This window comes from Homo sapiens, chromosome 15 (genome assembly GCF_000001405.40).
Source record: "Homo sapiens chromosome 15, GRCh38.p14 Primary Assembly".
NCBI classification, from domain to species: Eukaryota; Metazoa; Chordata; class Mammalia; order Primates; family Hominidae; genus Homo; species Homo sapiens.
In genome coordinates this window covers 72,889,842-72,961,930 of record NC_000015.10, presented here as the reverse complement: position 1 = coordinate 72,961,930, position 72,089 = coordinate 72,889,842, and the positions used below count along the sequence as shown (strand labels likewise).

General features: G+C 41.0%; 1 pseudogene, besides 1 other annotated feature; it reads left to right on the top strand.

Moving 5' to 3' along the window:
• Positions 54,157 to 54,357: a silencer, noted in NCBI's record as "peak2382 fragment used in MPRA reporter construct". NCBI's record gives its function as "represses an SCP1 promoter by STARR-seq MPRAs in K562 erythroleukemia cells {active_cell/tissue: K562}" and the evidence as "EXISTENCE:reporter gene assay evidence [ECO:0000049][PMID:32103011]".
• Positions 61,655 to 62,834, top strand: NPM1P42 (nucleophosmin 1 pseudogene 42; annotated as a pseudogene).
• The last annotated feature ends 9,255 nt before the right edge of the window (positions 62,835 to 72,089 follow it).

Sequence of the window (72,089 nt, the reverse complement as noted above, 5' to 3'; positions counted from 1 at the left end):
GAACCAGCCACCTGATACAGTCGTTCTTTCTCCAGCTTTTGCATTGACATTTCAGCTACCAATAAGGCTAGCAAAAAAAAAAAAAAAGACATTTTTAATTTACATCCTTTTATTCCTCCTTATATGAGATGCCAAGGGGTGCTGAATGATTGGCAGGACAATATTTTAGCCTTCCTGGGTCCCTAGCAGTAATGCCATTATACTATTTATAATTCCACCGAGACCCTAACCCAAGCCTCTAACCGTCTCCTGCAAAGGGAAAGCAGAGCCTTCTGCTTATAGGCATATTGGACTGAAGCCCAAAATCCTTGGGATCCTCCTAGGCATATTGGCTGAGCTTCAGGAAACAGCAGTGAGCAGACAGGCCACTCAGGGCTTGGGTTGAAAGTACCAGCCTTGCCCCAGCTCTCCAGAGGGAGTTGGCTGTGCCAGGTGCTCAGCCTCGCCTTGATAGTGATGCATTGTGGCATGAGTCTGGTGAAGTATTCAGCTGGAAGATCTGGCCAACTGGTTCCCAGGGATGGGTGTGTTGTGGGAGGGGGATGGAGGAGAGGAAATCATGTGGGTCTTCCTTGGAATTATCTCTGCCGGGCTCTTACTCCTGGATGACTCTTGGCCAAAAGGGCCATGGTAAGCTGAATAATGGCCCCAAAGATGTCCTTGCCTCATCCCTGGAACCTGTGAATATATTAAATTTGCATGGCAAGGAGACTTTACAGATACAATTAAGGTTATAGATCTTAAGATGGGCCAGGTGTGGTGGTTCACGCCTATAATCACAGCACTTTGGGATGCCAAGGCTGGTGGATTACCTGAGGCCAGGAGTTCAAGACCAGCCTGGCCAATATGACGAAACCCCACTTCTACTGAAATTACAAAAATCAGTGGGGCGTGGTTGTGGGTGCCTGTAATCCCAGGTACTCGGGAGGCTGAGGCATGAGAATTGCTTGAAGCCGGGAGGTGGAGGTTGCAGTGAGCTGAGATCCTGCCATTGCACTCCCGCCTGGGTGACAGAGAGAGACTCTGTCTCAAAAAAAAGAAAAAAAAAAAAAAGATGGGAAGATTATCCTGGATTAGCCAGGTAGGCTCTGTGTAATCACATGAACCCTTAAAAGTGGAAGAATTGGCCAGGCACGGTGGCTCACACCTGTAATCCCAGCACTTTGGGAGGTCAACTCAGGCAGATTACTTGAGGCCGGGAGTTCAAGAACAGCCTGGCCAATATGGTGAAACCCCATCTCTACTAAAAATACAAAAATTAGTTGGGGGCGGTGGTTGTGGGCACTTGTAATCCCAGCTACTTGGGAGGTGGAGGCAAGGAGAATTGCTTGAACCTGGGAGGTGAAGGTTGCAGTGAGCCAAGATTGAGATCGCGCCACTGTACTCCAGCCTGAGCGACAGAGCGAGACTCTGTCTCAAAAAAAAAAAAAAGGAGAAGAATCTTTCCTAGTTGAAGAGATACAGCAGAAGAGAAGACAGGAAAGGTAAGGCACAAGAAGGACTTGACTCTCTATTGCTGGCTTCAAAGATAAGGAGAACGTGAAGGAATGTGGATGGCTTCTAAAAGCTGAGAATGACCCAGGGCCAATAGCCACCAAGGAAATAAGGACCCCAGTGCTACAACCACATACAACTGGACACTGCCAGCAACCTTCATGAACCTGTAAGTGACCCTCCTCCAGTAAGGAAAACAGCCCGCTGACACCTTGTAGCCTAGTGAGACCCATGTCAAACTCCAGACCTGCAAACTGTGAAATAATAAATGGGTGTTTTTTTTAAGCTCTCACATTTGTGGTAATTTGTCCTGGCAGCAATAACAAATTCATACAGAGGTGGAAGGCCAAGAGGTATTACTGAATCAGTCAATGACCTTGGTCCTGGGGTGCTCTTGGCCATCTGTATTTTCTTAAGTGGCTGGTGAGATTCCTAAAACAAACTGTGATTCTCACAGGAATGTCCTGCCAGTCTCTTGGGGCTCTGATTCTGAACAGGGAACTAACTCTGCTTCTTGCCCACCTACTGTGGTCATAGATGATATCCTCTGATAGTCCTGGTCCCATTACCTACAGATGGCTTTCTCAGGAGACCCCACAGTTGCCCTGAGGCCTCCTGAGAAGAAAGAGTAGCCCATGGGCAGAGAATAACTATGTCTGGTGCAGTCAGGGATGGTATGCTCTGTGTCCCAAAGGAGAGGATTGTGGAAATCAGGGGTACCATCTCATCTTTGAGGGTGTGGTTCTAGATGTTAGGACAGAGCTATTAGCTGAGAAGTCTTTGAGTCTTTCTGGAGACTGGGTCAGATAGAATTATGTCAACGCTAAACTGTGGGATTAGCCAAGGACAGGCCTAATACTTCCTGAGGGGCCAGCTGGGAACACTGCTTGGGAACAAGCTATCTAGAAGATGGCCCTTCCCAGGTAGGATCCAATTAGCCAGGAGGATGTTGCTGCAGCTGGGTTTTTGCCTGTGTTTGTCTCAATTGGCTCACTCTCTTTTTAAAAGAGAAGCAGATTCACTTTACGAACCACCTGGCATTGCTCACGCACCTCTCATTAGCCTACCCAGAAGAGGGGAGACAAGGCAAAACCCAGACTTCTCCAACTTGACCAAGTTGTCCAGGTAGCAGAAATGGCAACAATTTAGGAGATAAATCAAGGTTCTATGCCTTCACCAAGTCTTTCTGGCAAATAAACAGGGGAAAATCATGATTAGATTCTAGCCTTCCAACTTAAATGCTAAGTGAAGATTCGGATAGTAACCAAACCAACAGGAAAAGGAGTCAAGGAGATTTCATGCATACCATTTTCAAGCAGATGGTAAACCCTGAGAGAACTGCTCTCCATTAAAGATAGGCAGAAAAAAACTCAGCATGAAACCTATGCAAAAAAGCATCTACAAAAAAGAACATAGTAGACAAAAGATGGATGAAGAGAATCCTTCTGAAGTTTTACTCTAGGAAACAGAAGAATGACAAAATCTCGGACTGGTGAGGGGCTGGAGCCCGGCCCTTTTATGCTCTGCTGGTGGTGACATAAATTGGCCCAGCCTTTCTGCAGTCCACTGGGCTGGCAGGAATGAACATTTCAAATGAGTGTACCTTTGACCCAGTGATCTCACTTCTTGTAATTTACCCCCGGACAATCATTGCCAAAACAAATGGAGATCTAAAGACAAGTCTTTCCATCTCAGCCTTGTTTATAACAGTGAAAAGTGGATGGTTATCAATAAGGTTAAATCATTGGTTTAAAAAATATAAAGAAATTAAGGCACTTCCATATAGACAATATATAAATGATGATGTAGATTTGATGACATGAAAATTTGCCTATGACATGTATAATTGAGTGCAAAAAAGGGATAACAGAACAGCATGATCCCATTTGTATAATATTTTAATAGGTGCACATGGAGGGATGTCTGGAAGGATGTTCACCCTAACAGCTGAATTTTGCTTTGTTCTTTGTACATTTCTGTATGATCACAATATTTATAATAAGCCTAAATCTTTAAAAGAATAAAGCTATTTTCAAAATAAGAAGGATGTAATAGAAGTCTGCTCAGTCTACCAGTTGTGATAGGATCTATAGTTGACAAGTTGGAAATTGCCAGTTACTGTGGGGTATTATAAAGAATGACATAAGCGTGTGTTAAATATTTTAACTTAAAATATATAAATGAATGTCCATTCACTATCTTTTGATATAGGGATAAGATATTTTCTTTTTATGTTTCATAAGCCAAATCTGAATGCAGAACCCTTCTAGATTTTCCCCATAATACCTGCCTGTATTTAATCTGATACTGATTATTTTTAACTAAAAAAATTTTTTTTAGAGATGAGGCCTTACTCTGTCACCTAGGTTGGCATGCTGTGGTGCAATCATATCTCACTGCAGCCTTAAACTTCTGGGGTCAAGGATCCTTCTACCTTGGCCTCCCAAATTGCTGGGATTAAAGGCATAAGCCACGGTGCCCAGCCCTAATCTGATACTGACTTTTTAATCACCTTTATCAAGTCAATACTCAGTCTGAATACTCCCTCCTCCTTGCTTACTTCTAGATTAAGAATGGAAAAGTTGGCCGGGCCCAGTGGCTCATGCCTGTAATCCCAGCACTTTGGGAGGCTGAGGCAGGCAGATCACAAGGTCAGGAGTTCGAGACCAGCCTGGCCAATATGGTGAAACACCATCTCTACTAAAAATACAAAAATTAACTGGGCGTGGTGGCAGGCACCTGTAATCCCAGCTACTCAGGAGGCTGGGGCAGGAGAATCGTTTGAACCCGGGAGGCGGAGGTTGCAGTGAACAGAGACCGTGCCATTGCACTCCAGCCTGGGCAACAGAGCGAGACTCCGTATAAAAAAAAAAAAAAAAGGGAAAGTTGAAGACTTGCTTTTCCAACCTCTTTAGCAGGAATGGCCAGGTGGTAAAATTCTTAACAAGGCATTAGCCGTCTACTAAGGGTTTCTGGGGTAGCTTTAGCTTGCAGCTTTCCATTCAGCCATCCAGTCAGCTACTAACATTTTGTTCCTTCCCTCCTATTCTGTTTTCTCTACTCCTGTCCTTCTAACACTGAACCTGCCTTCCCACTGAACATTGGCCTTTGCTGGACATCACTGCAGATCTGTGGGACTCTTCCATTCCTCTGCATTAATTAGAAGCTGTCACTGTATCTGCTGTAGCTCACATGCATGACTGCTGCTACTCCTGGATGCTGCCACCTCTGCCATGCCTTGTTGTCACCATCATCCACACCAGTGCCAATACCCCAGGCCCCATAGTGTCAAGGCGGTATAGTGGTCTATAGCAAAATGAGCAAGAGGTACAGTATCTGTACTCCTTGAAATGTTATGCTCTATTGGAAGAACCCCAAGTGAAAGCTGTGCATACCCCTTAGTGTCCCTAAATTTTCAGTGAAAGAGCACTTTCCGTTCTAATTCACACTCTCTTGCTGTGCCCTCAGCCACAGGAGACTGGCTGGAGCAGGTCTGAGGGATGGACACTCAGCTATACATGGAATTACACCTCACTTGAAAACCAAGGTTCCATCAGTGGGCCAACTTGGTATCTGGACTCTTGTGTGAGTGAGTTTTTTACTAGCAGGCTCCTACCCCCTCATGCCAACAGATCCCTCCAAGTTCTCTAGACATGGTTACATTTTGTTGGTGAACACACTTGGACTCAAACTGGGTCTTCCGCTGCAGACTTTTTGGGAAAGGAGAAGGAAGCAGGGAAAGATTCTTAAATATGTTGACTTTTAAACAAATCTGATTTTATGATTATAAAATTAATACATACTTTTTATAAAAAATGTGTAAAGTACATAGAGAAAAAAGACCCAGTGAAGAAAATAAAACTCACCTGCAATCCCACTACTTAGAAAGAATCACAAATAGGCGGGGCATGGTGGCTCATGCCTATAATCTTAGCACTTTGGGAGGTCAAGGCAGGCAGATCACTTGAGGCCAGGTGTTCAACACTAGCCTGGCCAACATGGCAAAGCCCCATCTTTACTAAAAATACAAAAATAAGCCAGGTGTGGTGGCATGCACCTGTAATCCCAGCTACTCTGGAGGCTGAGGAAGGAGAATTGTTTGAGCCTGGGAGGTGGAGGTGTCAGTCAGCCGGGATCACACCACTGCACTCCAGCCTGGGCAAAGAGCGAGACCCTGTCTCAAAAAAGAAATACATAATCACAAATAATGTTTTGATGGTTTTTAACTCCTCCGTTGTTTTATATTGTTAAGATTGCACTTAATATAATTTTATAGCTTGATTTTTAATGACCTATCATGATGTCAGAAGCCATCTCCCTTGATACTAAAAATTATTTATAAGCAAATTTTTGTTTTATTTAGATAGGGTCTCGTTCCATCACCCAGGCTGGAGTGCAGTGGTATCACAGCTCACTGCAGCCTCAACTTCCCTGACTCAAGTGATCCTCCCACCTCAGCTTCCTGAGTAGCTGAGACTACAGGTATATGCCACCACACTTGGCTAATTTTAATATTTTTTTGTAGAGACATGGTCTCACTATGTTGCCTAGGCTGATTTGAACTCCTGGGCTCAGGTGATTCTTTAATCTCAGCCTCCCAAAGTGCTGGAGTATAGGCATGAGCCACCATACCTAGGCCTATATGCAAACTTTTAACAGTTATATAATGCCCAATGTTATGTGTATTTGGAGTGTTTTGGTAGAAAATCACAAAAATCCACTTGAGTGAGTGTCAATTTTTTTTTTTAATGAAGGAAATTTGTTATGGGATCAGGGATGTTTCCTGGAAACTAAAGGAAGAGACACAGCCAGACCTCAGATCTAGATTATGAATAGAGACTAGAATAGGGGGTAGGAAGCCAACAGCACCCCTTCCCTCCAACTTGCATCTGTTTCCCTCTTTCCTTCTCTGTTTTTGTATATGGTCTTTTGCAGAAAACATGGCCGTGGACCACTCCTGAGTTTACTTGTCCAGGAAGTTCAGGGAGAAGCTGATCTCTTTTAGTTCTAGTTTCAAATATTTGGGAAGATGTCTTAATTGATTGACCCAGTTTTGATCAGGTGCTGATCCATTCAACAGTGGGGAAGATGACCAGAGTCGTACAGCAGGAACTTGTCTGCTCCTATTGAAATGTAAACAGTGGCAGTATGAGGGGTTAAAGGAGAGGGAGCTCCCAGAACACTGGGAATCAGTGGAGTATGGTCAGGCAACCTATGTGCTATCCCAGAGTTTACCAAACTATTTCCCGATCATTTTGATCAGTGCTTGCAAGTAGATACTGGGTTGGGGGTAAGAGTTGATGTGTTGCCTCACCCCGCTACCCATGAGCATACAGGTCCCAGCTCCTACTCAGCCAAGGTACCAACTTGTACTTACAGATGGGTATTAATGGAACCGACAGTGAACTCTTCTAGGTTATCAAAGACTGTTGCTGGACATCTCTAGACCCAAACAGGGAACTTTCCATATGCAGCTCTCCCCTCAGGAAAAAAGCTTCAACTTGTCTATAATATGAGAAGCCTCTCATTCAGTAGAATTAATGACTCGTAAATTTTAACAAAGGAAAGGAAATACTTCTTTCTATCCTGAATAACCCAGTCTGTGGCAGGGGGTAATTTGTATTGGAAATAAGGCTTGGATTTCCGAAGGAGTTGCATGGTTTTATGATTGTTAATAACATTCACAGTTATGCATGCGTGGATTTCATATTTCATGGTATGAGCTGATTGCCTGGAGGGGTCAGGAAGGCATATTTTCCAGAATTATATGAGTGGGTAGGTCCATTATCAGAGACTGTTATCTTCTTCTAAAGCATTAATTGTTGGTCATTGACTCGATGAACTATCAGAAATGAAACAAAACCAAGCCCTGTGTATTTATGAGCTTCTAGGTCTTGTTTCTGAGGTCTCACCAGCTTACAATGAGCCTCGGGGGATGCTGTAGTTCAGTGGTCCTAGCTCAAGGCTGGGAGGAGGTAGGAACTGTTATTGGTTCCCTACTGATTTGCATGGATTGAGATGTAGGGGAGTTTCCTGCCTCACACAGGAAAGAATCTCTCCCACACCTCCCGTCAGAACTCCCTTCAGGCTCCAGTGCAAGGAGTGGATCATGCATCCCTGTCCTTGTACATGGGAGGCTGGCAAATGCAGCTTTCAGGTTCCCTCCTCAACACCCTCCTGTAGTAGAGGCTGATTGGTCAGCAAGAAAGCCATGCTGTTGCGTGGGCAGCCATGAGTGTCTCCCACCCCACTGTGCACAAAGCCCTGGTGCTAGGCATCATCATGGGACACAAAACAAGTATAAGTTACAGTTTCCACCCTCAAGGAGCTCAGTATCTTCAAGTACAACTGAAATAGTGGTACTGATGGAGTCAGAAAAGAAACAAAAGGATGAAGAGACCAGTATGTGCTGGAATAGTCTGAACAGACTTTTGGCAGAGGTAGGGACAGAGCAGGAATCTTGAATGGATGATGGAATTTTTGTTTATTTATTTATTTATTTTTAATTTAATGGGGTTTTTTTTGTTTTTGTTTTGCTTTTTTTTTTTTTTTTTTGAGATAGTTTCGCTCTTGTTCCCCAGGCTGGAGTGCAATGGCTCAATCTCAGCTCACTGCAACCTCCATCTCCTAGGTTCAAGAGATTCTCCTGCCTCAGCCACCTGAGTAGCTGGGACTACAGGTGTGTGCCACCATGCCCAGCTAATTTTTGTATTTTTAGTAGAGACAGGGTTTTGCCATGTTGGCCAGGCTTGTCTCGAACTCCTGACCTCAGGTAATCCTCCCGCCTCGGCCTCCCAAAGTGCTAGGATTACAGGTGTGAGCCACCGTGCCTGGCTGGATGATGGAATTTTTAAAATGGAGGGAGAGAGTGGAGGACATTCCAAGCTGGGGAAGCACACACAGCCTAAGACAATGAAGCAGATAGACAAGACTGCCACACCGCGGGGTGGGGTCACCTGGATGCACAGAAGGGGCTCCCTAAACCAGGAAGCTCTAGGCCTCTGGGCCCCAAATGGTTGGCAGAGAATTTGAACTGAGCACAGAGGTCTTCATGTCCCATTGAAGGTTTTTGAGCAAAGTGCCAGCTAACCCAAGGCAGGACTGTTTTAGGGAGATGAATCTGTAGTATGGTGTAGGGGGTAGAAGAAAGAGAGCCTTAAGGAAACAGGTTAGGAGGCTGTTGAAGTGAATCATATATGAGGGGGACAAGAAAGGCCTGTGTTATGTCCAGGGTTCCAAATGAGAAAAGTATTCTGGGTAGGGAAAGGGGTAGGAAACTCAGTGAAGGACTGATAGGGATGCTCATTCAGGAGGCCTGAGCCTGGGAGGATCAGCCTTTGGGAGGAGACAAGCAGACCCCAATCTGCATCCTCAAACTTATAACAGTCCTGTGGGTCCAGAGAAATCTGTAGATCAGCAGAGCTGCCCTGAGATCCTGGACCTTGGGGACAGCCTTAGGCTGGCAACAGAGGGTGACACCAGTGCTGCTTAAAACCCAGGGTCCTTGAGGAAGATTCCACACCACACCTCCCTGGAGTGCGAGTGATGAGGCCATTTAAATTCTGTAGGACCTGAGGTGAGGCTGAGCTTCCTGGAGGATGGATCACCAGGGACTCAGATGAGGGAAGTGAATCAGGACTGGATGACCATCAGACAGGGCAGTGGCCTTGGAATCTGAAAGGAAAGGACAAGTCCAGGAGGCAGCTTGAAATTCCACCTTCCAGACAAATACTGGGGCAGAGCACAGATGTGCAGCTTCTCCAGGGGAAATCATTCATCAGGAATCATGTAGACCCTGCAACAGCATCCAGAAGAGACCTTAAGGGTGAGCTGATTCAACTCCTTCATTATATAGAAGGGAAACCGAGGCCCAGAGAGTAGGAGGGACTTGCCAAAGATCAAAGAGTGAGTCCTACTACCCACCCTAGTGCTTTACCAGAAGGGAGATTCTGGGCAAAACACCCAGAAAGCAATAAGTCTCCCTACTGTCTTTCCAGTTCTCAGCCTGCAGTGTGGATTCTGGAAGACTGAGCCTGTGTTTATCAGCTCAGAACTCCCTTTGCCAAGAGACTTTTTGGTTCCAGTAGGGTAAGCAATTGACCTCTCTTCTGCAGATGAATCCCATGTTGCTCTGTGTAGCATTTCCCCCTCTCCCCGAGGGAACACCACCTCCTTCTCCCACTTGGCATCTGCCAAGGCTTTACCCTGGGGCAGCTGGCATCAGGCTTCCCTGGGCCCACAGAGGGCTACAGCTGTGCTGAAAGGATAGTGACCAGGTCCCTGACCTATGAGCCCTCTGGAATATCTTCCCTTGGTTCCCCTTGAGGAACCAAGACAGGTTCTCCGCACTGAGAGGATCTGTGACTCTACAGAGGCTGCCCCTGGAGGCACAGGTGGCCTGTCCTTGCTGATCACTGGAGAGCTGGGGCTCAGATACACCCCTTGTTTACCATGGCTCACAACAGCACCCAGAACTGCTGTGTTGGACTTTAGCGTAATGTATTCATAAACCATGGGTTTTAATAATAAAGACCAGGAAATTGGAGCACTGGCTTTCAACCCTGGCTGCACGTTATAAATTACCTAAAATTTTTAAAATTTTTATTTATTTTTATTAATACATAATATTTTTACATATTTATGGGATACATCTGATATTTTGTTACATGCATAGAATGTGTAATGATCAAGTCAGGGTGTTAAGGATATCCATCACTTCAAACATTTATCATTTCTGTGTGTTGGGAACATTTCAAGTCTTTGCTTTCAGCTATTTTGAAATATGTAATACATTGTTGTTAATTACAGTCACCCTATTCTACTATCAAACATTAGAACTTATTCCTTCTTTTTTTCTCTTAAGAAATTCACAGTCTAAGAACTTATTCCTTCTATCTAACTGTATATTTGTATCTATTAACAAACCTCTCTTCATCTCCCACACCCACATCCTTCCCAGCCTGTAGTAACTGTCATTCTACTCTCTACCGCCGTAAGATCAACCTATTTTTTTAGCTCTCACATATGAGTGATTATATGTGATATTTGTCTTACTGTGTGACAAATATCACTTAACATAATGATCTCCAGTTCCATCCATGTTGCCACAAGTGACATGGCTTCATTTCTTTTTTTTTTTTTTTTTTTGAGATGGAGTCTCACTCTGTTGCCCAGGCTGGAGTGCAATGCCACCATCTCAGCTCACTGCAACCTCTGCCTCCCGGGTTCAAGTGATTCTCCTACCTCAACTTCTGGAGTAGCTAGGATTACAGGGGCCCGCCACCACGCCTGGCTAATTTTTGTATTTTTGGTAGAGACGGGGTTTCACCACATTGGCCAGGCTGGTCTTGAACTCCTGACCTCAGGTGATCCACCCACCTCGGCCTCCCAAAGTGCTGGGATTACAGATGTGAGCCACCATGCCCGGCTGGCTTCATTCTTTTTTATGGCCAAATAGTATTTGATTGAGGATCCAAATTCTTAGAGGAAGGTCTTTCGGCTTTTTCCCATTCAGCATAATGTTAGCTGTGGGTCTGTCATATATGACCTTTATTGTATTAAGGTATGTTCCTTCTATGCCTAGTTTGTTGAGAGTTTTTATCATGAACAGATGTTGAATTTCATCAAATATTTTTTCTGCATCCACTGAGAAGGCCATGTGGTTTTTGTCTTTTATTCTGCTAATGTGATGTATCACATTTATTGATTAGTGTATGCTGGACCATTATTTTATCCCTGGGATAAATCCCTCTTGATCATGGTGTATTACCTTTTCCTGTGCTGTTCGATTTGTTTTGCCAGTATTTTTTTTTTTTAGAATTTTTGCATCTATGTTCATCAGGAATATTGGCCTCTAGTTTTCTTTTTTCAATGTGTCATTATCCGGTTCTGGTATCAGGGTAAGGCAGACCTCAATAAATGAGTTAGAATTTCCTCCTCATTTTTTGGGAATACTTCAAGGAGATTGGTGTTAATTCTTTGGGTATGGTGGAATTTGGCAGTGAAACCATTACGTCCTAGGCTTTTCTTTGTTGAGAGACTTTTTATTACTGATTCAATGTTGTTTCTCATTATTGGTCTGTTCAGATTTTCTATTTCTTCCTTATTAAATCTTGGTACATTGTATGTATCCAGGAATTTATCCATTTCCTCCAGGTTTTTCAGTTTGTTAACATATAGTTGTTCATAGTAGTCTCTGATGATCTTTTATATTTCTGTGGTGTAGTTGTGATGTCTCCTCTTTCATTTTTTATTTTATTTGGGTCTTCATTTTTTTCTTGGTTAGTTTAGCTAGCAGTTTATCAATTTTATCTTTTTTAAAAAACAACTTTTTTTTTGACCCTTTGTATTTTTTTTAGTGTTTCTTTAGTTCTGCTCTGATCTTTGTCATTTCCTTCCTTCTACTAATTTTGGGCTTGATTTAGTCTTGCTTTTCTAGTTCCTTGAGGTGCATCTTTTGGTTTTGTGAAATCTTTCTCCTTTTTGGATATACGTGTTTATTGCTATAAACTTCTCTTATAGCACTGCTTTTGTTGTATCTCATTGGTTTTGGTGTGTTGTGTTTCAATGTTCATTTGTTTCTAGACATTTTTGTATTTCCTTCTTAATTTCTTCATTGACCCTGTGGTCATTCAGGAGCATGTTGTTTAATTTCTATTTATTTGTACAGTTTCCCAAGTTCCTCTTGTTATTGATTTCTAGTTTTATTCCAGTATGGACTGAGAGGATACTTGATATGATTTCAATTTAAAAAAATGTGTTGGCACTTGTTTTGTGGCCTAATATATGATCTATCCTGGAGAATGTTCCGTGTGGTACTGATAAGAATGTGTATTCTGTAGCTGTTGAATGAAATGTTCTGCAAAGGTGTGTTAGGTCTATTTTGTTTAAAATGCAGTTTAAATCCAATGTTGCTTTGTTGCTTTTCTTTCTAGATGATCTATCTAATGCTAAGAGTGGGATGTTGACGTCCCCAACTATGATTGTATTGGAGTCTAGCTTTTCCTGTAGAACTAATAATATTTGTTTTATACAGCTGAGTGCTCTGCACTGGACACATATACATTTAGAATTGTTATATCCTATGGCTGAATTGATCCCTTTATCATTATATAATGACATTCTTTGTCTTTTTTTTAAGAACTGTTTTTGACTTAAAGCCTGTTTTATCTGATATAAGTATAGCTATTCCTTCTTGCTTTTGGCTTCTGTTTGCATGGAATTTTTTCCCCCATCCATTTACTTTCAGTCTATATGTATCTTTACAGGCAAAGTGAGTTTCTTGTAGGCAGGATATAGTAGGATTATGTTTTTTAATCCATTCAGCTAGTCTAAACCTCTTAAGTGGAAAATTAGTCCATTTACATTCAAGGTTATTATTGATATGTGAGGGCTTATTCTTGTCATTATGTTGTTTCCTTGTTTTATATATCCTTTTCTTTATTTTTCTTCTTTTATTACTTATCATTGGTTTGGTGGTTTTCTATAGTGGTAACATTTGAGTTCTTTCTCTTTCTCACTTGTGTTTGCTCTACTAGTGAGTTTTATACTTTTGTGTGATTTTATGATGGTAGATATTATGGTTTCACTTTCAGGTGTAGGACTCCCTTAAGCATTTCTTGTAGGACTGATTGTTGTGGTGATGAATTTCCTCAGTTTTTGCTTGCTGGATAAGTCTCAATTTCTCCTTTATTTATGAAGGATAACTGTTGGGTATAGTATTTTTGGCTGATAGTTTTTTCTCTTCTTTTAGTACTTTGAATATATCATCCCATTCTCTCATGGCCTGTAAGGTTTCTGCTGAGAAATCCACTGTTGGTTTGATGAGGATTCTCTTATATGTCACTAGATGCTTTTCTCTTGCTGCTTTTAGAATTCTCTTTGTCTTTGCCTTTTTTTTTTTTTTTTTTTTTTAAGATAAGGTCTCATTCTGTCATCCAGGCTGGAGTGCAATGGCATGATCACCACTCACTGCAACCTTGACCTCCCTGGGCTCAAGTGATCCTCCCACCTCAGCTTCCTAAGTAGCTGGGACTACAGGCATGTGCCACCATGCCTGGTTAATTTTTCGTATATTTTGTAGAGATGGGGTATTGTCATGTTGCCCAGGCTGGTCTCAAACTCCTGGGCTCAAGCAATCTGCCCACCTTGACTTCCCAAAGTGCTACAATTACAGGCGTGAGCCACTATACCTGGCCTTTTACTTCTGACAGACTATAATGTGCCTGGAAGACCTTTTTGGGTTATATCTATTTGGGGATAGCTGAGCTTCTTGTGTCTGGATGTCTAAATCTCTTACTACATTTGGGATGTTTTCAGCTATTATTTTGTTAAATAGATTTTCTATGCTATTAAACTTCTCTTCACCTTTTGGAACACCCAAAATTAGAATATTTGGTCATTTTATGATGTCCCATGTGTCACGTAGGTGTTCTTAATTTTTTTTATTCTTTATTTTTTTCTTGTCTGGCTGAGGTATTTCAAAAGACGTGTCTTCAAGTTATGAAATTCTTTCTTCTGCTTGATTCCAGTCTATTGCTGAAGTTCTTGATTGTATTTTTTATTTCATTCATTGAATCTTCCAGTTCCAGGATTTCTCTTGGTTCTTTTTTGCATCTTTCTTTTCAGTGAAATTTCTCATTCATACCCTGAATTGTTTTTCTTATTTTTTATATTATATATCTGTGCTTTCTTATATTTCACTGAGCTTCTTTAATATCATTACCTTGAATTATTTTCCAGGCATTTCATAAATTTCTTTTCATTGGAACCTGTTGCTGGAGAATTACTGTCCTCCTTTGGAACTGTCATATTCCCTTTTTCTTGTTTGTGTCCTTTCATTGATATCTCCCTATGTGGTATAACAATGACTTCTTCCAATTTTTTGGATTGATTTTCTTTTTTCTTTTTCTTTTCTTTTCTTTTCTTTTTTTCTTTTCTTTTTTTTGAGATGGAGTCTCACTCTGTCACCCAGGCTGGAGAGCAGTGGCACAATCTCAGCTCACTGCAATGTCTGCCTCCTGGGTTCAAGCAATTCTCCAGCCTTAGCCTCCCAAGTAGCTGGGACTACAAGCGCATGCCACTGCATCTGGCTGATTTTTGTATTTTTAGTAGAGACTGGATTTCACCATGTTGGCCAGACTGGTCTCAAACTCCTGACTTCAGGTGATCCACCCACCTCCGCCTCCCAAACTGCTGGTTTACAGGCATAAACCACCACATCCAGCCTTGGATTGGTTTTCTTAGGGGAAGACTTTTTAACAGGAAAAAGTCCTCCCCTACAGTGTTAGTTGAGTAATGCACTTTGGCTTTGATTCGGGGTGTGTGCCGTAGTGTAGTCTGTGTATGATGTCTTTGGTTGCAAACATTATCAGTGGTATCTGTGATTTTCTTAGTGGCTTAGGCTATGGCTGCTAGTGGTGGCTGTGGTGAAGTTTTGCTGGGGACAGAACACCAGATGGGCCAGTCCTCAGGCTCTAATGGTGGCAGCAGTGGCCTAGGAAGGTCTGTCTTTGGGCTGCCAGGTGGCATACATGAGCATTGGTGTTAGCAGGTCCAGGCAGGCTCACTCTTGGGCCTCTAGGAGGTTTGCTTGGGTGCTGGTAGTGTCGGTGGTGGACTGGGTAGGTGGGAGAGTCCTTGAGCCCCTGGGCCACATGCTTGGTGTGGGCAATGATAGTAGTGGTGGTGCAACAGCCTTTGGGCTCCAAGATGTCATTCACTGGTGTTAATGGTGGCTGGGAGGGCCAGTCCCCAGGCCCCTAGGTGGCATGTGTGGGTGGGTATCAGCAGTGGTGGTAGAGCAGGCTGGGTGGGCCCATCCTCAAGGCCCCCAGGAGGAGTGTCCAGATGCCAGCAATGGTGGACCAAATGGCATGCTTGGGTGCTGGTGGCAGGTTTTCTGGGCTTGTTGTTGGGCCCACTGGTGGTATGCATGTGCTCTGAGAACAACTGACAGGGTGGGGCAATACTCTGGCTCCTAGGCAGCATGCTCAGGGGCTGGGAGAGCAGTGCCAGGCAGGGCAGACCTGTTCCCAGGTCCCCTCAATGGTGTACATGGGCAAAGGCTTCGGTGGGCAGGACAGGGTGATCCCCAGGCCCTGGGCAGTGTGCTCAGGTGGTAGTGGCAGCAGCAGCAGTGGGCAGGGAAAGCCTGTCCTCAGGGCACATGCAAGTCCTTGGGGCCCCTGCTGCTAGGGAAGGGAGACAGAGTTGCTGTCTGTGGTAGCTACCCCAGACAGGTGGCTCTCAGGCTCTGGGGAGTGTGTACGTTCAGGTCCCTGCCTGTGGTGGCTGGCTGAGAGAGGCTATCCTCAGGGCACATGGAAGTGTGCTGTTGTTAAGCTGCTGGTGGGGTAAGGTTGCTGTCAGTGACGGTGGCCCCAGGCAGACAGGTTTCAAGCTCTGGGGCATGCACACTTCACCTCCTTTTGTCTAGGGGACAGCCTCCTCAGTGCACTGCTCTGCCCTTTCCCCAACACACAGGACAGAGTAGGCTAGAGTGCTGGGAACCCTGCTGTTCCACTGGGTCCACCTGCATCACACCACTGCGGCCCTCTGGGTGGATGCAGGTAGATGTCAGTGGGTCTCCAGGGATATGGACAGGCAGAGGCTGTTGGGCCCTGGGGAAGGGGATACAGTCTGGTAGGGGCTGAGCTCTCAAAATGGTACCGTTCTGCAGCTGCTTGAGTCTTAGGGGGGTGATATGGTTTGGCTCTGTGTCCCCATCTAAAGCTCAACTTGAATTGTAATCCCCATGTGTTGAGGGAGAGACCTGTAATCCCTATGTATCAAGGAAAGGAGTGATTGGATTATGGGGGTGGTTACCCCCATGCTGTTCTTATGATAGTGAATTCTTATAAGATCTGATAGTTTTATAAATGGTAGTTTTTCCTGTACTCACATACACACACTGTCTCCTGCCACCTTGTGAAGAAAGTGCCTGCTTCTCCTTCCGCCATGACTGTAAGTTTCCTGAGGCTTCCCCACCCATGTGGAACTATGAGTCAATTAAACCTCTTTTCTTTATAAATTACCCAGTCTCGGGTAGTATTTTTATAGTAGTGTGAAAACGGACGAATACAGGCGTGTGGGACCCAGTGCGTACTTCCTATCTGCAGCAATGTTGTCATGTGGACTCCAGGGAGCTCCCTATACCAGTCTCAGGGCCCACAGGTAGAAGGACTCTCCTATGGCTAGGACTGCGGGAGTCCACAGTAGGAATGTGGACCACTGGAGATCTCTCATGTACTCTTCTTCCAGACTGGAGAGTTTCTCCAGGCTCCTGGCTGATCCCAGCCAGGCCGTCTGCCTCACTTCCTTTTCCTTAGGCACCTCAGCTTTTTCCTGTCACTTCGATGCTGAATTCCAGAGTTCTCAGTTGTTCTGTTCAAAGTGTTATTATCTAGTCATTATTTTGTTGGTTCTTTGTGGAGAAGAAGGGGTGTTCCGTGCCTCTAGTCAGCCAACTTGAAGCTCCTCCTCACCTAAAATTCATTTTTTTAAAATTTTGATGCCTAGACCCTCCTCCCAGAGATTCTGGTTTCCTGAGTCTGGGATGTGGCCTAAGCCTCCGGATTTTAAAGACCGATATGCAGCCAAAAGCAAGAATCCCTGAATTAAAGGAACTGAGATAAATTCATTTTATATTGCAGGGAATCAAAATATGTCCTGTCATCATTTCATTTTGTATAGGTGCATCCAGATTCATCTGCTGATTTTGATTTACTTTCTGGTTCCTTTTATTAGGGGCATCCTTCCCATTTCTATTCACTCTCTCCCAATTCCCCCTAGATTCTGGGGTAAGTACATGGCCCATATGGATTCAGCAAGGCTCAATGAGCCAATGAGTTCTGAAAAGCAATTGTTTTTGACACTTGTTAAAGATGGTAAGGCAGACTTTAGTCAGGACCATTATGATAGGTGTAAGGACCACTGCAATAAGATTTTGCAATGGAGAGAGATTGGGCTCAACTCTGAATACAAGGAAGAGTGGGAATGTATAGCCAAGGAGCAAGGTGGAGATCAGTGGATAGAAAACTACTTAGCAGAAACATCAGAGGTAAAGAGAATCCTGGCTAAACTGACCAAACAGAATTCATGCTGAAGGCAACCATGGTGATCATACATCACCGAGAAGATGGTAGAGTATGAAGAACCTCTGTAGATATGATTAGATTAGGGGAACTGGCCTAGCAGGATTCTTACCAAAATTGGACACTGCAGAGGTAAACACGGACGCCCAAATGTCAGAGCTCAGTTGAGAAGAGAGTTCAGGGGAGTCTGCATAGAGTTTGTTCAAGGAGAGAATCTTTGTTGGAGTCACAACCCTTGGATTTTCTCTGAAGCTATGGGGAAAGAGAAGCCCTCTTTCTTCTGAATTGGAACTGGTAGCCTGTGGCACTGGAGTTTCGGGGACCACCATGGAGAGAGGGTGAGCTTGAAAATGAAGCCACCGTAGGGAGAGCAGAAAGAAGAAAAGGCAGAACAATGAGGACATCACCTGAGCACCTGGGTCCTGACATACATGAAACCAGGTACTCCTGGATTTCACTGTTATTGAGCCAAAAAATTGCAGGTTTTGTTTAATCCATTTGATTTTGAGTTTGTCTTTTGCATCTATAAGAGTCCTATCTATGATAAGAATGTTTCTCAAAACCTTACAGATAAGCTGTTAGGTATGTAAAGTTTTCTTCCTTCCCTTGTGTTAGTTCTGTCTACATAGGTTGGTGTGAGCAATTTAATGACCAGAGCAAGGCAATATTTTATATTTAAATAGACCTGGCTCTATGATACCAATCTCAGAGGTTTGCTGTGAGGATCACATGAGATAAATCTTGTAATGGGTGGTCCAACAGGCTTTTGTACAAAAATTTTGTCTTGTCATTGTTATATTTTGTTGGTTGGTTTATTGGTTTTAGAATAGCTGACAACGGCATCTCTGTCTGGGTTGGGGCAGGGACCACCTCATGCTATCCTTGTTATATAAATTGTCAGGCCGACAGACTACCCACTTCTGGGAAAAAGGAAAGGTATAATAGGACTTTTATTTAATATGGCAAAGACAGATAATCCCTTAGGCGTCCAGAACTTTAGACAGTGGGAAAATCAATTTGCAGAAAGCACCCAGAGACCCTCCTGGGAAGAATGGACTGAGAGCCCAACTCCTCTCTGAGACCTGGAGCTGGTACCTGTGAAAGCCCAGTGTCAGAGAAGGGTGTGAACAATCTTGAAACAAAGGTATCTTGAGAGCAGAAACAGAACAGCAGGCTGCTCAGTACAGAGTATTAAGGGAGAAATGGGAGAGAATAGTTCTAGGTTTAGGACACAAGGCATCCTGGAGCCTGCTATAACCACTCTTTGTAGTGAAGAGCTCCACCTTGCACAAGCAACTATATGCGAAAGAACTGGTCACTCTATCCCCTAGTAGCAACCAGATAACTGCAGTAGTAGCAGCAGCAGTAATAGTAGTAGTAGTAGCAGCAATAGCTAATGGTTATTAAAGCACTATGCTAAGCACATTTACATCAATATCTCCTTTAATAATCTCAGCAATCCTATGAGCTTGGTATCATTATTATCATCAGTAACAGAAGGTGCTTACTCTTTTCTACAGCTGAGGTAGAAAAGATTAAGCACCTTGCCCAAGAAACTCTGACTCCAGAGCTCACACACCCTACCACTCCTTGGCCATCACCCTGCAGACAGTCTGACAAGTGCTTCCTGCCCCCTGCCTGTGCCCCTCCATGGCAGGAATCCTCATGGGAGCAGATTCTCACCCAAACCAAAGCTGGGGAAAGAAACAAGCAGCACTAGGACTTTGGGGTCCTTGGGTTGGAGCCATAATACTAGAGAAGTGAAATCACCTACACCCCTGTTACAGTTTGAATGTGTCCCCCAAAAGTATGTGCTAGAAACCTAATCCCCAATGCAACAGTGTTGACAGGTAGGGCCTAATGGAAAGTATTTAGGTCATGAGGGCTCCAGCTTCATTAATGGGTTAATGCCTTTGAACTTGTGGCCTTAATCCCTTTATTATAGATCCCTTGCTCTTCTGCTCTCTCACTTAAATGCTCTCTCTTGTCCTTCAACTTTCTGCCATGGGGTGATGCAGCAAGAAAACCCTTACCAGACACAGCCCCTTGATCTTGGCCTTTCCAGCCTCCAAAACTGTGAGACAAATAAACTTCTATTGTTTATAAATTTCCCAGTTTGTAATATTCTGTTATAGCAGTACAAAATGGCTTAAGATGACTTCAAAGGGCCTGCCACTCAGGCAGCCATTCCATGGAAGAAATCAGAGAGGATGAGTTACTCTGCTTGGGAAGAGCTCCTCTGCACCAGGCAGCTTCTCCACACCGGGCAGCTTCTCCACACCAGGCAGCTAGAGCCCCTCCCATGCCAGGACAACACAATAGATCATGGCAGAGACCAAGTCTTTTCTCCCTGTATCCCTTCCCTCTTTCTTACTTTCTGTAACAGAAATGCACCACCAGCTGTTAGCAGGGCACATTAGTCCAGCTGGAGACTACATCTCCCAGCCTTTCTCATAGGTAGATATGTTCTTGTGACTATGTTTTTGTCCAACGAGATGTGAGCAGAAGTTGTAGGATGTGTTCCACTTTGGGGTCTTAGCTAAAAAGAATTGGGTCCCTTTTCCCAGCCCCTTTTCTTTTCGTTTCTGGTTAGGAAAGAGTAACAAATGGGTCCTACGCCTTGGACCCAGAGGTGGAAGCCACACATGGAGGGATGTACCTTGCCAACTATTGTTAACATCTAAACTTTTATGTTTAAGAGAAATAAGTGTCTGAAATTTTCATTTTATAATCACCATGTATTTTGGTTTGTTTGTCTATAGCCTAACTACTATAGTATTCAAGCTGACTGGAATGTCCAACTCCCTAAGCAAAACTAACCAAAAAGACTTGTAGCACATGGTGATTCCTAGGCAAATAAAGCTTTTGATGGGGGAGAGGATGCTTACGGGAGGAATACAGAATTTCCTGATAATAACAGCATATGTTTGGCCATTCACGGCAAGGCAAGTTATTACTTCGGATAGAGTAGATTATGCTGTATTAACAAACAACAACAAAATTCTGTGGCTTGACATGTAAATACTTATTTCTTACTCATGCAAAACCCACCACGGATCCAGCTGACTCTTGAAGGCAACCATCCTCCACATGTGGTAACCCAGTGACTTGAGCTCCTCAATCTTTTGCCCATGCCATCTATACACAAGGCCTTCTCCAAATTGTTGCAATAGGAAAGGAGAGCATTGAGAAGTCTCACACTATCAATGAAATGCTTCAGTCTAGTATGGACTCATGCTACTTCCATTCACAACCCAATGACCAGAGCTGGTCATATGGCTCTGCCTAACTGCTGGAAGACAGAGAAAGAAGCGTTGTCCTTTTCATGCCAAAAGAAGAGCACAACTGGGTACGGGCATGCACTGGAAGTCTCCCCAACAAGGGCCCCTCCAATTACACATAAGGTACTCAGTATGGGTCTTAAGTGCTCAATAAATTGGGCAAAGTGGGGAGGTGGGGCAAAAAACCCAGAGAGAAGGAAGAGAGAAGAGAGGAAGAAGCACGAAGAAAATTTACAAAAAGAAATTAGATCCAGAACCCAAAGCAAGAAGGCCCCAGGGCCCAGCCAGTGGTTGCTGGAGCCAGCTCATGTACTAGCTCATGAGTGTCAGTTGCCAAATTTTCAGGAATGGAAGCCAGTTATTAAATAGAACAATGATTAAAAATTAAATTATATACACTTAAAATCTTATTGAAGACACAGGTAATAAATACACAGATACATCACATCCTAATTCTCTGACTACATTTTACTATTAGCTGTGTTCTTGAGGTTATTTCCATTGATTACCGCATGGTGAACCCTACTTCCCAACTCCATGCCCAGCGACATGGCTTGGTAGCCTGTGGGAGTATTTACTCCTGGGAATCAGGAAATGCTGCAAACCAGGGCTTTTATTCCCTAGAGAGCTAGTGAAACATTTATCAGCCAGGGAGTGGCCTTCCTTCCCTGGTGCATCTAAACTGAGAGTTGCAGTGAAGCTGGTAAGTGTGTCTTGACTTCTCCAGAGCAGTGCTGGGGCAGGACATTTCCATTTGTCACCAGCAACTGGTTGGGAGCAGGTAGTTTAGGGAGTGCTGATGGGTGAGCATTTCCATCTGGAGTTCCTATGGGAATGGGCTACAGGGTTAGCAACCCTAAGTCATAGCATTTTGCAAACACAGACATTCCCTTCCAAGACTGCAAAGCATGGCCCTCGCTCAGAAGCCTACATCATTGTTATGTTCCAAGGAACCAGAGGCTGGTGCAGAATAGTAATCATCACCTGCCAGGAGCCTATTGACAGGAGGACTGCCTGCTGCCTGTAACTCCTGGTAACAGGGAGGCCCTTCTGGGAGCTATCCTTGCACTGGCTCCTCAATGAGATGGTGATGTCTTTCTCTCTCTCAAAGCATTTTTACTGGGTCTCTAAGACAGTAGCCACCAGAACCAGTGCCAAGGCTGACAGTGTGAACTGCAAGAGGCCTGGGTTTATTTGGCCAACTCAGAATCTAAATGTGCGAGCATGGGACTTCTTTTTATAGCCACTGTAAAAATTCTCCTTATGCTCACTACTTCACTTTTCCCTTAAGCCCCAAGCCCTCTCCCCACCCTGTCTGTACCCAGCTCAGCCATTACTGGCCACTTACCCTCCAGTGTGCAGGGCCTCTTTTAAAGCACTATTAGATGTCTGGATGGTTTATGGATCTCCGGGCTTCTGACTCCATGTACTGCATTACTTTAAAAGCTAGACCATAAGATGCAATTGCAGAGGGGAAAGTTGGAGGGGGCAGTGCGTGAGTTTAGTATTTAATGAGTGAATGTATTACACCAAATGGATGGAAACGCTATGCTAGCACTTTTTACTTCTTTATAGGTTTCTGATTTTTTTTAAATCAATTGGCATGTTTTTACTTACATTAACTCACATAGCCTCAGGATCTTCAGTCTTTTGGAGTCCCTCTCTTCAACTGGCCGATTATACATGCTGAAGCCTCCATCCCATGTACCACGGAAAAGCTACTGCCCATCCCAGGATTTCCGAGGGACCCCCAGGGGTTTCACAATGCCTTGGTTACATCACCTCGAATTTCTGCTCCCTTTGAGTTTTGTCACCTGCCCTTAATCATTTCACATTCTCCTTTGTTTCCTAAAGCTCCACTCAAATAAGGTTTTCCATGCAGCAGACTTTTTCTAAGAGTTTAGGGATTACTAAGGGGACTATAGGGCAATTCTGAGCAGGAAACAACCCACTGTAGAATTTCTGCCATCCTGGATATTATAGGCTTGAGCCACACAACATAGGAAAGTCTCAGTGGCCGTCGTTTCCCTTGGGGCCCCAGCGTCTGCCATTCTTTGGGCGTGTTCTCCCTCTTGTCTAGACTCTTTCCCCATTCCAGGGTCTTGGAGACTCTCTCTGCCTGGTTGCCAGCACAAAACTGGTGTCCTTTTCAGAGTAAGCTAGCCCTCTTTGGTTTCAAGCCTCTTTCATTTAGACTATCTCATAACCAAAGAGCCTGTTATGAAATGTCCTAACCAACAGAGCCATCCACCCCACTCAGCCATCCTGGGCTGCACCTCCAGCAACATGAAGAACAGGGAGATGTATGGAAGTTTTTAAAATGTACCTAAGACGTACCTGAAAACATACTTGCTGAAAAAAAAAATTGAAACCACACAGACAAACCACACTTTCCTCCAATGCTTCTCCATACTTATTACAACCCTAGTCCTCCCCAAGAGAGGACCCCTGTCATCAGTCCATGCTGTGGCCTTTCAAGACCTTTTTTATGCATTTACATACGTTTGGAAATGCATATCATTTTGATTTGCATGAGACATTTATTTTATACCAGTGAATCCCAGGTGGTGGTCTGCTTTTCCATTGATAACCTGCCCTTTAGATGCATTCATGCCACATTGTTTGGAAACAGCAACACTCAGTTAGGGTGCCACTGACATGCCCACTGATAGGCAATGGTTAAATGGTGCTCCTTAAATGCCTTGAACCGCCGGGCGCGGTGGCTCACGCCTGTAATCCCAGCACTTTGGGAGGCTGAGGTGGGCGGATCACGAGGTCAGGAGACCGAGACCATCCTGGCTAACAAGGTGAAACCCCGTCTCTACTAAAAATGCAAAAACTAGCCGGGCGCGGTGGCGGGCGCCTGTAGTCCCAGCTACTTGGGAGGCTGAGGAAGGAGAATGGCGTGAACCCAGGAGGCGGAGCTTGCAGTGAGCTGAGATTACGCCACTGCACTCCAGCCTGGGCAACAGAGCGAGACTCCGTCTCAAAAAAAAAAAATGCCTTGAACCATTGTGCAGATAGATGTCACCACTTAGTCAGTGGCTAGGACTAAAGTGAGGCAAGTAAGAGCAGGTGTCAGGACCCACTTCCCCTACCCTGGCTTTCTATGCTTGGCCCCAGCATCCTTCCTCTTCCACAGGTTCCAGGACTTCTGCCTTGCCTCCTCCACTCCTCCCACCACCCACTCTGGCCTAGCTCTGGAGTGAAGTACAGAATGCTTTGCTTCGTCCTTCTTCACTGATCCTTAAAACAAGCCCATGAGCCCTTTGGATTTAGGGATTTCATTGTTGCTTGCTCTGGAGACCTTGGTTCCCAGTATGGACAAATGCTAACAGTCCCTGTCTGCAGCTTCAAACTTCCTGAGATGGCTGCTCTTGAGAGGGGTCTGTCCACCCTGGCCATGAAGTTTATCTTTGTGATCAGGCCCCGTGGTCAGCACAAATATTCAAGTGGACAATTTGTGTTCCTGTAGCCTACAGGACTAAGCCATCCCAGGTCCTTCAGCCTAGCCATGGAATGGCTACTTTGGGAATGTTTTCTCAGGGTCCGCTGAGCTCCAATGCTGTGGGCTAGGTTTACTGCTGGTGTGAAAGCTGGCAGGACAGTGGGTAGGGAAGAGGAACAGGAGCCCAGGGGGTGACTGGACTTGGCTGAGAGGCCTGGGTTTGTTCTAGACACAGGGAGGCCTACCCAGCTGTCTCCATTGTGCTTAGGAAACACCCAGCAAGATTACTGCAGAGAGTGCAGCTCCAGGAGGGTGGAGGCACCCAGAACAGGCCAAATTTGCAGGTGTACTCACACACGGTGGCCTAACCTATTGCTGAACCACAGTAATTGTCAAGTAGAGCCAAGATGATTGCTGTAAAGTGCTACAAAGGGTCAAGTCTGAGGTAGGCTGGCAGCGAGCAAGACTGAGCCAGCTCCCCTGGCAGCCTCCTGCACAGCCTTGCCACCCCTCCCTTCTGGGCTTGGGTTTCTGCTGGGCCCTTATTTCATCTGTCCCCGAGCTCATCACACTGCATTATGACTGTCATTTGGCCAGGTCTTGCCTTCCTTCCTTGCTGGACTGTAATAAGAGGGTAGGGAAGCGTGGCTTAGAGCCACGGCCCTGCACGGTCAGCAGTGCGGCTCTTTCTGTGAGGGTTGCAGGGGATGGGGCCCAGAGAAGCATACACAGCTGATGGAACCCCCTGGATGTCAGGGTTGAGGGCCCTGATGCCCAGCTCAGACCTCATTCTAGAGCATGGTGTTGGGTAACCTGCAACGTGTCAGTGGCATCAGACGACAGCTGAGGGGTCTGGGGGTATGAGGGATGAAGGGTGAAAACCATGCTGCTTGGTCTTCCTCTTCTCCTTGGCTTCCAGGCAGCAGACCCAGACTCCTGACCACTCCCTTGCTTTATGCCTGACTGATGACCTCTCAAGACTGGCTGTACATTACCGTGAGGTTATATATGTGTCATCGTGGAGATCCCAGCCCAAATATCACTTTCTCAGACCTTTCCTAATCACCCTAAAAAATAGTTACCCATCTTCTATCTATCCTATATTACATTAACTTTTTTTTTCATGTTACTTAGAACCATCTAAAGTGATTGATTGATGTGGTCAGTGTGTCTTCCTAACCGGGAGACAATCCCCATGAGGGCGGAGGGTTGTCTTACTCACTCTTGCAACCCCAGTGCCTGATGTGTACTCTGTGGGTGAGAAGGTGGTGGGGAATGAATGTGGAGTAGAGGGGCAAGCAGTTAATGCCCACTCCATACCTGAATGTGGAAATCAACCTTCACCAGAGAGTTCTGGGAGTATCCTGACCAGGCCCACCCACAAGGGTCTTTTTAAAGAGCAATCTCATCCGCCAGAGCTCCCAGTACACACAACCAAAGGGAGGAAAGAGCTGGGAAGAGAAGGATAGGCCATTATGATGAGTCAGAATTTGCATTATTCTTCACATAACCATAAACATTTTATCAAATTTTGAAATCTGCTATTCACAATAATCCCATTCTCCACCTGACTGGCAGTGGCATTGGTGATATCAGTCTCAGCCCTGACTGGAAGCAGAAGAACCCCAAATGGGGTTGGCCCTAATAGGTGAGTTCCCAAATTCAATGGAAGGAAGAGACTGGGGGTGAAGGGGAACCTTGAGATTTTCCCTTAGATTCTTAGACATTCTTGAAAAATAGAAACAGTCACCAAAATAACTAAAGAAATCCACTAAGCCTTTTTCCTTCCTCAAGTTCCCATGAGAACATAACCTTTTTGACATCACTCCCTGCCATGGTATAAGGTGCCCAGCAGGGCAGCCTGGAAGATGCAGGAAGTACCCCAGGAATGCAGACACCCTCTGCTAATGGAGGGGAATTTCAGCTCTTCTCCTTGGATTTTACCGGGCCTTCCTTTCCAGGGGAAATCCCCTTCCAGGGGCTGTCTTGGGGGTCTGCTCTATAAAAGGGAAGGTTCTGTTTCCGTTTCTAATTGAAGGTTGGCATTCAAGCCAAGGAAGGAGATATTAATCACCACAAATGGATGGAGATTGCCCCTCAGAGCTTTGTAAATTCCACACCACCTCTTGTTTCGTGGCTGTGGGCCTCAGTTTACGGTATGCCCTGCCAGAAATGAAAACCTTTCATCAGTGCAGAAGCAGGGCCTCACTGCTGCTGTGTTTGGGTTACAGAACTGAGGTGGAACATGATATTTTAGGGTGTTGCCAAGAGTCAGAGCTGTGATTCGAACAGCAAACTCAATTACCCTCACCTTTTCACTTTTTAAAAATAAGAAATAACATTTTAGGTCATAATTTATCTTGCTGATATTGTATTTATTTATTTAGGCCAAGAGAGGTAATTTAAGTTAAATTCATTCAGTGGACTTTCAGTTATGGGAAGAGGGAAAATAAACTTTCTGTTACCAGAGGGATTTTGCGTGCAAACACACATGAACTTGCGCATGCTCGCACAAACAGATGTAAACACACACAGAACTATAGCACGCAAGTTAAACAGAAACATGTCATTTAGGATAGAAATGTACCCTGTAAGCTACAAGAGAATGTTATTTAAAAATAATAGAGATAGAATCAATTTAAGTGTAAGTTTTCAAATATTTTCCCACAGGATAAAATCAAAGTATAACAGAGTGGTACTCTATACGGCTAGGACATCTGGAAACTCAGCCTTTTAGACAACACATTGTTTATGAGGCTCCACTGTGTGCACTATTAGGCATTATTTCTACTGAGAGGTGAAAAGCTTGGGTCCATACTAGCCCATGTGAAATCCTAGGGACATGACAAGGAACTATATTGTATATTATATCAGAGGTTGGCAATAGAAGAAAAAGGAAATAAGGACACATTTACAGGGAGAATGAGCATAAGTTTCTGGGACAAATGGAGAAAGAAAAATGGGAGCCAATAAGGAATTATCAACTATCAATTATCAATTATCAAAGGAATTATCAATTATCAAAGGAGTAAAATATTAAAAACATTTGAATGGAAAACCCCTCTAGTGACTTGGCCTGCTGGGGCATGCCACTTTCTGAGACAAATCACATGATGTCTCAGATCCCATGCAGACCCATGACTCTGGGACATTTCTATAACTACTCATAAACGTGTTCTTCTAGCTATTAAAAGAAAAAGAAATAGAGAAAATTTGGGAGGAAAAAAGAAATATAGATACCTGAGCTTAGAAATCTTTTGGATAAAGGAATTGTAAATGTAAAATAAAAGTCACAGCTGAGCCAACTGTATGCCACATCCTCTTTAAGAAAAGCCATATTTCAGAAAGCAAAGCTGTGGCCAGCCAGTTCTGGCAAGGTCTGGGTTGTAGGAATTCATTTCCTGCATCCAATGCGTGCTTTCGGCTTGAGTTATGTGGGCAGCCTCATCTGATCTGACAACCCAGACTTCTACCATCTGAAGGCAACAGCTTGGCATGTTAAAGTTTTGTGACTTGGTATTATCCAGTCTTTTCTCTTTTGTGTTTTCTGCTCATGATGAGCTGGCAAACTAAGGATGCAGTATTAGCTTCCTGTGGCTGCTTATAACAAACGATCACAAACTTGGTGGCTTAAAAAAATGTACTCTCTCATAGTTCTGGAGGCCTGAAATCTGAAATCAAGGTGTCGTCAGGGCCACGCTCCCTCTGGAGGCTCCAGGAGAGAGTCCATTCCTGGCCTCTTGTAGCTTCTGGTGGTTTCTGAGCAATCTTTGGTGTTCCTTGGCTTGTAGCCCCATCACTCCAATCTCTGTCTTCTCATCACCTGCTACTCTTCTGTCACTCTCTTCTATGTCTGTTATAAGGATACTTGTCATTGGACTTAGTTCTCACCTGGGTAATGCAGAACCTTCTCATCTCAAGATGCTAAACTTAATCATATCTGCAAAGACCCTTTTTCTAAAGAGGGTAACGTTCGCAGGTTCCAGGGATCAGGATGTGGACATATCTAGGGACCCCCATTCAACCCACTACAGATGCCATCACAGAATTGTCCATGGTGCTGGTATACCTTTCAAAGAGGCTGACCTTGAGGGGATGCTGTGAAAACTTAGAGGGAATGTAATGCAGCAAATATCCTTTTAGATGGGAAGAAAGACAGTGGTTCCAAATTTGAGCAGCAGGACAGGGGCCACATTTTAAAGTGCATTTGAGCTTTTCTCCCACACTTCCTTCATGACTTTCTTAACCTTTCAAGTGTCTGTCTGCTAAATGAAATCAGAACTATCTCAGCTAAATTGAAACCCACAGTCACCTGGTTATGAAATCACTTTGCCTGCCCAGACTTTCCTCCCTCCCTCCCTCCATCCCTCCCCACTCCCATTCCATAGAAGGAAAGATTTAGCAGCTTGTGGGCCTTTGAAATGTCAGAGGCTTCGTTATTTTCAAGAATAGGTGTATAGTTGGGGGTGAGTGAAGACACTTCATGCTGCATTAGGCTTAGTTCACTAAAGAGAAGCTGATAGGAGAAGAATTAATTACAGTTTAACAGTAATAATAAAAAGCAAAACGAGATGGAAATAAAATAACCAAGGGAACAAATGGTATTCCGAGAAGAATGGTGTCTATTCACCGTGGAAAATTTATATGTAGAATAAATGCTGGGAATTGGGACACAGAAGAGGCAATCAAAGGCCCGAGGATGCTCCAGCAAGCAGGGGCTGCTTTTCATTGAATTGTCTTATTAGCTGGCTGGAGGTATAAATAAATTCCTCTAGTGTCTTTATTGTCTGAAAAGATGGAAAGCAGAATGAGTCCTGATGGGGCAGGGGGTGGGGGATTTGAGGAGAGGGAGGGTGACCCTGACAGCCCTTGGAACCAGGGCTGGGAGGGAGTCTGCCAGTGGGAAAAGAATAGCCAGGGAGGAAGGTGTCCGCTTCCTTTCATGGCAGAGGCAACTGGGTGTGGGCTGCACTGAGGGCCAGGGAGGGGCCGAGATTCCCAGGGCTGAGAGGCTTTGTCCTGAGGCCAAGAGCATGGCTTTATCATGGCAAATCTTACTCTATGTCACCACAGCATGTACTGGGAGCAACAGTCGGGAGCCACAAAGCCTTCCTCAGGGTGCACTTAGCCACCAGCTTTCAATCACGGTGCCCTTGATAGACTGCCATGTGTGATTGTTTGCAAGGCATTTTATACAAGACTTGTTACAATGAATGGAAGTACCAACATTTGTGAATAATTAATATTTTTTAGAATAAGGAGATTCTGGGAAGATGGCAGTTGTGACAATATAGCTGCTTTTAAAAAATCAGCTCTATTGAAGTGTGTAATTCACATACTATACAATGGAATGGTATTTAGTATATCCACAGAGTTGTGCAACCATCACCACAATCAATTTAGGTCATTTTCATCACCCCTATAAAGAAACCCCATGCCCAACAGCAATGACTCCCCATTCTACCCCCCACAACCACACCCGCAGCCCTAGGTAATCACTAATCTACTTTCTATCTCTATAGATTTGTCTATTCTGGACTTTTCATATAAATGGGTCATATAATAGTCGTTCTTTTGTGTTTAGCTCATTACACTTAGCATAATGTTTTCAAGGTTCATCCATATTATAGCATGGGTCAGAATTTCATTCCTTTTTAAGGCTGCATAATATCCCATTGTATGTATATGCTACATTTTGTTTATCCGTTCATCCATTCTTGGACATTTGGGTTGTTGCCACTTTTTGCAATTATGAATAATGCCTCTCTAAACATTTGTGTGCAAGCTTTCATGTGGGCAATTCTTGTGATGCTGATTATAAAGTCTGAGAACCACTGATCTACAACATAAGTAGGTGACAAGGTGTGGTAACAACTCCAAAATATTAGTAGATGGGTATAAGCTACTGACAACTGCAAGAACCATGTGATTTTGGAAATTGTTTGGGAGAGAAGGGGGAGAAAAGGACTCTAGTATTCCTGAAAGCCAACCCACAAATTGCCTTGGAAATCTCGGTGGCTCAATCTGAGAACATCAACCAAAAGTTGGAGGAAGTTTCATAGGATCCAATTTGCATGTGAGCGCCAAGGGATCTCTGGAAGGTGGAAAGTGTTGGAACACTCTGGGCTCTCTGAGTTTTTTAAACTAACGCATCAAATTTTGTTCCAGGATAAACTGCACTGAAACGTACTCACTGGGAACAGAATTTAAATGAAGCATCACGGGGTTGGGGGAGGAGAAATAGGAGAGAGATAAAAGTGAGAGACAAGAGCAATGGGGACTCAGCTTAGAAAATATTTGGCCATATTTTTTAAAAAAATCACTTTGTGGGCCAGGTGCAGTGGCTCACACCTGTAATCCCAGCACTTTGGGAGGCCGAGGCAGGTGGATCACCTGAGGTCAGGAGTTCGAGGCCAGCCTGACCAATATAGTGAAACCCCGTCTCCATTAAAAATACAAAAATTAGCCAAGCGTGGTGGTGTGCTCCTGTAGTCCCAGCTACTCAGGAGGCTGAGACAGGAAAATTGCTTGAACCTGGGAGGCGAATGTTGCAGTGACCTGAGATGGCACCACTGCACTCCAGCCTGGGTGACAGAGTGAGACTCCATCTCAAAAAAAAAGAAAAAAAAAAAAGAAAATTACTTTGTGAAAGTGAACATCCAGGATAGTAAATCTACGAAGGTTATACCAGCCTACCTTTTTCTCCTGAAAGTACCAAAAAATTCTCTCATTAAAAATGAGAAAATTGAGACAAATTTTTTTAAAAATCTAGAAACAAATGAAAGTGAAAACACAGCATACCAAAACCTATGGGATACAGCAAAAGCAGTGCCAGGAGGGAGGTTTACAGCATTAAATGCCTACATCGAAGAACTAAAAGGTCACAAATTAATAACCTAATATTATATCTTAAGGAACTAGAAAAAGAAGAACAAAGAAAGGTAGCAGAAGAAATGAAACAACAAAGATTAGAGCAGAACTAAATAAAATAGCAAAATACGGAGGATAAACAAAATTAAAAATTGGTTCTTTGAAAAGATGAACAAAATTGATAAACCACTAGCTAGACTAACCAAGAACAAAGAAGATCCAAGTAAACACTACAGAAATGAAAAAGGAGACATTACAACTGATACCACAGAATTAAAAAAAAAATCATCTGAGACTGTTATAAACAACTATACACTCACAAAGAAGAAAATCTGGAGGATATGGATAAATTCCTGGAAACATATAACCTCCTGAGATTGAACCAGGAAGAAATAGAACTTAACAGACCAATAATGAGTGGTGAGATTGGATTAGTAATAAAAAAAAAAAACTCCCCCTCCCAAAAAAGCCCATAATTAGATGGATTCACAGCTGATTCCTACCAAACATACAAAGAAGAACTAATACAAATCCTTCTGAAACTATTCCATAAAATCGAGGAGGAGGGAATTCTCCCTAATTCATTCTACAAGGCCAATATCACCCTGATACCAAAATCAGAAAAGGACACAACGAAAAAAGAAAATTACAGACTGATATCCCTGATGAACATAGACACAAAAATCCTCAACAAAATACTAGCAAATTGAATCCAATAGCACATCAAAAAGATAATACACCATGATCAGGTGAGATTCATCCCAGGGATGCAAGGATGTTTCAACATATGCAAATCAATAAATGTGATACCTCACATAAACAGAATTAAGGACAAAACCATGTGATCATCTCAATAGACACAGAAAAGTCTTTGATAAACTTCAGCATCCCATCATGCTAAAAGTCCTCAACAAACTAGGCATAGAAGGAATATGTTCTATTCCTTAGAAGGAATAATATGCTTAGGAATAAGTATGCTTAAACATAAGGCCATACATGACAAACCCACAGCTAATATCATACTTAACAGGGAAAAGTTAAAAGCATTCCTTCTAACACCTGGAAATAGACAAGGATGCCCACTTTCACTGCTCTTATTCAACATAATACTAGAAGTCCTCACCAGAGCAATCAAGCAAGAGAAATAAAAGGTATCCAAATTTGAAAACAGGAAGTAAAATTATTCCTATTTGCTTATGATATGATCTTATATCTGGAACACCCTAAAGACGCCACCAAAAATTCTTACATTTGATTAATTAATTCAGGAGTTTAAGAATGCAAAATTAACATATGGAAATCAATAGCATTTGTATACACCAATAACTATCTAGCTGATGACTGAAAAAAGAAGGCAATCCCATTTACAATAACTACAAATAAAGTAAGTACCTAGGAACATATTTAACAAAAAAAGTGAAAGATCTCTATAAAGAGAACTATTAAACACTTACGAAAGAAATCAGAGATGATATAAACAAGTGGAAATACATCCCACGGTAGTGAATTAGAAGAATCGATATTGTTAAAATAATCATACTACTTAAAGCAATCTACAGATTCAACATAATCCCTATCAAATTACCAATGTCAATTTTTACGGAATTAGAAAAGATAGTCCTCGAATTCACATGGAACCAAAAAGGAGCCTGAATGGCTGAAGCAGTTTTAAGAAAAAAGAACAAAGCTGGAAGTATCACATTACCTCACTTCAAGTTTTACTACAAGTCTGTTGTGACTAAAACAGCATGGTACTGGTATAAAAATAGAGACATGGATCAATGGAACAGAATATAACCTAGAAATAAAGCCACATACCTACAACCAACTGATCCTCAACAAGTCAATGTATACTGGGGAAATGACACCCTGTTCAAGAAATGGTGCTGGGAAAAGTAGATATCCCATATGCAGAAGAATGACACTAGACCCATACCTCTCACCATATACAATAATTAGCTCAAGATGTACTAAAGGCCTAAATGTAAGACCAGAAACTATAGGAATCCTAGAAGAAAACCCAGAAAAAACCCTTGTGGACATTGGGCTAGGCAAAGAATTTAGGACCAAGCCCTCAAAAGCAAATGCAACAATAACAGAAATAGACAAATGGGACTTAATCAAACTAAAAAGCTTTTGCACTGCAAAAGAAACAATCAATACAGTAAACAAGACAACCTACAGAATGGGAAAAAATATTTGCAAACTATGCATGCAGCAAAGGGCTAATCCAGAATCTACAACAAACTCAAACAATTCAACAAGAAAAAACAACCCCATTAAAAAGTGGGCAAAGGGCAGGAACATTTTTCAAAAGAAGACATCCAAGCAGCCAGGAAACATATGAAAAAATGCTGAACATCACTAATCATCATAGAGGTAAAAATCAAAACCGCAATGAGATACCATCTTATACCAGTCAGAATGGCTATTATTAAAAAGTTAAAATACAACAGATGTTGGTGAGGATGCAGAGAAAGGGAACACTTATACACTGTTGGTGGGAATGTAAATTAGTAAAAACCTTAATGGAAAACTATGCAGATTTCTGAAAGAACTAAAATAAATCTACCATTTGCTCTGGCAATCCCACTACTGGGTATCTACTCAAAGGAAAATAAATCATTATATGAAAAAAGATACCTGCACTCATGTTTATTGCAGCACTATTCACAATAGCAAAGATAATCAACCTAAGTGTCAATCAACAGAAGACTGGATAAAGAAAATGTGGTTTGTGTGTGTGTGTGTCTGTGTGTGTGTGTGTATGTGTGTATTCATTCCATGGCATACTACTCAGCCATAAAAAAGAATAAAATTATGTCTTTTGTAGCAACATGAGTGGAACTGGAGGCCATTATCCTAAGTGAAATAACTCAGATGCAGGGCTTAATATCTAGGTGATGGGTTGACAGGTGCAGCAAATCGCCATGGCATACGGTTACCTATGTAACAAACCTGCACATCCTGCACATGTACCCTGGAACTTAAAATAAATAAGTGAATTAATTAAAGAAATAACTCAGAAACAGAAAGTCAAATACCACATGTTCTCACTTATAAAGTGAAAGCTAAACAATGGATACACATGGGCATACAGAGTAAAGTAACAGACACTGGAGACTACAAAAGGTGGGAGGGTGGGAGGGGTGTGAGTGTTGAAAAGTTACCTATTGGATACAGTGTTCACTATTTGGGTGATGGGCACACTAAAAGCCCAGACTTCACCACTGTACAAAAGATGCAGGTAAGAAATCTGCACTTGTATACCCTAAACATATACAAATTTTAAAAATGAAACAGAAACAAAATACCTAAAAATGAAAGAGATGAGCAACAGAAAATGATCGTGAGCAAGTTCCATATAAAGTCACTATAAGAGAAAGGAAAATAAGGGATAGAATGTCATGACAGATAATGAAGTCATGTTAGAAAGACGTGCTTATAAAACAGGTAAAACTTGTAACCTAATATATTAAATGAACTAAAATAAAGAAAAATGATAAGTGTATGAAATAATAGTGTAATCAGATTAGAAAAATTTAGAAAGGAAGTAATTTGAGAAAAGGAAGATTTGAAAAGAGAAATGACAACTCAGGAAAGAAAAAGAAATAAAAAACAGTTTCACAAATGAAGACTAAAATGGAAGGGACATGTTCTAATTTTCTACTGCTACATAATTTATTACCACAGAATTTAGTGGAATGGACCAACAACAATTGTATCATGCTCATGGATTCTAGGCTTAATTGGGACAACTTGAATGGCCAGGGGCTAAGACAGCTGGGATTAGATTTAGATCTACTTCCAAGATGGCTTCTTTAATTACCTATCTGGCACTTGGGCTAGGATGGCTGGAGCAGAGGTTCAGCTAGGACTGGCCATTGGAGTGCCGACAGGTGACCCCTCCAGCATGATGTTCTTGAGGTAGTTGGGCTTTATACATGGTGACCCAAGTTTCTAAGAGTAAGTGTTCCAAATACCAAGGCAGACCAATTTAGTCCCTCATGACCTAGCCTTGGAAGTCTCATAGCATCATTTGCACTGTAGTCTATTAGTCGAAGCAGTCACAGACCCATCCAGATTTAAAGGGAGGAAACATAGACTCCACTTCTTGGTGGAGGAGTGTCAAAGAATTTTTGTCTATTTTTCTCAGTTTTATTAAAGTATAATTTGCATACAATAAAACAAATCCATTATAATTGTGTAGTTTGATCACTTTTGGTAGTTATATACAAGTTTGTAGCTACTAGCAGCCAAGGTATAGAACAATTTTGTCACCTTAAAATGTTTCCTCATGCCTCTTTCTAGCCATATTTCAGACGACCATAGAACCCAAATATGAATGAACACCACCTGTAAGAAGAAAAGTGTTAAAATCAAAGACAAATGAAGAAGACCCAATATGTGTGGAATAAAAATCCTGAAGATGAAAATCAAACCAATAGAATAAAACAAATACAAACATATTTAAAGTAAGAAAACTTTCCTGAAATAAAACAGACTTGAAACTTTATAGTGAAAGGTATATTTTATATCTGGGAAAATCAACCTAAAACAGCCAATATTCTAGTGAAACTACTGACTTCAAAGTAAAAGAAAAAAAAATCTTAAAAGACATTGGCAAAAAGACCAAGTCATTTATAAGAGAAAGAAAATTAGATTGCCATTAGATTTTGGACACAACCCTTTTTGCTAGAGGACCATGAAGCAACATCTTTAAAATACTCAAGGAAATAAACTATGAAGCAAGGATTTTATAGCAAACAAACTGATCTTCAAATATAAAGGCAGACACACTATTATGAAAATGCAAAAAACTCAGGCAATGTTGTTCTTATGAATCCTTCCTGAGGAATCCACTAGAGAATGTACTTCAAAAGACCAAAATGACTGGAGAAGTATCAGCACAAAGACTGCTGATAAGCATGAAAGACATGGTTTCCTGTAGAATTAAGACTAAATGATGGTTCTTAGCAAGAAAGAATAGTACGAACGGCTTTATGTCCTGACAATATAAATAGAGCACAATTATCAAAAATGGGATAAGAATGGAGAAAGTACATAAGAAGTTCAATAAGCTTGAAAACTGCCTTGGAGAGTACAGCAGAGAAATTATAGTTAATAACAATTTATCATATATTTGAAAATAGCCAGAAGAAAAGAATTGCAATGTCCTCAACACAAAAAGAAAAGACAAATGTTTGAGGTGATGAATACCCTAATTGTCCTGATTTGATCATTACACATTGCATACATGTATCAAAGTATCACATATATCCCCAAAATATATATAATTACATATATCAATTTTAAAAAAGAAAATCTTCCTTGTAGGTTTTAACGGGGAGTATAAGGATATTATTGCAAATTAGATTTGGAGAAGACATGGAGAAAGAAGAAGTTACTAGGTAAACTTCAATATCACTCATGGGGAAAGGGGGATCAGTAGACAAGAGCATGAAAAACAGGAGATTAGGAGTAAAAGTTTTAGAATTGGTATAAAGGTAACAATCAGAACCAAAATATAAATTTGCCTACATTCAAAAGATATACCCTCCCTGATAAAAAAAAAAAGGATGAAATAAAATAAGCCATAAAGGCAAATATTATTTCTATAAGATATACTTCCAATATAAAACAAGATGACAAAATTTTTGAGGTCAACCTATCAATAATGTCAGTGTACTCAAATGGTCTTAACTTAAAACAAAATGATTTTCAGCTAGCCAAGCAAAATTCATTACCATATCGTACAGAAGGAATAACAGATTTATAAATGTTAAAATAACCATTTAGACAAATATATATCCAGCAAATGCAAATTTTTTAAAAAAAGAGGTCAGAATCTAAATAAAGGACAAGATAAAATTCAGACCAAAATCATTAGAAGAGACAAAGAAGGACACAAGTGCTAAAGAATACAATTTGCAATGAAGAAATATTAGTTATTAATATTTATGCACCCAAGACACAGCATCAACTTATGTAAAATTTAGAGGACATGCAAGAAGAACTAGACATATGTGTACTAAGAACAGAAGAACTTAACACATTTCGCTCAATCCAAGATTAAGCAGCAAAACTTAGATATACATCCAACTCGACCCTGACGCTAGAGAATACACCTTCTTTTTCTTTTTATTTATTTATTTTTTAAGAACAGTGTTTCACTCTGTCACCCAGGCTGGAGTGCAATGGTGCCATCATGGGTTACTACAGCCTCAACCTTCTGTGCTCAGGTGATCCTCCCACCTCAGCCTCCCAAGTATCTGGGACTATAAATGCATACAAAGACACCTGGCTAATTTTTTATTTTTTTTCAGACACAGTCTCACTATGTTGCCTATGCTGGTCTCAACTCCAGGCCTCAAGTAACCCTCCTGCCTTAGCCTCCCAAAGTGCTGACACTATAGGCATGAGCCATCTCACATCCAGCCTACACCTTTTTAAATGCCAACATAGAGCATTCATGAACATTGACCAGTACATTTCAAAGGACATAGCAAATATAAAGCAAATTCTTTATCCATAATGCAATAAAACTAGAAAGTAATACTAGGAAAAGCAAAAAAGCCCTTCTTTCTGGAAATTTTTATATTTTATAAAAGAACTCTTCATTCAAAGAGGAAGTATAAAATGAAATTTCAAAATGTCTTAATAACTATTATGGTGAAAACATATCAGAATTTATGAGATATAGCTAATGCAGTTATTGGTAGAAAATGTATAGCATTAAATAAAATAGCTAGAAGAAGAGAATTGCAATAAAAATTATAATTTAAAAAAATAAAAATACCTAACTCAAAAAGATAAAAAATAATAAAAAGAAAACACAGGGAAGAAATTTAAGAGATAAATTAATAAACATTTTTAAATGTTAATGAGTTAGAAAACAGAAAGGCAGTACAAATAAGTTTTTTAATCCAAGTCAACTTCTTAAAAAAATCAACAACATATAGCAATTTGCTAACTTAATTAAGTAAAAAAAGAAAGCACAAATGTACAAAAATAAATATAAAACAGTGTGTTACCGAATGCAGGTTCAGCCGGTTGCAAAACCAATTAGCAAGATTGAGATATGGTAGAAGGAGAGTGACTTTATTATAAACCAAAGCTAGCAGTGGGGAAAACAGTCCAGGCTCTTGCCTTAATGGAACCATTTCAAATTTCCAAGCAAAATGCAAGGGCTAAAGAAGGGGAAGCCTTGGCATGGAGGACACACAGGGGGCGACGCAGTGCAGGTCTACGTGACTTGTTCCGATGACTCGTCTTGAGTTATTGACCCCTCTGGTGAATGGGGTGGCATTATCTCAGGCTTGGTTGGGTTGTAAATTAACTGTATCCTTGAAGCAATCTCCTGGTCAGGGAGATTTCCACAGGTGCCTGAATTGTTTCAAGATTTAGTCTCTGGAACTTTTGTGTAAAAGTGAGATGTTGAGTGAGAGACAAGAAAAAGCACTTTTGCGTAAAAAAACATAGAATTAGATGCACTAGCAATGTGAGGGGGTGCCTAGTGATAAAGTGAACACACACAAAAAAAACTTTAAAAATAGGGTACTCAGTTACAAAAGGAAAATTTAAAAATCATGAGAAGTTACTTTGCCCTAATTCTATGAAAATAACTTTGAAAACCTAGATGAAATGACATATTTCTAGAAAAAGTTATCAGGATTGATCCCTATACAGACAATTCTAATAAACCAGTGTTTGGAAAATTTAAAGTAAAAAGATTACATAAAAACACCATAAAAACCATCAGGTCCAAATGATTTCACTTGGGAATTCTATCAAATATTTTTAAATTAGATAATCCATTGTTTAAAGTTAGGCAATCCAATATAATATAAAATGACAAATTCCAACTTCAATTTGTGAACCAGGTATAACATTAATCTCAAAACCTCACTGAGATTAAACCAAAAAACCATATACTAATGTCATTTATGGATTTCACTGCAAAAACTATAAATTATTTCTATTTGCAGACAATATCACAGATTTCCAAAACCCAAATGGAAAAGGTGCTACAGATGAGAAGAAAATTTTGTAAAACAGCAAATTATAAAATCAACATATAAAAATCTATAGCATTCATATACACAAACCAAACCAGTTTAAAAAGTTAATGGAGAGACTATTCCATCTATGATACCACAAAGAAAATAAAATACCTAGGCATAAACTTAATAAATATCCAAAATCTACATGAGAAAAACAATATTCCTGAAAGACTCCAAGTGGACCTTAAAAAAAAAAGAAAGGTAAAACAGATCATGTCCTTGGGTAAGAAGAATATAATAAAGATGGCAATTTTTCCCAAGGTAATTTATAAATTTAATGTAATACTCCTAAAATACCAGCAGGCTTTCTTCTGGAGCTACATAAATTGATAGTAAGTTTCATTGTGAAGAAGAAAAGCTTCTTGAGCTAAGAAAACACTTAAACAGAAGACACAATGAGGGTTATTGGCCCTAGCAAATGTTAAAATATATTTAATTAAAACAGCATGATGTTAACATATGTGATAATGTGAGATATGTATTTGGTTTTTGACCCGTTTCCAGGCACACAACTCCTAAAATCCTTGAAATCTCCCAAGTGATGTCTTTTTGTATGCTAATAATGATTGACTGGTGGCTGGCAGCCCCTAAGTTGCTTCAGAACAAGGGGTGATGACCAGAAAGACCAAGGCACGATTAGAGAGTTGGGACTTGCTGCCCCACCCCACGACCTCCTGGGAGGGGAGAGGGGCTGAAGGTTAAGTTGATCACCAATGGCCAATGGTTTAATCAATCATGCCTCTGTAATGAAGCCTCCATAAAAACTGAAAAGGATGGTTTTAGAGAGCTTCCATAGGTGAACACGTGGAGGTTCCTGGAGGGTGGTGCACCCAGGGAGAGCATGGAAGCTCCGCGCCCCTTCTCACATGCCTTGCCCTATGCATCTCTTCATCTGTATCCTTCATGACACTGGTATCCTTTATAATACACTGGTAGATATTAAGTTTTTCCCTGAGTTCTGTGAGCTGCTCTAGCACATTAATTGAACTCAAGGAGGGAGTTGTGGTATGGGACCAAATTTGTAGCCAGTCAATAAGAAGCACAGGTAAAAACAACATGGATCTTGTTGTTTTTGGCATCTGAAGGTGGGGGCCAATTTTGGAGACTGAACCCTCAACCTGTGGGATCTGATACTATCTCCAGGTACATAATGTCAAAATTGAACTGAATTAGAGGACATCCAGCTGATATTTGCTGCAGAATCGATTGCTTGCTTGGCCAGCAAGGAAATACCCTACACACAGCTGGTTATAGCGGTCTCTGTGTTGATTGTTGTTGAGTGAGAGACAAGAAAAAGCACTTTGAGTTTGTGTTTTTCTACACACATGTATAATAAAATAAACAATGGAACAGAATAGAAATACAGAAGTTGGTTCAATTGCAAATGGAAATTTAGAGTATGAAAAAGGCAGCATCTCAAATTAGTGGCAAAAAGATGGCATTTCTAATTTACATTGGGATATCTAGATAGCTACATGAAAAGATAACATTAGTTTCATTTGTTATATCATACACCAGGATATTTTCCAAATGGGTCAGAGATTTAAATATTTTTAAATGAACTAATACAAATTAGTCTTTATAGCTCAATAGTTGGAAAATATGTCCTAATTATGATTCAAAATCTAGAAATCATAAGGAAAAAGATAAATTTTATTACATCAAATTTTTTATGACCAAAAAGAGTGCCACAAGCAAAGTAAAAAGACAACCAGAAAAAAATGTGCATCTTTTATTTAACATTACAAATATGTAAAGAATTTCTAAAAATAGACAAAAGAAAAAACTTGTAGAAAAATAGGCTAGAGATAAGGACAATCCATCAGAAAAATAAATGCAAATGGCTCTTAACCATATGAAAAGATGTTCAACCTCTCTCATAAGAGAAATGCAAATTAAAACACTCTGAGATAACATTTCACACATGGGATTGGCAAAAATTCATGTTGGATTTTGTCAGGGTACTCCAGAGAAACAGAACCAATTGAACATATATATAGAGAAAGAGAAAATAGATTTATAAGGAATTGGTTTACATGATCATGGAGGCTAAAAGTCCCCCAAGATCTGCAGGGGGCAAGCTGGAGACCCAGGAGAGCCAATGGTATACTTCTAGTCCAAGTCCAAGGGCCTGAGAATCTGAAAAATCAGTGGTATAAGGTCCAGCCTGAGTTTGAGTCTGAGACTGAAGGCAGGAGAAGACCAATATCCCATCTTGAAGAAAGGCAGAGGGAGAGAATTATCTTATTGAGCCTTTTTGTTCTATTCAGGCCTTCAGTGAACGCAATTACTTCAGTGAATTCTTTACTCAAACTACTGACTCAAATATTAATCTCTCCCTCGTCTCCCTCGTGGTCTAGTGGTTAGGATTCAGTGCTCTCAAATGTTAATCTCATCCAGAAACACCCTCAAAGACATACCCAGAAAAAAGTTTAAGCAAATATCTGGGCATTCCTATGACCCAGTCAAATTGACACGTAAAATTAACCATCACAGATAAGTATGTGGAAAAACATGTTCTCATTCATCGCTGGTAGGAATGCAAATTTTTATAACCACTATGAAAGGGAATTTGGTAATGTCTAACCAAATTACATATGTAGTTACCCTTTGACCCAGAAATTAAACTTGTAGGAATAAATCTTAAAGATACACTGGCAGAAATATGAAAAGATGCAAGCACAATGCTATTAATTATAGCACTATTTGTAATAGTAAAAGACCAGAAACAATCCAAAAGTTCACCAATAAGGGACTAGTTGAATACACTATGATACAATCATACAATGAGGTTCCATGTAATTGAAAAAGAAACAAGGAATGAGAAATTTCTCCACATACCATTGTTTAGTGATCTTGAGAATATTGTGTTTACTGAGAAAAGAAAATACAGCTAAAAAGATGTAAAATATTCTACCATTTATCTAAGAAAAGAGAGCTACATATATATTAAATATATTTGTATATATTATATGCATATGCATTTATATGTATTAAAAACAATAGAATGATTTAAAAATCTTTAGAATTCTTATGGGAGAAGAAAAGGAATAGGGCAGAGAAAACAGGACAAGAGCTAGACTTCTTGAAATATATCTTGTTTTATAGATTATACTTTGGAACCAATAAATAATTTATATAATTATAAAACAAATTAATTGGGTTAATGCTGTTACTAAAACTGAAAACTAAATGAAACAAGGAACTCTCACAGCATATCCAGTTTGTGGCTAACCTGACAGAAACGAATTTTTCCAAGTGACTTTAAAAACCAGTAACTGACATTCTAATACAGCAATCTATGTATCCTTACACATCCTTAATGGGATATATCCTAAGGACAAAAAGAATAGAAAAAAATACCTAACCTGTTTCTAGTAATGATATTGTGGTTAGTAGTGATGTTTTCATTCTGTCAAACACAGACTGTGGCTTGTGTATTAAGGGATAAGTCAAATGGGTAGTTAAGTCAGTATCAATGAGAACTGAGATTTTCAACAAGATCAAAAGAGATACAGATGTAACATTTTGTTGGAGTTAAGTAAGAAAGCTATAGTTTTGACTTTGAATTGGAATTACCATCATAAATTCATAACGTATTTTATATATATTCTGTCAACGTAAAACACCTTGAAACAATGATAAACCCCATAGAAATAACCACTTCTAGTCCCAAATTGTGTCTCTAAATACCATTTCCCATTAAAAAGAGTCAGGGTTTCTTTAAGGCTCCAAGTCTGGAACAGATATGTACAGAGTGAGCCTGAAATATCTTTTCAAACTACCAGAAGCAAGGAAGCAATCACAGACTATTACGATCATATCAAAAAGACTCCTGAGCTGGCTTGAAGGCTCACACTGGCCAATATGGGACCATTTTAGCATTGTGTTCCTCCAGAAACTGACCCCAAGACAAGTATTTGAATGTAAAGAGTTTATCTGGGAAATGCAAGAACCACTGGTAGGGGAACAGGGAAGAGAGAGAGAAGGGAAGGCAGCCTATAAAAGGTGTATTATCAAGCTAGGTACCACAGTGGTGCCTGGAGCTTAATCCTGTGGGGGAATTCTGGGAAATAGTGTAAGGTACATTCTTCAGAGTTATCCCACTCAAGAGGTGAGGAAGTGGGGTAGTTACACACTGACTCTTGACAGGTGCTTATTGAGGCCTATCGGGGGTAAGTGTTAACTCTCCAGCCCTTCTTGATTTTGTATGTAACCAATTTGTAATTTTCTGGTAATCGCCTTTAAAAAAATAAAAAGAAACAGACAAAATTGTTTTTAATAATAACTTTTATTTGACCCATCACATCCAAAATATTCTCCCTTCAACATGTAATCAATATAAAAATTATTAATGAGATATTTTACATTCTTTTTCCATACTAAATCCTCAAAATCAGTGTGTATTTCACACTTAAAGCACATCTCAGTTTGAACACTAAATTTTCATCAGAAATACTTAAACTGTATTTAGATTTCATAAAATTTATGGTTGAGAAAGCAGATTCACATACCCAAGTTGTTTCAAACTTCAGTTTTCCAATAACTGGATCAAGTTATCACTTTTAAATTTAAATGTATATTAATTAAAATTAAATACAATTTAAAATGTAGTCCTTCAGTCACACTAGCCACTTTTCAAATGCTCACTAGTCAAATGTGGTTAGTGGCTATTGTATTGGATAGTGTGCCGTTACAGGATAAGCTTGCTTTCTTCAACCAAAAAACTATAAAAGAAAAACAAAAATATGTAGTGAGAACATGCAGATTAAAGAAACTTAGGAGACATATCAATTCATCATTTTGTATGAATCTTATTTGAATCCAGATTCAAATAAACTAAAAAAATATTTAGGAAAATATCAGCTTGCAAACAATTCGGGTAAAGAATAGTACTTGGGGTACCGATTGGCCTTCTATTGAAAACTGTTGAAGTCACACACTGGGATCCTTACACTATTCACTCTACTTTTGTTTATGTTTGAAATTTTCCATAGTAAAAGATAAATATGTATGTGTGTGTATATGTATATATATATATTTATATATGTGTGTATATATATTTATTTTATATATATATATAAAATAAAATAGAGTGGATTCAAAGTTCTCCATAATAGCCTTCAGGTCTGTTTTCTTGTATAAAAAAGAAAGTGACCCCAAGATGGTGCGTGACGTAGCCATGCCATGCATCTGAATGCCATCTGTTGCATTCGAGATCCCTGCTCATTCCCCACTTAATATACTGTGAATGTATTTTTATTTGTGTACATAGAGCTCTACCTCATAATCATAATGGCTATATACCCTTCCATTGTGTGGATGTGTCATAATTATTTGAACGACTCCACTATTGATTGCTATTTGGGTTGCTTCCAAACGTTCATTAATATAAACAAGGGTTGTGATGAGCATTCTTCCTCATACATCTTTTCACATCATGTGGTTATTTCCTTAGGATGTGTTCCAAGAAGTGGAACTGCTGGGTAAAACAGTCATTAACAATTTTAAAAGCAGATCTTTGAAAAGGTGAGGCCCACTGCACCAGAACTGGCCTACTGCCAAAGAGTTCTGTGGTTGCTCTAGGCCCCAGGAATTTGGTCCTGTGGCCACAGGGCATTGAGCTCCCTCTCCCAGGGCAGAGAATATCCTACTCCAGATTCTTAACTCAGGAGGTCTGCAGTGGCGTCCAGGAACATGAATTTTTAAACAGAGGTCCAGCCAATACTGATGCAGATGGTCCAGGATCACTTCGGTAAATGTCAACCCTGTTTTCTCCTCAGTGTCTCCTGAGAAGCTCTGAAAAATACTCAGGACTGGGTGTGACCCTGGGAAATTTATTTTTCAGTGGCTCTGAGGTATGGCTGGTATATGAATATACTGACTATGTGAATGCAAACATGAGATCATATCATAATGCATGCTGCCTTCTCCTTAATACAGTCTTATTTTCCTCCCTTTTCTATTTTTGCTCGCCTCCTTTCTCTTCCTCTCCTCCCCATCTTCACCTCACCACCCTCCCAGGCAACCTGTGTTAACAACCTAGTTGTTAAACTGAATTTGAATATGATATGATTTTCTCCATGCCAATGTATCATATGCAAAAATACTATGCATTAGATATACATATCAGCCAGCCTTCTTAGGAAGCAGCAGAAACCAACTCTGGCTGGTTTAAACAGAAAAGCAGTGCCTTAAAAATACTGAGTAATTCACAAATTCTCTGTATGGGTTAGAGAAGTAGCCAAGAAGGCCACTGATGGCCTTTTCTGAACCTGCGCAGGAGTGTGGGTAGCAGGGCAGAGATGAGAAGGGATTGGGAGGTGTTGACAGGCAGACTTAATGAAGGAAATTTCAGGCAGCCACAATTAGAAGAGGAAAATCTTGGCAGGAGAAGACATTTCATTTTGTTTGTTAGACCACTTGGGGGTCATCTGGAATAATAATTCCTGGAGAGGGGTATTTCTATGGAAAGAATGTGTAACGAGTAAGTCCAGGCTTCTCACAGTATGTTCAGGAACACAGAGGAATCTCGTTAGGTCCTCCAGAAGGCAAACATCAAGATAGAGTTAGTAGTGCCATCCTGTGCTGCCACTTAACAAAAGAGATATGTTTTGAGAAATGCTTCTCTAGGCTCCACTTCTTTTCGGACCCGCCATAGAGTGCACTTACATGAATGATGGTCTAACCTACTACACACCTAGGCTGTACGTACAGCCAATTGCTCCCAGGCTACGAACCTGTGCAGCATGTTACTGTACTGAATGTGATAGGCAACCGTAACACAATGTTAAGCATTTGTGTGTCTAAACATAGAAAAGGTACAGTAAAAATATAGTATAAAATATAAAAATGAGGCTGGGCACGGTGGCTCATGCCTGTAATCCCAGCACTTTGGGAGGCCGAGCGGGGTGGATCACTTGAGGTCAGGAGTTTGAGACCAGCCTCGCCAATATGGAGAAACCCCGTCCCTACCAAAAATACAAAAATTAGCCTGGCATGGTGGTGCATGCCTGTAGTCCCACCTACTCAGGAGACTGAGGCAGGAGAATCGCTTGAACCTGGGAGGCAGAGTTGCAGTGAGCTGAGATTGCGCCACTGCACTCCAGCGTGGGTGACATATGTATGTGTGTATATATATGTATGTGTATATATATATGTGTATATATGTGTGTGTTTATATATGTGTGTATGTGTGTGTGTGTATATATATATAATACATATATACAAATATATATATATATATATATTTTTGAGGCAGAGTCTTGCTCTGTCACCCAGGCTGGAGTGCAGTGGCGCAATCTCAGCTCACTGCAACTCTGCCTCCCGGGTTCAAGTGATTCTCCTGCCTCAGTCTCCCAAGTAGGTGGGACTACAGGCATGCACCACCATGCCCAGCTAATTTTTGTATATATGTGTGTATATATATATGTGTATGTGTATATATATGGCACACCTGTCTAGGGTACTTATAATGAATGCAGCTCGCAGGACTAGAAGTTGCTCTGGGTGAGTCAGTGAGTGAGTGATGAGTGAATGTTAAGGCCTAGGGCATTACTGTACACTACTATAGACTCTCTAAAAACTACTCTTAGGCTACATTAAATTTATTTAAACATTAAGTAGTTGCATACAATGTTACCACGGCTATGATGTCACTAGGTGATAGGAGTTTTTCAGCTTCATTGTAATCTTATGGGACCATGTCGGAAACATGGTCGATCCTTGACTGAAACATCGTTATGTGGCACATGGCTGTACAAAAGATTTAACGGAGTGTTACCTATAAAGAATAAAGGGTGAGAGGGAACAGTAACAGGCAGGAAAGACCTCAGATTGCCATGCAGGTCTGACCTCTGTGGAAGGAGAAGGCAGAAGGAAGCGTTGGATGGGAAGAGCTTCAGACCACAGGGCAGCTTTGAGAAAGTCTCTGGCAGTCCAGTGGGGAGCTCCAGGACAAAGAGTGCCCAAGAAGACCTCCAAGTGGGGCAGAAGGTGGGAAGTAGTGCCTCTCCATGCTCAGCTATTGGCTGGGGGCTGTCCAGGAAAAGCCTGAGCTTACAGTGGGTCCCCAAGGCACTGCAGCTAGAGGCTGTCAGCTAACCCAACTCCCATAGCTGATGTCAAGTTCCTTCTTGAAGGGGAGATCCAAGTGGCATGCCTCCATGACTGCCACAACAGGTTTTAGCCACATTTCCATTGACAAAGATTATAATTTTTTTTTTGAGACGGAGTCTTGCTCTGTTGCCCAAGCTGGAGTACAGTGGCCTGATCTCGACTCACTGCAGCCTCTGCCTCCTGGGTTCAAGCGATTCTCCTGCTTCAGCCTCCCTAGTAGCTGGGATTACAGGCACGCACCACCAGGCCTGACTAATTTTTTGTATTGTTAGTAGAGAGGGGGTTTCACCATGTTGGCCAGGCTGGTCTCGAACTCCTGACCTCAGGTGATCCACTTGCCTCGGCCTCCGAAAGTGCTGGAATTACAGGCATGAGCCACCGCACCTGGCCAACAAAGATTATACTTTTTAAAAATCAAAGTGTGATGGTTAATACTGAGTGTCAACTTGATTAGATTGAAGGATAAAAAGTATTCATCCCGGGTGTATCTGTGAGGGTGTTGCCAAAAGAGATTAACATTTGAGTCTGTGGGCTGGGGAAAGCAGATCCACCCTTAGTCTGGTGGGCACCATCTAATCAGCTGCCAGTGAATATAAAGCAGGCAGAAAAACGTGAAAAAGAGAGACTGGCCTAGTCTCCCAGCCTACATCTTTCTCCTGTGCTGGATGCTTCCTGTCCTCGAACATCGGATTCTAAGTTCTTCAGTTTTGGGACTCGGACTGGCTCTCCTTGTTCCTCAGCTTGCAGACGGCCTATTGTGGGACCTTGTAATTTTGTAAGTTAATACTTAATAAACTCCCTTTACATATATATATTTATTTATATATACATTTATATATATATATTTATATCTTCTATTAGTTCTGTCCCTCTAGAGAACCCTAATACACAAAGCAATAAGTCATTGTGTCAAAGATCATTTGAAATATGATGTAGAGAAACATATGTAGAGAAACATGTCAAAATCATTTGAAACATGTAGAGAAATACAAAAAAATGAAGATTGCTGTTATCCCACTAGAGATTTCCTATATATAATACGTAAAAATAAATATATATTTATTTAAAATAAGATCATGTGCTACATGCTATTTTAAGCCTTTTTTACTTAAAATATATTATGAACATATTCATATTCCCTTTTATTTACAGAAATCTATTTTTTTTCTAATGAGTGCATAGTGTTCCTTGGTATGAATATACCAGCATCTGTTTAAGTGGTCCCCTATGGCTCAACAGCTTGGATGTTTCAAATTGTTTGTGACTATAGCCATCACTGCAATGCCAATCCTGGTACATATGTCCTGTTCTTGGTCTTGGCCTTGGTCTCTAGGGATTCCAGAGCCTGCCTCTGTGACTCTCTGATGCTGCACTGTCTTGACAGTTAAGATGTTGCCCTACCCGGGAGCTCCCCTGAAATGTTGCCAAGGATGCAGAGGTGCAAAAGGAACGACTCCAAGAGAAAGCCCTCTGTGCCAGGTGGCTCTGAAGATCCTTTTGAAACAAAGAGCCAGGACTGGCACCATGGCTTAGGGAAACCAGAACTCTTTCTTACTGGTACATCCCTACCAAGACTCATGGCCCTATTGGGCTATTTGTTTGCTTGTTTGTTTTTATATATGTTATATATGTTTTTATATCATCTCTGCTTTCAGAGATCTAATCCCCCAATTCCAGTGAGGAGAATTAAGGGAAGCAAATCTTCAGAAACCGAGGGCCATTGGTAGAGTTATTACATCATTGTAGGAGTGACTTTTCCCAGCCTTCACCTGGGAACCACCTGCCTCTAAGACCAGCATGGACAATCACTCTATCTTCAGTTTCCATGGTGATTTGTAGGGCTAGCTCCCACGGGGTGCCTAAAGAATGTAGTCCATCCCTCAAACCAGGTACCACGACTGAACCAAACTGAGCCACTGGAAAAGGCTGGTGGTGGGGTGCACCAGAGGTTGGGAATCAGAGGCCAAAGGAGCTGGAAAGAGAATACAAACTAGACTCCACTGTTCTTTGTCTTCCTACCAATGAAATTGATTTCTATATCAAGTGTCATTCTACTGTGTTATGATTTTTATTTCAGTTTTATGGGTTCCCCCCACCCTTTTCCCTGGAGTTGGAACCAAGTTCTCAGGGCTTATGTAGTGTCAAGCGGGAGAGTTCTTACCAGCCCTCAGACTTTGCTGTATGTCTCCTGACATCTGCTGAGCTGAACATGATCCCTGCTGACCCCACACAGATGTCCACCGAGACGTGCACTCTCCATCTGCCAGGCAGGCTGCCATAAGTGCTGGTCACTCTGCAGCCTTCCTTTCCTGGTTTCCTAAGTTGTCTACATTTTCCACTTTAAACATGTACCACTTTTGAAATCAGAAAAAAAGTTATCTAACTATTGTCATTAGAATATGGCTTAGTATTGCTGTACGTTGTGTTTCTGTCTTAAAAATATGGTAAGGCAGAACCCAGATGGGGTGGGAAATGGGCAGATTTGGAACATGCTCTGGATGAATGTCATCACTTGAGAGCAAAACTAGGACACTTCAACCTGTAATAGATGCAAAACAAACCCATCTGAAAATGTGTTTATCAACTTGTGGCTACAGATTCTTGGAGGAGCCCCCTAGATTTAAGTGCAGGAAGGTGACTGGGGTGTGGCTGAGAGAAAACAAAGCTGCCCTGCCCTTTGGCTTTATGATTAACATAGGGCTGTGTTATAGGGCAATGAACCAGATACAGGCTGGATCGGAGGAGGCTACCACCTTCCAGGAGAACCCTGACTACACATGTGCAAATAGACAAATGGACTTTCTCCTTTCACTCCCTTGAAACAGATGCCCAGATTGGAGAATATGGTTACTATAGCCAAAAACCACTTTTGTCCTGTGTCTCTGACATTGTTCTGGTTCTCTTGGCTGGCTCTGGTGTGGAGATGGAGCCTTGGACTGATTGAGTTTGACGACAATGTCCGTTAAGATAAGCCAATCTGTTACAATTCTTTCTAGAAAGCAAAGTGACAGCTTGTATTAAGAGCTTTAAAAAGTCCATACCTTTTGACCCAGCCATCCCATTACTGGGTATATACCCAAAGGACTATAAATCATGCTGCTATAAAGACACATGCACACGTATGTTTATTGCGGCATTATTCACAATAGCAAAGACTTGGAACCAACCCAAATGTCCAACAATGATAGACTGGATTAAGAAAATGTGGCACATATACGCCATGGAATACTATGCAGCCATAAAAAATGATGAGTTCATGTCCTTTGTAGGGACATGGATGAAATTGGAAATCATCATTCTCAGTAAACTATTGCAAGAACAAAAAACCAAACACCGCATATTCTCACTCACAGGTGGGAATTGAACAATGAGAACACGTGGACACAGGAAGGGGAACATCACACTCTGGGGACTGTTGTGGGTTGGGGGGAGGGGGGAGGGATAGCATTGGGAGATATACCTAATGCTAAATGACGAGTTAGTGGGTGCAGTGCACCAGCATGGCACATGTATACATATGTAACTAACCTGCACATTGTGAACATGTACCCTAAAACTTAAAGTATAATAATAATAAATAAAAAATAAAAATAAAATTAAAAAAAAAGTCCATACCTTTGATCCAGTAACTCCCCTTCTAATAATTGTCAGAAATTCAAGCACACATATATGCACAATAGTTTATGTTGTGGTGTTATTCAAAATGGTAAAAAAAAATGGAAACAAATTTAATGTTCAGTAACAAGGGAAAGAGGTTAATAAATCATGGTGTCCCCATACATTGGCCTAGTTTGAAGCCATTAAAAATGGGTTTCCAAGAATTTTACTGGTAATAGGAAATATTCACAGTATAGCAAGTTTAAGAATTAGGATTCAGAATTGGGTAAATAGTATTTCAATTTGGTAAAATTATTACATGGAGAATCCTAAGTAAAATATTAAAAAGAAATTTATTAATAATTTAGGTGTTTATGGCTGATAATTTTTATTTTCTTCTTTGTATTTCCCATCAGAGAGGAGACTTACTTGTTTGTTTGGTGTAAAGTTGTCCATTCTGGTTTTTATAAAGATAATTGAATATATTTGCCATTTTACCACATTGTCACATATTATAGAATTTTCTTTTTCTAAAGGTTGAGTAATAGTCTCTGTATCGGGTACTGCATTTCCTTTGCCCACTCCTATTTTAAGTTTACCATTAGGAAATAATACATGAATATATGTTTATGACCTTCATATTATTCATTATAAATTAATAAAATGGCCTGACAGTTGTGGTTTTTAAAAGCATGTTTCAAAAATGAGGAAAACCCCTGCACTTGAGGAAGATGGTATGTAATGAAAGGAGGTTTTAGAGAGAATATAAACATTCTGAACTATTTTCATCTGTCTCCCTATCAAGAAGAAATGCCATCAAATAAGAATGAAGGAAAAGGAAGGCCAAGATAAGAGAGCAGATAGTGGAAAAATACTTTAACCAAATATACAAATAGGACTGTCTCCCTTTTGGCTGTAATATGAAGAGAAAATATGAAGAGGCCACTGTTCAAATATTTCATTAAGTGTCTTTGAATGGGTTGAATTTCTCGTGAACCCCTTAAAACCACAAGGGGTTTAAGGGTCAGGGGGTGCAGAAGGGATAGGATTTGAGAGGAAGAGTTATTTGGAGAGAATAGTTTGCGTGGTGTGGGGTATTTCCCCTTCATCTCAAGTTAAGAGGGAGAGAGGTTTCAAAGGATTGCAGGTATGGGGAATGGGGAGAGGGCAGGATGCAGTAAATTGGCGTCTGATTCTTGCCTGAAAAAATCAAAAGATTAAGAATGCTTGAAACACTTACTAGGCTCAGAGAGTGAAGAGCCATTTTACAAAAGTACCAAAGAAGAGCTTTCCTACTCCTCAGCCTCTTAGTACCGCCCCACCCTAGAGGAGTCAGAATTCCAGGTTTATAAGCTGATGTAGGAGAGGTTAAAAAAAAAGAAGAAACCAAATGCACACCGTTACCAGCTGTAAGCTTCCTGCCTGAGGCAGACTCAAACTGAAGAGGAAGATTTCACTTTAAACAAACTGTATAGTTTTGCTTGTTATATAAAAGTAGATTTCTAATATCTAAATTAAGACTATATTTAGTGACTTAAGGTGATTATAGTACTTTTATTTATCATGAGTGATATGATCAGATAAGTCACAGGACTGATAAATTTTCATCCATAGACAGGGAAAGGATATACCTTACTGAATAAATTTTAAGGGACAATGGGAGACAAAATAAAGTTGCTTTCTGCTTATATCTGAGGATCACATTTATCCCATGACACTAGCTAGCTTGCTTCAGTGAGTTTAAGCCAGCTGGTGCAGACAGATGACCTCCCAGATGATGGCAAGGGTTACCTGTAACATCTTTGATAGAACCTGGAAAATCAGAGAGAGTAGCCAAAACAGTGAAAATGGAAAATAGTGTCCTGATTTTTAAATGGGGTGATAAATGAAATTTACAATTTGATTGATGAGCACCCCCAGTGCCAACAAAAATCTAGAAGGGATTATTAAACAGATGGTTTCTGAGTACTTGAAAAAGAAAGTAATGTTTGCCAGAAACTAGCGTGGACTCACTAAGAACAAGCCTAACCTCATTTCTTTTTCTTTCTTTCTTTGTAAGTGATTAAATTAGTGGATTGGGGTATTTCATAGACTCTGTGCCTTGATTTCTGTGATGGCTTCTCCTAAATCTCTCATGAGTCTCTTGTGCAAAGGTGGAAACACGTCAATGGGGACTATGAGGTGAATTTATAGTTGGCTGAATAGTCATTCGTAGAGAGTGTTGATTAATGAATTGCCGGCACCCTGGAGGGGAGTCTCTGGTGGCATTCCAGTGGGCTTTATTCTGGCTTTGCCCAGTTTAATATTTTTTATTAATAACTCAGGAGATGACATAGAAGCCAATTTTATCAAAAGTGTGGAAGACATGAAGAAAAGATAGTGAACACATTTGGATGACTATAAATTTTTTAAAATTTGCAATCTCAGCTGGGCGCAGCGGCTCATGCCTGTAATCCCAGCACTTTGGGAGGCCGAGTTGGGTGGATCACCTGAGAAGTTAGGAGTTCGAGACCAGCCTGGCCAACATGGTGAAACCTCGTCTCTACTAAAAATATAAAAATTGGTCGAGCATGGTGGTGCATGCCTGTAATCCCAGCTACTCGGGAGGCTGAGACAGGAGAATTCGCTTGAACCCAGGAGGTGGAGGTTGTAGTGAGCCCAGATTGCACCACTGCACTCCAGCCTGGGCAACAGAGCAAGACTCCATCTTAATAATAATAATAATAAAATTTGCAATCACATGTGCTGACATATTTTTAAAATGAAAGTTTGAAACATCTGCAACCAGGACAAAAACTGTTTAGGGTTGATTCCAGAACAGTTTTCTTTCCTCTCAGACAAATGCTAACTTGCACAGCCCACTGACACTGTGGACCCTCTCAGTTACGTAGTTCTCTATGCCACTATCCCCAGAGACAACCTCTGCCTTACTCTCCTCATTAATTGTAATGACACCCCCAGCTCCTCCCCACAAACTGGTCCCAACATTGCCAGGCAGGCCCCACTGAGCCAAATGAGCCCCTTCAGGACCTTCCCCTGCTTAGGCCCCTGCCCTGGCTCAGCAAGGTTTTAACTCCCTGGGCATCCTGCCAACTCATGGCCCATTATCAGTCTCCCCAGAGCTCTGTGAGCAGGGCCAGGAATTCCTTTCCCTCCTTCCACCAAGTGTCTACTTGTTCCAGCATCCTAATCCCATATATCCCTGTGCATAAATATACATGTACTTCCTACTGGTATGAAACCTACAGGGATGAATGTCAAGTCTGCATTGTTTAAAAATTCAATTACACCAGTACAGAATGGGGGAGACCTGTCTTGACAAGAATCTATATTGAGCTTTTGGGCCAATTTGCCTAAGACCTATTTGCCTAAAGTCAACTTGCTTAAAGTCCCAACCATTGAAAATGTATATCATCAGAGAACATTTGTAGCATTTTATATAGGATAAAATTACTTTATAAAGCATTTTGAATGTTAGATGATTCTTCCTATTTTACCAATTTTTAAAAAATATTTTATCAATAATTAAGCAAAATTTTTAAAAGTTCTTTTATTTCACATGTCTATAGTTATTTCTAAACTTACTGTATGCCGCTTGGCAGTTTCTAATAAAGTTCTACTCCTAGGTATATACCAGTGTATTTTAAAACAAAAAGACTTCTGTAACAAGTATGAACAAAAAAACTCATATCCAGTTTGTTTGTTTTTTTTTTTAAGTGTTTTTTGAGACAAAGTCTGGCTCTATCATGCAGGCTGGAGTGCAGTGGCAGGATCTTGGCTCACTGCAACCTCCACCTCCCAGGTTCAGGCCATCCTCCCACCTCAGCCTCCTGAGTAGCTGAGACTACAGGTACACACCACCACGCCCAGCTAATTTTTTGTATTTTTGGTAGAGGCAGGGTTTTGCCATATTGGCCAAGCTGGTCTTTGTTTTGTTTTGTTTTTGAAATGGAGTCTTGCTCTGTCGCACAGGCTGGAGTGCAGTGGTGCAATCTCAGCTCACTGCAACCTCAGCCTTCCAGGTTCAAGTGATTCTCCTGCCTCAGCCTCCTGAGTAGCTGGGATTACAGGTGCCCGCCACCATGCCCAGCTAATTTTTTGTATTTTTAGTAGAGACAGGGTTTCGCTGTGGCAGCCAACCTGGTCTCAAACTCCTGACCTCGTGATCCACCTGTCTTGGCCTCCCAAAGTGCTGGGATTACAGGCGTGAGCCACTGCGCCTGGCCTAAAAAATTTTTTTTTAGAGACAGGGTCTTGCTCTGTCAGCCAGGCTGGAGTGCAGTGATATGACCATGGTTTACTGTAACCTTGAACTCCTGGGCTCATGTGATCCTCCTGCCTCAGCCTCCCAGGTAAGCAGGACTATAGGTGCACATCAGTGCACCTGGCTGATTTTTAAAATATTTTGTAGAGACGAAGTCTTGCTATGTTGCCCAGGCTTGTGTCAAACTCCTGGCCTCCAGTGATCCTCTTGCCTCTGCCTCCCAAAGTATTGGGATTACAGGCATGAGCCACTGTGCCCAGCCTCAGTTTTATTCTTAATAATCAAACACTGGAAAGAAAACAAATGTCCATCAACAGGTAAATGGATAAACAAATTCAGCTATATTCATACAATGGATTGCTACTCAGCAATAGAAAGAAATTAACTACTGATATCTTCAGCAACATGGATTAATCTCCAAAACATTACATTGAGCAAAAGCTGCCAGGAAATTGATAAGTACAATTCCATTTATATGAAGTTCAAGGACAGGCACAAATTGAAGTGTGGTGAAAGAATCGGTACAGTTCTTACCTGGTGGTGGAGAGGCACTGGGAAAGAGTATGAAGGAGTTTTCTGGAATATGGAAATATTCTATCTGTTCATCTGGGAAGTGGCCACTATGCAAAAAGTCATACATAACACAAAAAGTCACGGAGCTCTACTCTTAAGATTTGTGCATTTTACTATATGTAAATTAACACTAAATTACTGTTTTTAAATTTTTATATTTCATATGTTTTCATTAAAAAACACACGAAGCTTTAGTATTTTTACCTCTAGTTTGCTATTTAATTCAGTTTTTAAAAACTTTTTTGGAAAATGCAGATTTTTAGAGAAAATTAGCCACATGTTCAGGTCGAGACTTATTTAGTGAGCAGATGTCATTTGAACAGCAGAAGTGAGATAAATCTCTCAGAGCACATTCAGCTCCATTACAGTTTAAGTTTCATAACATCTAATAGGTAAATTTATGCTGGGCAATGAAACTAAAACACACAAAACTTCAGAACACAGCGTCCTGAGTTCAGGTAATTGTGGATATTTGCAGCTGGGCTTCAGCCACATGTAAATTTTTCTAGACTTTCCTCAGTCTCCATGGCCTCCATGGGCTCTCAGCCCCCGCCACAGCCAGTGTTGATCCTGATGGATGGTTGGCAGGCACCAGCTAGCATCCTGCTTCCATAGTCTCATTCATTTGGATCAATCCTAACCTACTGGGCATGCTTTGAATAACCATAAATTCCCTGAGGTTGCCAGAGTATTGTAGAGGTTGAAACTTTTGCATCATCTCTCAGGTTGGCTTGGTGTGGCCAGGAAGCAGGCTCTACAGGGCTCACCTGGCTGTCCATTCAGATTACCCACCTTCTTCCAGGACGATGGAACATTGTATAAGGAACAGCCCATTCCCCTAAGTCCTCCTGCCTTAACCAGCATGCCAGATGCAACGCACATGTAAGTAAAATCCGAATATTTCTCTGTGAATATTCACTTGAGGTTTTATTAATACATGCATAGTGTTGTTGTGGGCCTGGTAAAATCTCCAACAGGAACCTGGTCCCACAGTTCTAGCCATGTAATATTTTCTTCCTTCTTGGAAGATGGGAAGGTGTTAATAGATACAATTATTGTTCTTGAGCAAGGTAGGCTGAGTCATAGTGCTCTTTTTTGTAAGGAATCTGTCTGGTGACACTGAGCAGAATGAGCATAATTCAGTAATCCCTTGGTTAGAGACCCTCTTATTAAGGAATCCTCTTTTCTTTCTTTCTTTCTTTCTTTTTTTTTTTTTTTTTTTTTTTCTGAGACAGTTTCACTCTTTTTGCCCAGGCTGGAGCAAAATGGCATGATCTCGGCTCATTGCAACCTCTGCCTCCCAGTTCAAGTGATTCTCCTGCCTCAGCCTCCCGAGTAGCTGGGACTACAGGTGCACGCCACCACACCCAGCTAATTTTGTATTTTTAGTAGAGACGGGGTTTCACCATGTTGGCCAGGCTGGTCTCGAACTCCTGACCTCAAGTGATCTGCCTGCCTCAGCCTCCCAAATGCTGGGATTACAGGTGTGAGCCACCATGCCCGGCCAGAATCCTCTTTTCTTGTTCTTTTGCTCCATAAATAGATTAGGGAGAACGCTGCTCCTCTGTGTATCAAATAAGGCAAAAAGAAGTTGTAAAGAGACTGCATCATGGGCCATATGACTGTTCTGGCAAGAAGAATGAGAGAAATAAGGACTTCTGTCTTTATTTGAAGGGATGCTCAGATCAGGTAGTGGGTGGAAAACAGTATGAACAATGCTGTTATTGATTTTTTACCTTAGTTTATTATTTTTTTTGATGCTGAATTGGATAGCAATTACATGGCTTAGCCTAGACAACAGAGGGAGACCCCATCTCTACAAAATATAACAATAAATTAGCCAGACATAGTGGCATGTGCCTGTGGTCCCAGCTTCTTGGGAGACTGAGATGGGAGGATCACCTGAGTTCAGCAGGTTGAGGCTTCAGTGAGCAGTGAGCCGAGATCACGCCACTGCACTCCAGCCTGGGTGACACAGCGAGTCCCTGTTTCAAAATAATTTTTTTTTGGTGGGGGGAGACAGAGACTTACTCTGTCACCCAGGCTGGAGTGCAGTGATGCAATCTCAGCTCACTGCAACCTCCACCTCCCGGGCTCAAGCAATTCTCCTGCCTCTGCCTCCCAAGTAGCTGGGACTACAGGCACACACTACCACACCTGGCTAATTTTTGTATTTTAGTAGAGATGGAGTTTCACCATGTTGGCCAGGCTGGTCTCGAACTTCTGACCTCAGGTGATCCTCCTGCATTGGCCTCCCAAAGTGCTGGGATTACAGTCGTGAGCCACTGCACTCGGCCAAATAAAAATTTTTTTAAAAAGAAAGAAAAGAGCTTTGGCCAGTCTCTCAAAGCTCAGCCTGGCTCCAGGGAAAGTGGTTACCAGGTGTGGCAGGCCCTGAATCAGATGTCAGGGTGTCAGGCTGTGGGTAAAGGAGACAGCATATCATAAGGTTCTTTAGAAGCACAATCTCTGGCGTCAGGCTGACCAAAGATTCAATCCTGGCAAGCCGTTTTACCTCTTTAAGCCTCAGTTTCCTCCTCTGTAAACTGGAGTTAAAAATTACTTCACCAGCTCATCATGAAAGTTTAAATGAGATGATAAGTATAAAGTGCCTGGCACATAATAAGTCTTAATGTTATTGTTCTCTCATGACAAGAACAAGAACACACAGGAAGTGCTGGGTCCCTTTCCGAGATTTTGGAGAATTAAGAGGAAATGTAAAGTGGGAAATAGTCAATATCAAAATGGAAGGACTTCCTGGCCATTGAAGGGGCTTTAGAAATCTTGAAATATGAGGAATAATTGAGGAAACCTAGGGTGTTTTACTTGGAAGAGAAAGAATTATCAAATATTTAAAGAGCTACCTTGTATTCGAATAGGGGCTAAAGAGCCCTTTGCTGGCTGTTACCTTTCAACTCTCAATGAAATTCGGATCCCCAAAGCGTCCTGTCCTGAAGCTAGCAGAGATTGGAGGGCAAAGGCCCTGGCTCAGGGTTGGCAGCCGATGATATCCAGGGACCTGGATTGGAGGATGCTGAGCAGACACCAGGCTGGCCCTCTGGCTGGGGCAGAAGGACTTGGAACCCAGAACAGCCCAAGGAGCGGGGTGGAGAGTGGTTTATCCCAATTGGACAATAGCAGCCTTTTGGAGAGATACTGATGCTATTCCTAGTACTTTGTCTACATTTGAGAGAGGCCATTTCAGGTCACAGGAGCATTCCTCTTGGGTGGAGTGGAGTTTATTTCCTTGTGGTCTGGCCAGGAAACGCCAAGCCGGGTGGCCGAGAGGCTGGCCGTCTTGGCTGGAAGGCGAAATGCCTGGCCAATCGGTCTGTCTCCAGAGAGCAGACTGGCCCGCCTTGACTGGCCGGTCCTCTGGCCGCTGTTGCTGCCTGAAGAGCATCCCCCCTCCAGCCAGTGGATTTTCTCATTGCTAGACTTGTAAGTGGCGTGATTTATGACTCTGCTGATCCATGCTGGCCCCTGGGTATACAAGCTTTTGCTTCCAAGCTGGGAAGCGAATAATGAATTAATCACCCTGCCTCAGGTTCAATACGGAGCTGAGTGTTTGCAGATCTTTATTGTACTGTGCAAGCCAAGTCGAACTCCTCAATTTACACTTCTAATTCACTGGAGTTTGTGCAAGTCTGCCTGTTCCAGGGGAGCTGCAGCCTCGTGGCTGCTTAGTCTCTGAGGAAGCCTCACTTCCCCAGTTCCCAGCCATTCTCTCCCTCTAAGAGTGAATGAATGCCCAAGACTTCAGGGTGCTCAGAGAAGCCAAGCCACTTCCTCAGAGACTGCTCCCTTGGATGTCTCTTGTCCTAAATGGTGTTGTTTATGACAGTTCTCAGTGCAAAAGAGATAGCTGCACCGCCTGATGCCAGCCTGTGTGCATGGCATGGAGAAGGCACACAGGAAATGTTGGTTGAATGAATAGCCCTGGCGCCACCAACACAGATGTTTATCAAAACTAATGGTTTGCAGTCAGGGCTGGAGTCTGTCCTCTTTTCCTTTGTTCTGGTTCTCTAGGACTTGGGGAGGAGAGTTTTTACTAGGTCTCAGAGCTGATGAGATCTGAGTGATGAGATGGGGCAAATTCTCAAGTTCACTGAGAAGCAGTGGGAGGCAAAGTCTGCATTTGAAGATTTGGGGCTTCCCAGTTTTGGCCATTTTTCTTCACCACCCAAAGACATATGCAGGTACTTTTCACTCAGTGCTTGAATGTGAAAAGCAGGTGCACAGAGTAAGGCTGACCCAGGCTTTATCCTGATGGGCTCTAAGAAGGGGGCACATCTATTCTGGGGACACATTCTTCCTGACCGAGTGCAGCTGAGATGCTGCCTCGTCTATCTCAGCATCCAGCCTCCCCACAATGCACACATCTGGTCCTGCAGCCCAGAGGGACCACCACACCCGCAGTGTCTCTTCTTGGGGCTTTTGTTCACCTTGTTCTATTCTCCTACTCCTTGCCTCTTTCGCTGCTACTTGTTAAGATTCCTCCTCCTCCACTCCTCAAGACCTGCCTCCAAAGCTATCCCATCTCAAACCTTTCCAAGCTGCTTCAAATCCATGTGGTTTCCTTTCCCTTTTGGCCTCAGCCACATGCTGCTTGTCCTTTTAGCCCTTCTCTGACTCTGACCCATGTCCTCATCTCCTGGCCGACTGGGCATGGCTTCTGCATTGTCACTCTAATTACTGGTAGAAATGTAAGGACAAGAAAGAGCTGAGGGCAGCCCAACACCCACCATCAGGAACTTCCTTACAGATTAGCTACAACTACCATCTTCCACTCATCAGACACAAACATTTATAGAGCCCCCTACTCCACCCAAGCACTGGGGTTGCAACAATGAACACGACTTTACCTCTTCTTGTTTCTCCCCTCCAAGCTCCAGACACATCGACTTTCTACAATGCCCTCAAACCCACCATGTCCTCCTGCCTCAGGCTCTTGGTATATGATCTATGCCTGAAACATCCTAACTCTCCTTCTCTTCTTGTTTATTCATTCTGATCTTTTAGAGCTCAACTCGAACACCAATTATTCAGGGAAAGCTATGCGGGAACCACCACCAACACCACTGCTCCTTGGTCTGGATGTTTTCTCTGAACCCCTAATCACAACTGTACCTACAGTCATTCATTATGTTGTCAGTTGTTTCCTATTCATCCTCAACCAAACCCAGGATGGAAGCTCCCTGAGGGCAGGGCCATGCCTTTCTTGCTCACTGCTCTATTTTTATTGCCTACAACAGGACCCTACATAAAGGAAGTGCTCAACAAATATATTTTAAAGAAATAAAATGTATCATTAAAGACATTTTAAAAATATCATCTTGTATTCTAGTCTAGGAGACTTATCAATGGGAGAAGCGTGGTCAGTGAGCATGAGAGCCAGGCACTAGTGATTACCATTTCACATGCCATTCCAATTTCTAGAAAACACCAGAACAGGACGGAGGGGAAGAAAGATGCTGGTGAAGGTGCTTTCCTCTTGCAACACACTGCTCCCACAGAACACTGCAGGCAGAGTCTGAGATAGGAGGAGTCCTGGTAACAATGCATGTTGGGGATTGAAATTTTTGGTGTGCTCCATCATAGAAGACCCAGGGACTGTACCTTATGAGATTCAGCTAGCCATGGGCTGAGCTGTGCAAGTTCACCTGCTGTCAACTGAAACCAAATGGGTTGTAGAGTAGGGCCTTTGTAGAACTTATAAAAACATAAGATTAGCAGAATATTATTCACCATAGAAATCAGGAAAAAAATCCCTGGTGTGATTCCATCCTGCATGGCTGTTCTCTGGAGCAGTAGTCATTTATCTCCATCCACCTTCTCTCCCACCTAAGGGTGTGCCACCATCCCAAGGAAGATTCGATGGACATGGACATGAGCCCCCTGAGGCCCCAGAGCTATCTTTTTGGTTGCGAACTAAAGGCCAACAAAGATGATCACTTTAAGGTGGATAATGATGAAAATGAGACCAGTTATCTTTAGGAACAGTCAGTTTAGGAGCTGGTGCAAAGGATGAACTGCACATTGTTGAAGCAGAAACAATGAATTATGAAGACAGTCCAATTAAAGTAAGACTGACAACTTTGAAAATGTCTGTACAGTCAACGGTTTCCCTTGGGGACTTTGAAATAACACCACCAGTGGTCTTATGGTTGAAGCTTGGTTCGGGGCCAGTGCATATTAGTGGACAGCACTTAGTAGCTGTGGAGGAAGCTGCAGAATCAGAAGACGAAGAGAAGGAGGATGTGAAACTCTTAAGTATATCTGGAAAGTGATGCCCCTGGAGGTGGTAGCAAGGTTCCACAGAAACAAGTAAAACTTGCCGCTGATGAAGAAGAATAAGAAGGAGAAGGAGAAGAAGGAAGAAGAAGATTTTGATGATGAGGATATTGAAGAAAAAGCACCGGTGAAGAAATCTATAAAGATGCTCCAGCCGAAAATGCACAGAAGTCAAATCAGAATGGAAAAGACTCAAAACCGTCAACACCAAGATCAAAAGGACAAGAAACCTTCAAGAAACAGGAAAAAAAAAAACCTCCTAAAACACCAAAAGGGCCTAGTTCTGTAGAAGACATTAAAGCAAAAATGCAAACAAGTATAGAAAAAGCTGGTTTGTTTCCCAAAATGGAAGCCAAGTTCGTCAATTATGTAAAGAATTGTCTCTGGATGAATGACCAGGAGGCTATTCAAGATCTCTGGCAGTGGAGGAAGTCTCTTTAAGAAAATCGTTTGAACAATTTGTTAAAAATTTTCCATCTTACTTCATTTCTCTAACAGTTGCTATCTGGCTGTACTTTTTATAATGCAGAGTGAGAACTTTCCCTACCATGTTTGATAAATGTTGTCCAGGTTCCATTGCCAAGAATGTGTTGTCCAAAATGCCTGTTTAGTTTTTAAAGATGAAAATCCACCCTTTGCTTGGTTTTAAGTATGTATGGAATGTTATGATAGGACATAGTAGTAGCAGTGGTCAGACATAGAAATGGTGGGGAGACAAAAATATACATGTGAAATAAAAGTCAGTATTTTAATAAAAATAAATCAAAAAAAATAGAAAATCACTTGGCATCCTTAATTAAGGCATGCAAGAAGACATCCCATTTCTGCTCTCTAAAGCTTGAGCAGAAAGTCATATCCAAAGGAAGCACTAAAATTTTTAAGAAATGCAATGACCTGTGTGCAAATTCAAATTGGAGACAGTAAAAAAGAGAATTGACCCTCAGAAACCCAAATAGTGATGTCAAGGACGAAAAAAAATCTGAGAAACTTTTTAAAAGAGAAAAAGAAAGTCATGAAAATGATAAAGATACACAAGGAGGATTTTAAAAATTAGGAATCTGGCTGAGCGCACTGGCTAACACCTGTAATCCCAGCACTTTGGGATGCTAAGGCAGGTGGGTCATTTGAGGTCAGGAGTTTGAGACCAGCCTGGCCAACATGGTGAAAACCCATCTCTACTAAAAATACAAAAAAAAAAAAAAAAAAAAAAAAAATTAACCGGGTGTGGTGGCGGGTGCCTGTAGTCCACTATATACATATATATATATATATATAGTGAGACGTATGTTTGTAAATATATATTCCTAATCTATATACATATATAATATATTATATATATAGGAGAGTCTCACTATATATATAAATATATATATGAGAGTCTCACATATATAATATATATGTATATAGATTAGGAATATATATTTACAAATATATATTAGAAACATATATTTATAATATACATTATTTATAAATATTTCATATATATATATATTAGGAATCTGCCTTAAGTAAATTAGATGTTTTCAAGGCAACAATCAGAACATTTGAAATAAGCAATAATTGAAGACCCACTAAAAAGATTTCCCTAAGTGGTAAAATGTCCTAAGCCTGCATATTGGAAAATTTTCCTACATTCAAAAGGTAACACAGAGAATCAGCATCTGGGCACATCCTGATAACACTCTTGAATTCTACTAACAAAGATTCCTTTAAGGATATAGGCACACAAAATCAGTTATCTACAGGGACAAAATTAGATTGACCTCAGACTCAACAACATTAAATGCCAGAGAACATGACAGTAATAGCTACAAATATTTGAGAGGAAAGCTTTGTGACACAACATGGTTAAGCGTGGCCACCGTGACTTCTATGGATAAAGGCCATGGAAAGATATTTTTAGAAAATATACCATCAACATCGCCTTCTTATATATCCTTCTTTTAAAAATTACCCGTAGATGTGCTCCTGCAGACTTCAAGACAAACCAAACCAAGAACTCAAAAACAAATGGGGGAAGAAGATAGTTTGGCGGCTTCTTACAAAACTATACATAAACCAGCAATTGCACTCTTTGTTCTTTACCTGAGTGAGTTGAAAGCTTATGTCCCCACAAAGCATACAAATGTTTATAGTGCCTTTACTCATAACTGCGAAGCAACCAAGATGTCCTTCAGTAGGTGCATGGATAAATAAACTGGGACATCCAGACAATAGAGTATTATTCAGTACTAAAATGAAATGAGCTATCAAGCCATGAAAAGACCCACAGGAATGTTAAATGCATATTACTAAGTGAAAGAAACCAATCTAAAAAGGCTACATACTGACTGATTCCAGCTATATGACATTCTGGAAAAGGTGAAACTATGGAGACAATGGCTGCCAGGAGATTAGGAAGAGGGAGGGAGAGAAGCATGAATAGGTGCTACACAGGGAATATTTAAGGCAGATACATGGTTGTTATGCATTTGTCAAAGTCCGTAGAATGTGCAACATCAAGAAGGAACCCTAAAGTAAACTATGGACTTTAGTTAATAATAATGTATCACTATTGGCTCATCAACTGTAACAAATGTATCACACTAATGCAAGATGTTCATAATACAAGAAATTGGGGTGGGAATAAAGGGATATATATGAGTGAGGAGATCTCTCTTTACTTTCCTCTCATTTTTATTTTTGTAAACCTAAAACTACTCCAAAAAAATATATTGATTTAAGTGGAAGTAATGATATCAACGGATTGGCAAGTCTTCTTAAATTAGATCCCAAATTCGGTTGAACTGCATGTATTCAGTGGTCTTCAGTACCCTGAGGGCAAAGCCAGACCCCAAAGTCCTTCCCTTGGTTTTCTGCTGTTTTCTTCAAGCTCTGCCATGTGAGAACTCTGTTTGCCATTTTTCTTGCCCTATTTGATGGCTCTTGAGCAATCACAATTCTCTTCTGGTCCAGTTCTTACTAACAGAGGTCACATCCTTTATGTTGTTGGTATTCTATGCTGGGAGAATCACTAAAGACTTTTATCTTTCCCTTTACAACAGTGGAGCCGCACATAGTGACATAGCAACCTTTTTCACAATCAAGGAAGCTGAATAGCTGAGAAACTAGTCAATTTACATTATCCAATGCCCAAAGGCTCAGATACAGACAGCACCAGATACCTTGGGAAGTAGGAGTAAAAGTTGATCTGAAAAGAGAAAAGTGGGTGAAAGTCTGTTAAAGAAGCACATATCCCCCAGATACCCTCATCCACTCAGCTCAGCTAGGGAGCAGTCTCTCCCTCACTCTGTAGAAAACTGTAGGGTTATTCTCTGGAGAGTACAAAACAAGTTCTCTAGGCTAAAAAATACCAGACACAATTGAAGGCAAGGATGAGATAATGGAAGCTGATGCATCTAGCTTTCTTCTCACACCTGGATTTCAGAATTCTAGAAACCATATACACACTTCCAGAAGGAAACTGGGAGAAACTTCTATGGGACTCTAACTAGTCTCTAAGAGAAAAAGAAAAACTAAGAAATTAATAACAGGATTCTCTGCAAAATGACCCAGGAGGACCACTATATTGTGAAACCCTCAGTTGACAAGACTTTTCCACTGGCCTGAATGTCTAACCAGCTTTTCAGTGCCCTACTCCTTTAGGTAGACAGTATATGAAAAAACAACATCATTAATTATCAAGGAAATGCATATCAGAACCATAATGTAACAATACACACCCTCTAGAATGTCTAAAATTAAAAAACTCACAATACCAACTGTTGATGAAAATTCAGAGCAATTAGAATGCTCACATTGCTTTTTTTAATTTTTTGATTATACTTTTAAGTTCTAGGGTACATGTGGACAACGTGCAGGTTTGTTACATATGTATACATGCGCCATGTTGGTGTGCTGCACCCATTAACTCGTCATTTACAGACCTTCACTTACCTTCCTTTCTCTGTTCCTCTAATAACTTGATAAAGGTAAAATGTCAACAATGTCTCTAGGCAACATTACTTTTGGTAGAAATAACTCCTATTGGATAAATTGCATCTGGACTCAGGATAACCATAAATGATTGGGACAATCATTTGGGACATCATATCTGATTGGGACATCATAGCTTTTGGTTCCCCTGAGTGTGGTGACTCCTGTAACTCCATATGCCTCCATAGGGACCCTGAAAGCTGTGTCTATGAAGTTATTGTAAGATATTGGCTACTGTGGTGCATGGAGCTTCTAGGCCAGGGTGATTCTTACACCTGCCTGATGTGGATCTTGTTGCTTCACACCTGAAACATCATTTGAGAAGCCTGGGAAGTGGTGTGGCTGCTGCATGGCTGCTCCAAGAACTACTCCCATGGGAGAGGAGCTCCCAACAGTGCCTTGCCATCCAGCTTTGATTTCTACCTTACATACCTCTGAATAAACTGTTGCCAAATGAGAGAAAAAAAAAAGAATGCTCATGTTGCTGATGAGAGTGTAAAAGTGGTATAACCACTTGGGAAAATAGTTTGACAGTTTCTTATAAAGTTATGAATACCCTTGCCATAAAACAGTAATTTCAAAACTTGGTATTTAGCCAAGAGAAATAGAAATGTTTTTCCATATAAAGAGTTGTACATGAATGTTCATAACAGCTTTGTGCTCCAAACTGAAAGCAAGCCAAATGTCCACCAATAAATGAATGAATAAACAAATTGTGGTATATTAATATAATAGAATTAATTAATAGAATAGAATAAAAAGGAAAGTAAACCACAGATTCATACATGATTGAATTTCAAAAACATTAGATATACTACTTTCCCATGAAATTCTAGAGTCAGCTAAAGTAATATATAATGGCATAAAGCAAATCAGTGGTCCCTGGGGCTGGAGGTGGGGGCAGTGGGAGGGGGACTGTAAAGGGGCCCCAAGGGTAATGGAAGTGTTTCATGTTTTCATTGTGGTGGGGGTCACATTTTATTTTTCACATGCCTGCCAATGTATGTCACATACCTGCCAATACATGTCAAAATGTATTGAACTTTACATTAAAATTAGAACATTTGTTGTATGTAAATTATACCAATGGAATGAAAATACAAATTATATCTCAGTGAGGTTGACTGAAAAATAATTCATGAGACAGCCAAGGATCACTGAACATTGAAGGAAAGCATGTAATATGGAAGGCAGAGGCCTAGGGAAAACACATAGAAGAGGCAAGATGAAGAAAACAGACCTTTTATGGATAAGAAAACATTAAAAAATAAAATCTCACCATTAATCTTCAGAGATATCTTCTTCAAAAATGATACATCTACAAAACAAGAAAGGTTGCTATAGGAAAAGATTATTCAGAGAACAAAAAAGAACTTTTGTAAATTAAAACTACAATAGTAAAAACTTTTTAAACTGAAAAAGGAAAATTGGAAAATTATAGGAAAATCTTCCAGAAAGTAGAAGGAGAAAACTAAAGGGATGAAAATAGAAAATAAAATTAGGGCCCAATTTAGGTCCAAGATGCAAATTATAGGAGTTCCACAAAGAGAAAAGAAAGAAAACAGAGAGGAAAAAAATCATCAAAGAAATAATTCAAGAAAATTTTCCAGAACTGGAGGCTAAGCATTTCCAGATTGAAGGAGCCCATTGAATATCTAGTGGATGAAAACAGACTAAATCACCTCGTGACAAAATTTCAGAAACTAAAGACAAAAAGGAAAGGCTTCTAGAAAGGGGGAATAGTCAAAAACCAGAATTGCTTTAGGCTTCTTGGTTACAGCATTAGAAGCTAGAAGACAGGGACTCTTTCAAAAATTCTGAGGGAGAATTCTAACTGATGTAGAATTTAAAATCTAGCCAAATAGTCGATTATTGATGAGGGTATAATGAATTTTTAGACATGGAGGGTCTCAAAAATGTACTTCTTATGTATTCTTTTTAGAATATTAGTAGTTAGGAAACTACTAGAGATTGTGATTCATCAAAACAAAAGATTAAATGTAGAAAGAGATGGGGGCTGGGTGCAGTGGCTCACGCCTATAATCCCAGCACTTTGGAGGCTGACGTGGGTGGATTCCTTGAGCTCAGGAGTTCAAGGTCAGCCTGGGCAACATGGGGAAACCCCATCGCTACAAAAAATTCAAAAATTAGCCGGGCCTGGTGGCATGTGCCTGTACTGTAGTTCCATCCACTCAGGAGGCTGAGGAGGGAGGATCACTTGAGCCCAGGAGGTAGAGGTTGCAGTGAGCTGAGATTGTGCCACTGCACTCTAGCCTGGGTGACAGAGGGAGACCTGCCTCAAAAAAAAAAAGTGGGAATCAGAGACTGGAGTATCTAGGAAGGAAATGAGGGAACTCCCCAGATGATGGTGAGGAAGAACCCGAGATAACATCTGTATCACAGCCAGCTCAAACTAGAGCAGGTCAGAGGGCTACAGGGGCAGGTACTTCAAGAAAATGAACTTGAATAAATTGCTGATGCATCTGGAGATACCGTGAGCAGATTTGGGGAAGCAACTGAGAATTTGGGCTTGAGTTGGTGATAATAATGCACAAAAAAACTAAGCAAATAGAAAAATTAAGACAGGTCATTCCAGGGCAAATAAAACCTTATTCAGGAAAGGAAAAGTAGCCTTAATTATAGGACACTCATAGTTCAGCTATGAATAATGCTTACATCATCAAAATATTATAAATATTGAATATTAATGTAACCAAATTTATGAAGTAAATGAATTGAGAGCATAAGGAGATGGAAAATATGCGTGCTTGTGAAAAAATCTTGAAGTAGCAGTAGAAGCATGTTATTTAATAATTTAGAGGAAAATGGAATCAGCTAAAGAGTTGAATGTGGTTGCTCCAGAGAAGCAAGAAATTAAGGGAAAGCGTAATGACTGTAATTTTTGTAACAAGTCTTGCAGACCTCTGAAAACCCAGCATGTGATACCTAGCTCCTTGGAGAAATGGCTGATTCCAGGGCTAGGACAGGATGGGTACAAGATAAGCCTAGAGCAGATCGTTGTGCCAGAAAGTAACAAAGTGCTCGAGGAATGCTGGAAGCAGTTCACAAGGACATGAGCCAGCTTGAAGGGGCTCCCTCTGGCCATCTCTGGGACACCCTGAACACCAAAATACTTAAATACAATAATGTGTTATAAACAGGTTGTTGTGAAAAAAATAATAATTAGCCTATACTGAAAATGATAAATAACAAATAGTAAACACATAAATGGGAGAGAAGGGAGGTCTCTTGAAGAAGGCCAGAAGTCCACCAGTGAATGTGGAAGGAGTGCTGGAGTTAGAAAACCATCACTTTGTAATCATCATGCTAAAGATTGGATCAGTCAAGGATCATCAGTAGATACTAATTCTAGAGGAAATTTTGATGAGAAACAGAATATTTCTATGGTCTTAAAGTGTCTATCTACAGGCCACTTATTAGTTGCAATGAAGAAAAAAAGGAAACTAATTCTATAGTGGGAGAAATAGGATGACACCTTGACAGGATGATCAAAATTAAGCACAGCTATGAGGGATCAGTGAACATTATGTGCTTCCAAATGTGACACCCTGAAAAGGACACAGGATCTCCAATACAGTATTCTGGCCATGAAGACATAGCCATAATTTAATCAAAATGAAACATTTACATAAATGAGTAACATCCTAGTTAAAAATGTAGGTGGGAGGGACTGCATTCTCGAAAGAAAAGTCATTGTCATAAAAGTCAAAAAAAGCTGTGAAAATGTTCCAAATTATGACAACTAATCACAATACTTGACCCTAGACTAGATTCTGTGCTGAAGGAGAGAGATGCCATTACAGACATTATCAGAGCAACCGACAAAACTGGAATATGGACAGTAGATTAAATAAAATTATTGTATCAATGCAAGTCATAAATGTATGAAATTGATAACTGTACCATGGTTATGTGAGAAAATATCTCCATTCTTTGGAAATACCAAAGTATTTAGGGGTAAATGACCATGATCTATAACTTACCTTCAAAGGTTTCCCAGAAAAATATTCTGAGAGAGAGAGAGAGAGAGAGAGAAAAACACAATAAAGCAAATGAGTTTAAGATGTTATCAATAAATAAATTAAGATATATGAGTGTTCCTTATTCTATTTTTATTTTTTATAAGTTAGAAATTATTGTCAGATTAAAAGTTTGAAAGAAACTACACACATTTTAATAACTCCAAAATGTTAATTACAAAAGTAATAATACTAAAAAAAGAGTAATAATCCAAGAAACAGTTTTTCTTGTATTATTAAGAAACTTATAAACCTTAAGAAATAAAATATTACAGAAGCATTTGAAAAAAAATCACATTGAGCAAACTGAGTATTGAATAGGTTATTTGGGAAAGGCTAATAAACCACAGATGTCATAGATACAGATAGAGATCAGTTATAGATTAGATAGATAGATAGTAAATTTCCATGTCCTGCTTCATGTTTTTTTCCATCTGGAATCTGTTAATATGTACTCACAATGCTTAAAGTTCAGCATATACTGTATGGTCTCAGTGATTTGAAAAACACTCAAGTATAGCTACAAAAATTATATTTAAGAAAATATATACAACTGAATTTCATTTTCTGCTTCATAAATTTATGTATTTTCCAAACTTTCTCTAATAAGCATATATTACATTTATCAATATGGATGCAATTTTTAAAATCAGCCTTATAATTTTACATGTATTATATGATCAAAATCATGTAAAACTACAGACAGAAAAGATAATGTATAAAAATGATTATGATTATTTCTGGGTGGTGAGAACATGATGTTTTTTTCTTCTTTCAGTGTTTCCATATTTTCCTAATTACTGCTATTATGATAAATCATTTTCTTTTTTATCAATAAGAGAGTTACAGATTATTTTAAAGTGAGGTCCTCACCTCACTCTATGCACCAAAATTAATTCCAGTGATTTTAGAGAATTAATTTTACAAATTTTAGTGAACTAGGAGAACATAAAATCAAATACGAATCAAACCTCTTGAAGGGAGTGGTTTTCAAAACTTAGGAATATTAAGAGAAATCACAAAGAAAAAGATTTGCTATGTAAAAATTGTGTAATATTGTCTTCAGAAAAGCATCTTAAGTCCTGAGGGCGTAACTCCACACATTGGAAGATATGCTGACATAAGCCTCCTAACCATTCAGCCCACTGGCCTTAATCTTCGTCCAGTCCCCTCGCCTTCCCAGCTCAGGTTGGCCCTCGTCATTCATTCCCTTCACTCCCACCTCTCCTGCAAGACAACCTGAGGGGTTCTGGTGCAACAGGCACCCTTCTTGACCTTGGCATGAAGCAATTGCAATTCTTGACACTCTCCATCCCTCTCTTTGCTTCCTGACTCTACTAAGGATGAAAACTAGAGAAAGCCAGTATCCCTTTTTTTTCATCCCACTTCCTGCCAGAAGGCTCTCTTCCCAGCTTGGCCAAGGACTCCTGCAGAAGGGCCAGTGAGGCATCCTCCTCTCTCCAGGACGCGTCTTTGTCTCGATCGCAGTGCTGTCTCCGGCAGCGAGGCACACCATCTGCTCATGCCTCCCACCAGCTGCCGTCTCAGCTCTCTGTCTCCCCTGAGAACACCCTGACTTTCAGGCCCATGGTATTCTCTCCCGCCCTTGCTCAGGAGGGGGCCTTATCTTCTGGGAGCTTTCATAATCTCTCCCCATCACTTAGCATAGCCCTGGTTTCCCCGTGAGGCCCGAGATCTGGAGCCCTCCCTGATGAGTCCCCTACTGTCATCTATGCCATCACACGGGGTGATAGCAGAGGGCGTGCATCTTGGGAAGTGCTTGAGAGAGCTCACAGGGGACTTATAGCTTCCGCCAGGAGGAAAACAGATCCTGGGGCTCCAAGTCCCAGGGGATCTTAGTTTCAGTTCCCATATGGAGTCTCAAACCTGTGAATCATAACCAAAGTTGAAATTTTACTTTGGTATCTGTGTAGGGAACACTCTCTTCACACTGCTTCTTTCTCTGCTCTCACACCAC